Raw genomic sequence first — 71,147 nt, 5'->3', positions numbered from 1 at the left:
GTGACATGATCTCTCTTATATGTTCACCTAGTGAAATAGGTGACATATCTCTTGTGTCTACCCAGTGGAACATGTAACACAATCCACCTCATGTTCACCTAGTGGAATAGGCGACATGATCTCTCTCATATGTTCACCCAGTGGAATAGGTGACATATCTCTTTGCGTCTACCTAGTAGAACAGGTAGCACAATCCATTTCGTGTTCACCCAGTGAAATAGGTGACGCGATCCCTTTTGTATGTTCACCCGGTGGAATAGGTGACATATCTCTTTGTGTCTGCCCAATGAAATAGGCAATACAACCAACCTCATGTTCACCCAAGGGAATAGGTGACATGATCCTTTTCATGGCTTCCCAATGGTATAGGCAACATGTCCCTTTTAATTCTTTCTTCAAATGTTTTTTTAAACAATCATATCATGCGTTGTTTCGCATTTGAAGGAAACTACATGTAACGCACAAACAACCCAAGAACTTGCGAACCTTACTTTCAGTGGAATAGAAGTTTGGTGATCAAGAGATTTGACAGCATTATAAAGCTTTCCCTCACTTCGGCGCTTTTTGTATGCGATCCGTGTGTGAAGGCTCTTTTACCGCTCCGCATGAAGTAAGATGCCTTAGCACGCGTTCCTTTGCTTGCATTTTGCATATCATGCATCATTCAATTTGAAAATTGGGATTAAAACCCCGCTAAAAAATTCATTCATCATTTGCATTCTCAAAATTTAGGCTTAATTTTATCTTTGAGTGAAACCTCTATGAGCTTCCACTCAAAGAGAAGCAACTATTGACGCCTAAATTTTAACTATCTTTTTTTAGTTATTAATTTTTGCATAAAAATTAGGGACTATTTTAGCCCATAGAAAAATATATTTAAATCATTTTTCATGCATCACATTTCAATTCGGACCGACGGCGGATGGACTCGAGCGTTTAAGCTTAATTAAATTCATGGAACTATGCACGACCAAAAGGAGTTTAAAAACCCCACTTCACGGTCAAATTCTTAAGATAAGGCATTATCAGTTAATGAAATTGGAGAGAAGAATTTGGTTTGCTATTTGGATTGATTGCTTAGAGATCTTCACGTATCCATATCTACAAGTGAAACGGAAAAAGGGAACATCATAAAAAGATTGCAATCTGATTTCTTTTTACCTAACTCAAGTCTATTCGGCTATAAAAGGGACTCATGCTTCACGATTCAAGGAGAGCTCCATCCAGAGCAGAGAAGGGAATGAGAGAGAGAAAGTGAGAAGCTTCGTCCAGAGAGAAGGAGAGAGAAGGGAAAAGTGAGAAGTTGGGGGAGAAAGATGAGGTTATTGACAGGAAGAGCTTGGTCTAGCGAGGTCCAGACTCCACAGTGAGGTCTAGAGTGAGGGGGACGACAGAAGGTAAAAAAAAGGGGGGAGAGCTTTGCCTAGTGTGGTCTAGAGAGAGAAGGGTGCTAGAGAGGTCATTCACCGTAACTAAGAGGCAAAAAAAGTCAAGGAAGCTCTGTCACGTAAAAGAGAGATACACGTAAGTTTTTTTTTTTTTTTGAGAAAAAAAGAAAGAGAGATTCCACGTGAATTTGATAAGTCCATCATGGCAACAATTTATGCCAGCTGTGTTTCGATGATGCTAAGAACATAGCTGACCTCCCTGATCAGTTGCAATTCCATCGTAAGTCGTATGTGCAGGCAAGAGTTCAGACCACGATTTGAGACTACGATGGTGTTCCAATCCCAAACTAGGCTACGCACGTTCCTTCGCACCAACACCAAGCCAACGAACTTTCAAGCGAAGCGATTTCCAAGTCTTTCCAAAGAAACTTGCTGTCACCGAATCAAGTGAGCCTCTGTACCAAGCCGATCAATCCAAGTTTTAGATCAAAATTTTTCATAGCAAATTCAAATTGGAGAACATCCTTGCTATATTAAGTATATTTCCTAATTTGAATGTGTTAAATATTATTTTACCTACTTTGCATGAATTGAATGTTAGATTGCACATCTTAAAATTTCATTGCTTGATTTAGAATATTGCAATTACCTGAATTGAAGGATTGCGTGTCTAAATTGAATATTTTGGGATTTTTGTTGTGCAATATATGACTTGCCTAGTTTGAAAGATTTGATTGGAATAAAATCTAAAAATTTCAAAATATTCTCTTGCATGATATTTAAAATTCTAAAAGATATTGCATTGCATTTTCAATAAGAGTTGCATCCTTAAATTAAAATCATGTAGTTATTTGCACGTTTTATTTAAGTTTAGAATGAGTTAATTTAGATTTGCATTATACGATAGAATCCGCATATTTGAGTAGATTTTCATGTCTAAAATAATTTATCTTTAATAGGTTAGGGATTAGGAAAACTTAAACCCTAAAATATGCAAGATAATTATCTTTAGACGTAGTTTTATTTAGGGTCATTCATTAATCCGAAAATAAAAAATTAAAACAAGCTTGCTATGTTATTTGCATGCTTGGTTTAGATTATATAGAATTTGCATGTCTAGGTCTTTAATTAATTCATAAGTCATGTAGTCGATTTAATTAGACCGTAACATCATTTGTACATTAGTTTCATTTAATTGCATGTCATCTAGGTTAGTCATGTAGTTAATTCAATTAATTTCATATGCATGCTTAGGATTTCCTTACATTTAATTTAATTCATTTGCATCTTAGATTAAATTCATGCATTGCATATAGGGTAGCCTTTATCCCATTAAAAAGCGAAAATTCATAAGTGAGAATATTTTGCCTTGGCGTGTGCTTCCTGCAATTACCTTGACTTATAGATGTTCAATTGATTGATTGTGCAATCGCATGATAACCTTTATTAGTGACTTAGGTTAAAATCAATTAATGTTGCCCGACAAAAATCTTTCATGAAATAAAATGGTACCGAAAGAGTGTTAGAGTAATCTAGCGTAATCAAATTCCCGGACTCTTAATCTCTAGTTTATAGAAGTAATTTAGTTCTCCGGCTAATTTACTTAGATTTCTAATCGACCTATTAAAAACGATTAGTGGCAACTCCATTTTAAAGATCTTTGCACGTTAATCAATTGAACCGGTTGCAATTTAGTAGAGCTTGGGAGAGCTCGAGTTAGATTAGCTAATTCATTTAATTAATCTAATAATCCATTAGCCTTGGAGTTCTCATGTTTTAGGTCGCAACAAGTCTTAAATATTTTGTAATTATGTCAATTCAGTCCATCCGGCAAATTTTGTTTGGCCAGCGGTGACGCGAACGACTAATGGCCGATGAGATAATATTTTAATATTTTTAATATTTTTATTTTTATTTTCTTTTCCTTCTTTTTCCTTTTCTTTTTTTTTTTTTCTTCCCCTTCCATCTTCTTCGTCTAGGTAGTGGCCAAACCTCAATTTTGGTGATTTGGTATTGAATTAATTTTGAGTGTTTTTTTTTTTTTTGAGTGTGCGAATTTATAATTTGGAAATGGGCATTTTTTGGGGAGGAAAGAAAATGCTGTTTTCGTGAATATGGGAAAATGGTCTGCGAAGGTAAAACTGAGATATGCTGGTATTCTTAAAAATAGAGATGTGTAAACGGTTCTTGTGTGGAATTTTATATTTTTCCGAATATTTAAAGTTAGTGAGCATTTTCTTTGACTCTCTCTAAAAATAACACGCTGTGAACTAATTGTCTAAACTCGATACTTGATGAGTCTGAAAATACTTTTCCCCGAGAAGGTTACATCGATTAAAAAAAGAAGAAGAAGAACTAGTAAAAGCGTTTGGTGAATAATATTTAAAAACCACATTGCACAATAACTTTTACATTATTGTCGTCGAACAGCCACAAAATCTCTCGAATATTTCGAATTATCAATTGAGATGTTAATGTAATAAGTATTTTGGTGTTGTATCATGAAACGTAATTAGTGAAACTAGATGCTTTTATGTTAAGGACAAAAAGTGATTTGTCAATTGGAAGCCTTGAGAACTTGTAAAAGGGCGCTCGTGTTGCGCATATTTAAATTGTACATTGAGGGTGGAATTGGAATTGCGGAAAGTTAGTTGGGGGTGAGATGGGAAACTAAAAAAATTAAATCTGTTAATCCTCTCAAAGAGCTTTTACGAGAATGCGCTAAAGTCGAAGCAAATATGGCCCAAAAGAAATTATTTTCCAAATTTCTAATTTTGACTTTAGAGGGCCAAGGTTGTTTTTTTTACGTTTTTGGTCTTAATGGGAGTAAATATTCTTTTATTATTATCTAACATAATAAGAAACAAAAAAAAAAAAAAATCAAATCAGAAGGTAGTTTAGTTCAACCTCCGCTTCCTATTCCATTAAAAGGAACTCTTCACGACCTGATTTTACTATCCGTCAGCATTTTTATATGGTAAGGGCGCTTAAAAAGATTCGCGGTCTCACAATCATTGGACTCTTTTGTCCACCCACACAATTCGCGGTTAATCCCAGTGGAAAAGGACTCGACTTATGGTCTGTCGACCACGTTTCAAAGCTCCGCTTGTTCTGCAAAAAAAAAAATGAATGATTTAGAAAATATTTCCTCAAAACGATAATTTGTAACGTTTACGTAAATTAATAAATAAAAACACATTTTCAAATCGTCTACGAAAATGTGTAGATATAAATTGTTCTCGATATTGAAAATATTTTTCATTGGCTAATTATTTTATTGATACAAGCAATCATTTTTAGAAAAATATTTTTTTATAAATTCATTGGTGGTGAAACAAATGAAATCTAAATAAATTACCCGATCTGGATGGGAAAGGAGATGGGTCGGGCATTAACGAAGTCCCAAATGCCAAAAAGCCCGTTCTTAGAGCAGGGGACGGAGGGAAGAAAGAAAGGGGCATTACTACTTGAAAAGGGCCAAGTAGCCCATTCAGTATTGAGCCCATTACGCTTAAAAGCTTTTTGGGCTCAATGGGAAAAAACAAAATCAGGTACCCTAACGCCGACCTGCGGATCCACGCGAAATTTTATGGAGATGGACTTTATGAAACATTACGAACGAATTATTTGAAAAAAAAAATCCTAAAATTGATCGTTAGTGTCGCTTAAAATAATTAATTGAGAAATGTTTCATTGCCGACAACAATTTATGTCCATACATTTTCATGGATGATATAAATATTTTTCGTACATTTATTTTTGTAAACGATATAGGAGGTCGTTTTTAGGAAGATATTTTCAGATTCAATCATTTCTTGCAAACCAAAATGAAGCCTATGATTCGTTTTACTCTCCAAATAAAAAAAATATATTACTTTTGATATTTCTCAAGAAATTATTTGATAGTGATAAGAATACATGAGCCTCGCTCGCTCACCCACCTGTCCTGCGGTTACAACATAATATCATAGGTTGTCGGACCTTGGCTACATGCTTCGGCATAACCACTTGTGCATCCTTATTTAGCAAGCCAAACATCAAATGTTCTGCAAAGGGAGGTCAATCGTTAGATTACATGAATAGCCTACAAATAACTCTGAATCAAGGCCATCTGCATAAGCCAAAAGGCACGAACTTAACCCATTCATGGGGCTTGCATGGCGTCTCGTGGACCTTCATATAGCTGGATATCGATCCACGCCGTACCACTTTCCCTACCATTCTGGCCGAGTCCTTGTATTTTCAATTTTTCTATCAAGTCTGTCTATTTACACAAGAGGTCTAATCAAGTCACTCCGCCAAGGATGCCAAAGCGTGACATGGGTTAAATATTGACTATGTGGACACTCGCTACGAGGCATGGACAGTAAATACATTAAGAATGCGTTTGATAGGCCGGATATAACTCTAGATAAGATAATTATTATCCTATTCGCTGTTTGGAAGAACATTAGATTCGGATATGTCTGGATATAAGCTGGATAAAAAAAATTCCAAAACCGAATATGATATCTAATATGAAAAAATTGAGGAGAAACAAAATAAAATAGGCAAACCAACCCCTCCCCCCCCAAATGGACTCGCTTGGCTGTTCACCGCTCATCGTCCTCCCTAACAGGTTTGCACCTCTCAATCGATCTCTCTTCTCACTGTCGGCTCGCTACCGCTACCTGCCACATAGCCTTAGACAGCCGCTTCCAACTCCGTCACGCGTAGCCATCCAAAGCTTCCGAAAATTTTCAGAGCCAGCCCATGAGAGTTTCAAAGAACATTGCTCTCATTTACAATCATGCTTTGCTTTTGCTTCAATCCGAATGAAAGGGTGGTGGTTGTTGAATAAACATTAAATGTCCATCTTTTATTAGTTATTTCAGCAGTTTTTTTTTTTTTTTGTAGGAAAATGAAAGGTCAAGAGTCAGCAATTACTCTTACAGGTGATAATGGTTTTTAATTTTGGTTTATGGCTATTAATAGAATTGCCTATAATTAAGTATTAGATGGGCGTACTACAACCTATAAGTAAATCATTGTATTGCTTGTAAGGAGAACACGTAATCGAGAATAAAGTCTCTCTTTAGAAATTACTTTTTGTCCCCACAAGTCCATAGTTTGCAGCCACAAATTGTTCTACAATTTGGTATCGTAGCCGATGGGGAGTTCGGTGGGGAGTGTAACCAATAATGTCCCGCTGCCCCGATTAACGAAGGTGAACTACGAGAATTAGAGCATCCAAATGAAAGCTCTTCTCGGTTTTGTGGATTGTTGGGAGGTGGTTCAAGAAGGTTTCGAAGAACCAGCAACTACCGCAGGATATACGGCGGCTCAAAATAAGGCGTTGAAAGAGACGCGATCAAAAGATAAGACGGCATTGTACATGCTTTTCCGAGCTATTGATGAATCGGGCTTTGAGAAGATTGCTAGTGTGGAAACTTCAAAAGAAGCGTGGGACATCTTGGCGATTGCGTACAAAGGAGCCGACCGAGTTAAACAAGTTCGCCTTCAAACTCTTCGCAGAGAGTTGGAAGGCATGAAGATGAAGGAGTCGGAAGGTGTGTTCGATTACATCACGCGTGTTCAAACCGTGGTGAATCAACTCAACCGAGACGGAGAAAAGTTGTCCGATGCACAAGTCGTGGAGAAGATTTTAAGGTTGTTAACCGACGGTTTCGAGAATGTCGTATGTGCCATAGAAGAGTCGAAGGATCTAGCAACGTTCACAATCGATGAGCTTGCCGATTCCCTTATGGCACATGAACATCGTAAGAAGAAGAAGAAGGAGGAGACACTTGAGCAAGCACTTCAAACCAAAGCATCGATCAATGATGAAAAGATACTCTATTCTCAAAACTTTCGAGGTAAATGGCGTGGCCGTGGTGGTCGAGGAAATAGTCGCGGTGGAAGAGGCCACGATCAAGAAGGGTATTATGAGGAGAAGGGGCAATCAAACCAACAGAATTGGCGAGGAAGAGGACGTGGTCGTGGAAGAGGCGATCGGTCAAATTATTCCAACATCGAGTGCTACAAGTGTGGCAAATATGGTCACTATGCGAAGGATTGCCATTCCGATAGGTGTTACAATTGTGGAAAGGTGGGGCATTTTGCAAAAGATTGTCGAGTCGAGAAAAAGGTGGAAGAGACAACCAATCTAGCCACGAAAGATGAGGTGAAAGAAGGTTTTCTCTTAATGGGATACAACAAAGTCAACACCGACAATGACACGGTGTGGTACCTCGACACGTGGTGCAAGCAACCATATGTGCGGGCACGAGCATTTTTTTAAAGAGATGCAAAAGGTTGAAGCTGTAAATGTATCGTTTGGAGATGGTTCGAAGATTGAGGTAAAAGGCCAAGGTACGATTTATTATTTACAAAAGGATGGTTTAGTTGGGTCAATCCAAGATGTGTATTACGTACCAAACCTCAAGATCAACATTTTAAGTATGGGGCAACTCATGGAGAAAGGTTATTCGGTTTTTATGAAAGACCGAATATTACTCTTGAAAGACAAGCAAGGGCGTTCAGTCGCTCAAGTTGAAATGGGGAGAAATCGGATGTACAAACTGAATTTGAGAAGTGTACGAGAAAAATGTTTGCAAGTCAACGTAGAAGACAAGGCGTCACTGTGGCATCTCCGCTTTGGTCACCTATATCATGAAAGCCTAAACAAGTTGGCAAAGAAGAATATGGTGCACGGACTACCGGACTTGGAATACGAGGGAAAATTTTGTGAAGAATGTGTGCTTGGAAAGCATGCGAGAACGTCGTTTCAAAAGAAGGCAGAATATCGGGCGAAGCAACCTCTCGAGTTGAGTCATTCCGACATATGTAGACCAATCACCCCCGAATCTTTCGAGGACAAAAGGTATTTCATTTCCTTTATTGATGATTTCTCACGAAAAACTTGGGTTTATTTTCCGAAAGAAAAATCCGAGGCGTTCGAGGTGTTCAAAAAATTCAAAGTGCTGGTGGAAAGGGCAACCGATAGACACATCAAATCAGTAGGATCCGATAGAGGTGGCGAGTACACTTCGACAGCTTTCATGGAGTATTGTGAGGAGCAAGGCATAAGGCGATTTCTAACCGCACCGTACTCTCCACAACAAAACGGTGTGGCCGAGAGGAAGAACCGGACCATTCTCGACATGGTTCGGTCAATGCTCAAGAGCAAGAAAATGCCGAAGGAATTTTGGGCTGAAGCCGTGCAATGCGCCGTCTATGTGCAAAATCGGTGTCCAAATGCGAAGTTGTATGATCAAACACCACAAGAGGCATGGAGCGGACAAAAACCGACAGTTTCTCATCTCAAAGTATTCGGCGGTTTGGCCTACGCACATGTGCCGGATCAGCGAAGAACAAAGCTCGAAGACAAAAGCAAAAGGTACGTTTTTATTGGGTATGATGAGAAAACAAAAGGATACAAGTTATTCGACCCGATAAGCAAGAAGATTCTAGTGAGCCGTGATGTACGAGTTCATGAAGCAAATGAATGGGATTGGAATAAAGCAACAGAGGGTATCATCACGGTTGGAGAATCATCAACTGCTATACCAACAACCATATCCGAAAATTTTGAAACTATTGATGATGAAGATGAACCGCGACAACCCAAAGTGCGAAGTTTACAAGATTTGTATGATTCGACAAGTGAGGTACACCTTGTATGTCTTTTGGTGGATTCCAAGAATATAAGTTTTGAACAAGCGGTGCGAGACGAGAAGTGGCAAACCGCCATGGACGAGGAAATTAAAGCAATAGATCGCAACAACACATGAGAGTTAGCAGAATTGCCGAAAGGAATTCAGCCCATTGGTGTAAAGTGGGTGTTCAAGAGAAAGATCAATGCGCAAGGGGAGATAGAACGGTATAAGGCGAGACTTGTAGCAAAGGGATACAAGCAAAAGGCGGGAATCGACTATGACGAGGTGTTTGCTCCCGTTGCAAGAATGGAGACAATCAGATTGCTCATTTCACAAGCGGCTCAATTCAAATGGCCGATATTTCAAATGGATGTCAAGACGGCATTCCTGAATGGTGTGCTCGAAGAAGAAGTTTATATCGAACAACCACCCGGGTACATGAAAATCGGAGAAGAAAAGAAGGTGTTGAAATTGAAGAAGGCACTTTACGGATTGAAGCAAGCACCGCGGGCGTGGAATACGCGTATTGATATATACCTCAAGGAGAACGGGTTCGAGCAATGTCCCTATGAACATGCCCTATATGTGAAGAAGAGTGGAGGTAATATGTTATTTGTTGCTCTTTATGTCGATGACCTCATTTTTATGGGGAATAATAATGAAATGATACAAAAGTTCAAGAGCACAATGACACGGGAATTCGAGATGACAGATTTGGGCTTGATGAAGTTTTTCCTTGGTCCGGAGGTAAGACAAGGAAAGACGGGTATCTTTGTATCCCAGGAGGCATATACAAAGGAGATTTTGAAGAAGTACAAGATGGAGTCTTGCAATCCGGTTTCAACACCAATGGAACCAGGTGCAAAACTCTCTAAGTTTGATGGAGGAAAACGAGTCGACGCAAGCAAATACCGGAGTTTAATGGGAAGCCTTCGCTATCTCACATGCACAAGGCCGGACCTTGCATTAAGTGTCGGCATTGTAAGTCGGTTCATGGAGGAGCCGCTTTATTCACATTGGAAGGCGTTGAAGCGAATCCTACGGTACATCCAAGGAACAGTGTCACTCGGGTTATTCTATACAAATGCGGCAGATTACAAATTGGTCGGGTACTCCGACAGCGATTGGTGTGGAGACTTGGACGATCGGAAAAGCACATCGGGATATGTGGTTTTTATGGGTGATATGGCGTTTACCTGGCTTTCAAAGAAGCAACCGATCGTGACACTCTCGACATGTGAAGCTGAATATGTGGCAGCATCTTTGTGTGTACGTCATGCGGTATGGCTCAGAAATTTGTTGGGCAAGTTGGAGCAACAACAACTCGGTGCGACCATTATACGAGTTGACAACAAATCAGCAATTGAGTCGAGCAAGAACCCGGTGAATCATGAGAGAAGCAAGCATATTGACGTTCGTTTTCACTTCATCCAAGATCAAGTGAAGGAAGGAAGTGTGGAATTAGTGCAAGTGGCAAGTCGGGACCAAGTCGCGGATATCTTCACGAAACCGCTACCGACGATACTTCTCGACAACCGCAAAAGATTGATTAGCATGAAGGATGGCAGAAGCATTTAAGTTTACGGGGGAGTTTTGTTGAATAAACATTAAATGTCCATCTTTTATTAGTTATTTCAGCAGTTTTATTTTTGTAGGAAAATGAAAGGTCAAGAGTCAGCAGCTACTCTTACAGGTGATAATGGTTTTTAATTTTGGTTTATGGCTTTTAATAGAATTGCCTATAATTAAGTATTAGATGGGCAAACTACAACCTATAAGTAAATCATTGTATTGCTTGTAAGGAGAACACGTAATCGAGAATAAAGCCTCTCTTCAAAAATTACTTTTTGTCCCCACAAGTCCATAGTTTGCAGCCACAAATTGTTCTACAGTGGTGATGGATCAAATTGATGGGCACGTTCGTCTCCACGACCCGTTTAATTTGGTGATGATGGGTCATCGAAATCGGAACCCGATTCCGTTTGTTGGGACTTTGCGGGTCTACATCTCCTCCCCGTTTAGCACTCCTTTTTTTTTTTGCGTTGTCAACAAGTTATGAGGTAACAAAATTGTTGAGTTTTATATTTTCGCTTTGATTCAAATTTTGGGCTATGTTCTACTTAACTCTGTTTTGGGGAAGAATTTCAGAGATAAATCAAAGGATTTGAGTTTAGCTGTAGAGCACTCAAGTATTAATTTTGGAGTATCAATCCGTAAAAGAACATGCAAAGAAGGAAGACTGAGTAATCAAAACGAGAAAATAGAGAACTATAACAGCGCACACCGGATGTGGAATCGCTAACCTCCCGCCATTGCTAGAGGATGAAGATGATGGTGGTCTGTGGTGTCTCCCATCTTCCTTCACCCCCGCCATGCGAGAGAGAGATGAGTCAAGTGAGCTACTGTCCATGTATAATATCCTGGACATTATCAAAAGTTGTATAGGATATTTCAAATCATATCATATCATTATCCAATTTGATCTTATCCTACTAGCTAAAAATATCCAAGTAACCAAATGCAGCATAACTTCTTTGTTAGTTTAATGTTCTAATCCCTAACTCTTTCACTATACATTGTGGGTGACGGTACTTAATTCACATCACATTATGACATCTTTTAATGGTCACGACGATTGGATTTAGTGTGATTTTGTATTGAAGGGACTTGATTAGACATTTTCTACGGTAGTCGAATGACGAGAAAATTTTTAAAAAGTTATAAACCCATTACAATTGTGTCAATTCTATCCTAAACCATTCTTTCTATCGGTTTAGACATAAATTTTTGTATATCTCACAAGTCAGCCCATTTGGCTAATCGGGCGCCCCAAGGCTTGACATGACCAACTTTTAATAAAATTTATTTGTCTTTTATTTTGATTTTATTTTTCCTTTTTCCTTCCTTCTTCCTCCAACTAGCCGCCAAGCCAAGCGACCTTGCCAGCCACTAGTGAGGGAAAGCCTCATCCACCCAACAAGGCTAGGCAAGGTCGGCCTCTCCTCCGGCCAATCGTCGGTTTCGCCGGCCGGCCGGAGGAAAAAGGAAGAACAAAAAAAAAAAAAGAGAAAAATAATAAAAAATAAATCAATAAAAAAGTTCAAAAATAATATATTAAAATATTATTAAAATTGACCACTTCAAGACTGTCGACGCCACTTCAACACTAACCGGCCAAATGGACTGAATTGATACAAAAAGTTTAGGGCTGAATTGGCAAGAAAATAAATTAGTACTAAATATGCACAATTGCAAGAGATTTAAGATTTTTTTTGGCTAATTCTCCCGTAGGATGACTCGACTAGAGAAATTAAAAGCGCGGAGACTTTATTAGAAAAAGTTGTGGCAGCAGAGAGATTGAAAATAGTTTGAACTTTTCCTTCTCGTATAGGAACATTCCGTAATGATGGCCGTTGTCTTCTTCCACAAGTAAGGCAAAAATGCGAATGCGCATAACTTTTGGTAAAGCTACTTTGATCCATGAAAAGGACAAAATAACTTTGGGGAAAACAACTTTGGCACGGTTAGATCTCGAAGGAATCCGAATAAAGTGCTTGTTATGAAAGAAGCCAAAAACCCCCTCAAAATTCCTTTTCATATCAAACTTGACAAGCTATGGCAACGGCCACGAATTTTCCCAAAAAGAAAAGTTTTCTTAAATTTTTTACCTTATTGTCTTTTTTTTTTTTCCTTTCAATTTCGTACAATTAACCCAAAAAAAACAAAAACCTAGGATGTCATAAAACTGTGAAGATGCCGCATTTAACCAAATTAATCCACACATTGTTGTCAACGGATAAAGATTGTTTCCTTATACTTGACCATTTGTCAAAAGGGAGTAGATGTATCGTGTAAAACAAGCAAAAAGTAGGAAGATTCCTAATGTTCACCTTTTCAATCTTTTTGGATCGACTGAATCGAATTTTTAGACAATTTGTCTGCTCATCGAAGGAAAAAAAGTTTAATTTTTGTTTATCGATACCAAATTCATCATTTGATACGAAAGATTCAGTAACCTCTTTTTAGTATTTTTATTGGTGTTTTCTTTTATTATCCTACGACATATCTTTTGTTGGGGAAACTTTCACAAAAGGGGTTGAACTGTCTTTATTTTCTTAAATAAAAGAGTGAAGAAAATCTTATTTTAAATAAAGGCTTGAAGTGGCCATTAATGTTTCAAATAAGGGCTTGACCTTGATCGGCCGATCAAGGGCATTTTCGTTCAAAGTAAAATTTAATCTAGATTTTAGTTAAATAAGATTATAAACTAAAACACTAAAAGTTTTTTAAAAAGAGAAAAGAAAAAAATACATACATGAGGCATCCCTCCCACTTGTGGATGCCGCCCCATCACCGACAGGGTCGCCGACGGCCCTTGTCAACTTTGCAAAGGCCATTAATCGGGGCGGCAGCCACAAGCGGAGGGCATAGGTTTTTCCTTTTCTCTTTGTGTGTGTGTGTGTTTTTTTTGTAAATTTTTGCCTTTGTTTTCTTTTTTTGAGTTTTGTCTTTTTTATGATTTTTTTTTTATTTTTTACATAATTTAATTAAGATTTTGTGTAAAACCGAGATTCTGATCAAAATGACATTGTTTTAGAGCTTTAATTAACCCGCAAGCCCTCACCGGCTCTGGCGAGGGTCGACTCACACAGGTCCTCACTAGCCGCGAGTGAGGTGACCCTCGCCTAGATCATGGGCCTGTCTTGCCCGTGGCCGGCGAGGGTTGTATAGCCGAGGCCGGCCCTCGCTTGTAGCTTTCAAGGGCGGCCTCACCTAGCCCTTTTTGGAAATTGCTAGTGACCAGCATCGCTTGAAACAAAAAAAAAAAGGGAAAAAAGAAAATAAAAAAAATCAAAATATAAAAAAAATATAAAAAACGATAGTGCCCTTGACAAGCCGATGAGGTCAAGCCCTTTTTTGAGATTGATATGGCCACTTCAGATTCTTATTTGAGACAATGTTCATTTTAGGCCCTTATTTGAGAAAACATGAACACTTTAGGCCATCATTTGAAACAAGATTTACTTTAGATCCTAATTAGAGAAAATAAGGGTATTTCTGGTTCTTAGTTGAAATTTTCCCATCAAAATTTTTGTATGCCACTGGTTAGAAAATGGTAAGGGACAATCATACATTCTTAGAGCACAAGGCTAAAGCTGACTCAACATGCAAATTTCAACTGATTGCACTAAACTCAAAGCTGCAATAATGATTTAATCCACACGAGTTTCACCAATAATCCGAGACATACTCATTGATCGAAAAAGTTTCTTTAATGACTTAATTACATGGGAATGCTTATAACATAAGATTTCCCTCTCATCATTCAATGATCCCAACTTCGTGGGCTTCAATGATGGGGATCCCGGCAGTTATAGCCGACGCCAAACTAAAATAAATAAAGAAAAAAGAATTGGCGTGCGCAAATAATAGCTCTTGCCTAACATCGAAGCGAATTTTGAGCTTTTACGTGAATGGTGGAAAGTTCTCATTGGTCAAACAAAGAGGAAACCTATCAACATCCATGGCCACCTTTAACTCGAACACCTATGAAAGAATACATTAATAGCCCCTCTTCCTGTTTCATCTTGGGTAGATATTAGTTGTGAGATCATTCATCCAACTAAGGAAAATACTGTTTTAATTATTTACAATGAATCTGAAATTTTCTTAACTCGATAGCCTTAGGCATACCCAACTTTACGCACGCCCTCTCATAGAAAAAATAATGTATGACAACTGTGCCATTAATCCATTCCCCCCCTCCCCCCATTTGTCGTGGCCGCCGCCGCTGCCGCCATGGCTAGCTTGTGTATCAACTTGGCATTGATGAAATCCAGAGACCATACGTATGGGTTTCCTTTGTCGATGAAGGAGATGGAAGTGGTGGTGGCAATTCACAGAATTGGAGAAGGAAGGCACTAGCATAGTGGTGGTGGAGACGACTTGGAGACGATGAGACCATAGCTTCGCGGCGACAGCAGTGACGGCAGCTGTAGAAAGGCTAGCTGAGGAGTGGAGAGAGAGGGGTGGGGGAGAGAATGGATAATTTTTCTTTTGCTAATCTATTCATGTAAATCATCACGTAATATATAATGTCAAGCGACACATTTTTAACAGAAAGCCGACCTAAAATTCGGTGGGCCTAGATGTGACCAACTTTTTACCTATTTTTCAGCGCTATATGTAAAGAATTATCAGACCTCATACAGATTTAAACCGCTTCAATAATTACCCTATGTAATAGATACATTGAAAAGACAATTAACCTGGATTCATTTCATCTTGCATCCAAAATAAAGTTCCTCCGCGTAGTCTTTCATGGTTATAGAGGAGATGACAACTATGGCTTGTCCCTTTACTTCTAGAGGGGTGTAGAATAAAAATCGAGCTGAGACATGGACCTCCAACCTTTTTTCTCGCCTATAAATGTGGACTCCCACACCAAGCAACCCTTCATATGATTCAATCCTGCTCTACATGATATGCTCTTATTATTATCTTCTCTGAAACCCTATTCAAATAATCTCTCCCTCTCTCTCGCCTCACCTTTGAGCACCAAACAAGAGAAAGATGGACCAAACTAACCAACAAAAGCTTAGTCGTTTCACAAAGTCTCAATTCCTAAAGAAGCTCACAAAGCTGTTGCTCTCCATCTCTGTATTCTCGCTCTTGTTCTCGAGCTCCAGTCTCCTCTCTTTCCTCCAACCGTGGCATTTCCAACTCTCCACCTTCCCACTCCGCCTTGTCACCCACGCCGTTGACAAGAACTGCATCTTCCTCCTCTGTAACGGCATCCTCGTCTTCCTCGCAAAGAACTCGGGCTTCATCGGCAGCAAGACCAGGTCCCGGCGCGGCACTGGCAATAAAGAGCCGGCCAAGGAGACCCTGTACATGATGGAGAATAAGTTACTTGCCACGGACATCGACAACGGAGTTTTCCACGACGTCGCGCGTGAGGATTTCTCCCTTGAAGGAGAAGGGAAAACGTTGAATGGTAAGAACAATAATCATGAGGACTGCGTGGTCGAAGTAGAAGCAGAAGACGTGTGTTTTCATGCAGAAGAATGCACACGAGATGACGACAACGACGACGTTGACGAAGTAGAACAAGAAGATAGTATCCATTTTTCGACTTTGAAAGCGGGAACCGCGGTAGCAATATCCAATTCCCACGGCGACGAGGAATTAGATGATTGCGGAGGAGCGAGAGAGGATGAAACTGGTGAAGTCTACAGCGATGGGAATAATGCGATGACTGCGGAGGAGTTGGACAAGAAGTTCGACGAGTTCATTCGTAGGATGAAGGAAGGAATCATGATCGAAGCTCAGCAACAGCAGCAACTTCTCATGGTCTAATGTGTAATTACATGCTTAATAAAGTACTAGTTCTAGTATAGCATATGTAACAAATATACACTTACTCGAGTGGATTGTATAGGTTTGTATAATGGCATTAGTCACCTATTTCCGAGTAATTTTTCTCGTGTCCCTTCTTTTATCTTGGCCTTTTAATTCTATTGAAACCATCTTATGGTCAAGGCATTATCTTAAAGTCAAGGCAAATCATTCAATTTAAGACAAATGCCTTGAGTTCATCAGACACGTGTGAAAGTGATTGTCGTGGGTGATTTTCATCGTGTGGATTGCACGAATTTGTGAATCACAACCAACATTAAATGCTACTATTCTTGGCTTTCTAGGTTTCAGGTTGTGGTCAACAGTCAGTCACAGCCATATATATCGTATGCTAAAAAGTTGGCATATTTTGGTTAATGTAGATATCAAACAATCACTAATAACCACTATACCTCATTGATGGACCCTCTAACCGTCTAAGAAAGGATCATTTATTTATTTTCCTTTTGTTGTTGCATAGGATTATTCTAACACGCGGTATGTTAATTAGGGTTTTTGGCTAAACAGTGATTTAGGCTCTTTCTATTTCGTGCAAAATAAATGATTTGAAATTTTTTCATAAAATATCACTTTTGTTGACTTGAAAAGATTAGTTAAAAAAAGAATTCTTTCATTAACGGCAATAATTTACATAAAAAAACTTTTGAGGATGATTTTCATTTATTTATTTATTTATTTTTTTTGTAAGAGATATAAGCTATTTTATTAAAGAAAATATTTTTGAAATCATTCCTATCCCGCGAAACAAACAGAGCCTTACCCTTATCGAGATGGTCATGTGGTCACGGATTTGGTTATCTTGCTATGTATAATCCACTAAAGTAGAGAAATCATGGCCACCCTCAAAAGGAGAAGGAGAAAAACGTCCACGTTTCCCATGCATTCTCAAAGCAGTTGCTGGAATGTCAATTCCACCCACATCCACGTGTAATGGGGGGACAAGAAAATAAATGTAGATGTAACGTGTATGGTTACAAATCCCAAAAAGAAGATGCCCTTACCTTCAAGGAGAATGAAAGATCAAATTGATCAATAAAGAAGTATAGTACCCAATTTCATACCCACGTTTCAAGCATCAACTAGATACCCTCCCGCTGGCTGAGCCACCTGGACGTTTGGTACTCTTCTCTTTTTCGTTTCTTCATTCCTTTAACTTTGTGGATGCAGCTTCTTCCTTTTTCTTTTTATTTGTTTATTTATTTATTTTTGGCTTGTCCTCTTTCTGCTTCATCAATCCCCCCCTCCATGCTCGAGGTGTGACTATGAAAAGAGACATATCTACCATTTACCCATAACTAGCGTGTTGCTCAGGTGCCCATATTATTTGCAAGTGTTTTCATGGAAGGAGCTCGTTTAAGTTAGGAGACATGAAATGCTTGAATCAGATATGATGTGAGTGAAAATCCATAATGTTTACCCTTGCAAATGAGGAAACATAGCGTGTATATTGGGTATTCTTCGTAGGTTTTTTTTTTTTTTTTACTTCAGCATCCATCACAATCATTTAGGGTCTCTCCAAAATGACTTTTATTCTTTGCGTTTTACATCATACAAATCATACGACTTGCGCGATTTGATTTCCTTTTGAACTCGAAACTCTTAAAACTTTGCCAATACTCAAATATTGACACACACTCACATATTTTCCCATAATATTATGAGATTTGAATAGCATTTAAAACTTTGGTGGGAAAGCAAAAATGCACCTTTTGCTTTTGATTAAGTGAAAATAAACAACCCTCGATACACGTAAAAAGTTAGTGGGCCCAAATGGATAATGGGATCAACAGTCAACCTTAAAGTATTCTTTCAAATCACTTGGCTATTTGCATTTGAGTCGAAATTTCTAGTATAGTATCAAATTCTCAGTGCTCGGATTTTATTTCATGGGTATGTGGCTCTCCATCTTCGAGCAATGTAAAAGTACTATTTCAAATCGCTTTGATCTCCCTCCGTATAAAAGTTTAATTTATTTTAATTCGACTCTAATTCTAACCGGCAATGCCACGGTAGTGTCCAAGACTTTTTTCATTCGAAGAGGTGCTGTCCACCCAATTTAATGATTAGTAAGTTAGTTGGAGTTCGACAAAAAAAAAAAAATTAGTAGGAGTCAGAAGGATTGAAACAGCCATAGGAAGGTTAGAAGTTACATCAAAGGGTGGGAGGGGTGAAATATTTTGTTTCTATTGTCGAAAGAGACTTGTTGCATTAAAAACATGAGCAGTTGGCAAAGGTGGCAAAGAAGAATCTGAGTTTTCCTTTACACTTATGTGGCTGATAACTAAGTAGGTTTCACTTTCCATCACTGGTCTCAATGTCGGTAACGTATCAAGGTCATGAAGCAGATCTTCTCCAGCATGCATGGGGCCCTATATCTTGTTCATAGTATAGTCATATCTTATCTAGACATCAATAGATTCGAAGTCTGATCTGATGGAGAGAGAGAGAGAGAGAGAGAGAGAGAGAGAGAGCATCATCGTGTGCGATTCCAAACATTATATTTCTTCGGGTGGAAGGAAAGATATCGTGCCCACAAATTTAATTGGTAGAGAAAAAACAGGGAGAGGATTATCAAAAAAGTTCTAAATCAATTGTAATTATGTCAATTGAGTTTTAAATCTTTTTTTTTCTAATTGAGTCCTAAATCTTTTATATTTATGTGCCAATTCAATCTATCCGGTCAATTTTGACCAGAAATTACTGACGTGGCGCAACCAGCGATGACTTAGGCTTTGTAATAATATATTTTACAATTTTTGTACATTTTTTCTTTTGTTTTTCCTTTTTATTTTTTTTTTCTTTCTTTTTTTTCCTTCCTTCTTCCTCCAGTCGGTCGCCAAGTAATTAAAGTATCAAAATATTATCAAAAAAGTCTGCGTCAACACCGGCCGATCAAAATTGGTCGGATGGACTGAATTGACATAAATGCAAAAGATTTATAAGTGAATTGGCATAATTATAATAGGTTTATGATTTTTTTGGTAATTTTCTCAAAAAATAGTGGTCACCTTAAAAAAGAAAAAGGAAGTACATGACAAAGTAAAACATATATAAATAGACATTCAATTTGGGATTAAGGCTCCATTTGTTTATGAAAAATGAATGATTTGGAAGATATTTTCTCAAAAATGATCGGTTGTATCGCTTGAAATAATTAGCCAATAAAAAATGTATCCCTTATCACTAATAAATGTCTAAACATTTTTGTAGATGGTAAAAATAATTTTGCTACATTTATTGTTGTAAGCTATTATTTTCAAAAAAATATTTTTAAAAATAATTATTTTTCGCGAAACAAATAGAGTCTAAAACTTGAAGTGCGAGCAACTTATGCACTCCCAACCTCGAAATCGTCACCAGAGGTTAATTCCAAGTCAAAAGGTACTGATTACTGTTATTTTCAGGAATTTTTTAGTCTACACCAGTTGAATTACTGACAAAAGATAAAAGCTTTCTTTTGCATGGGCAACGCAATACATCTTGAATAGTATTGAAAGAACATAAGTAACCACATAATGCTTTTGGTTCCGACAGATTTACCTAAAAACTTGAAAATCTAACACTTACTTTCTGTTTTGACCCAAGTTCTTTCTCTGCCTCCCTTGTCGCCTCCCTTGCCCTGTCCTTGCATTGTGCCGCCTTCGTCGTCCGAACCCTACTGTCATCAGTCATCACACGCCAACGCCTCCACAGCCCATCATCTTTGCTTCTCTCTCTCTCTCTCTCTCTCAAGTCAACTGAGCCATCGTGACCTTAGATTGAGGCCCTCAGGCACAGAGGCACTTCTTCTCGGGCGCAAGAGAGAGGTTAAGGTATCACCCATCGCTTGGACTTTCTAACGGTTGAAAAACAAACAAAACTGCCTTTTTTTTCAATCCCAAATAGGAAGAAAGGAAGAGTGCAAGTCATTTTATCGGTTAGAAGGCTACTATAATCTTTCAAATAAAGAATTTGGCGCAATTATTAGATGCACTTAGCTCTTTGCACACTTGCATAATTTGAACTAATCAACAATCATTTTATTTTTTATTTTCGAAATTACGCTAAAAATAAATTGTTGAGTCCTTATGGAACAAGGCGATTGTTTACGTAAAAGTTGCGGTTATTTTCTTACTAAATTTATTTTTGAATTTTAATTAGTTAATTATGTCCAATGGTTGCAACTTTTCAAATATAATAATTCTTTTGGACAATGAAGAGGTATGTCTGAATTAACTGTTCTTTGGACACGGAGAGGTATGTCTAAATTAACTATTCTACATACAAAAAAATGTATGTTCTAATTAACCGTTCTTCAAACATGAAGAATTGTGTCCGAATTACAGTTTTTTGATACATGAAAAAGTTGTCTTCCTTCAACTATTGTATATTGCGTGATTCTGTTCATTTTAAGGAGATCTTTTTTGGAAGGGAGAGATCAATTTTTTCAGAACTTTCAATTTTTTTTTTTCTGAAATAAACATAGCCATCTTCTCCGATTGTTTCCCTTAAAGAATCCTAGAAAAATATCAGAATTGTTATATGTTGTTCTCATTGAGACTTTGTTGTATCCTGGAGGATATTTGTCAGAAACCATTAGCAACGTTGTGGGGCAAATAAATCCTTAAAAGAGAGTGTTATGACGTCCCAAAGTCTAATTCTATTTCATTCCATTCAGATCGATATTTTTCAACACCAACATGGTATTAGAATTAGGTTCTTGCTCAATTTATTCATCGTGCGTAGCCTCTCATTTATCAAATTCAAAAAGTCTTTCTCAATCCTCACATAGTAGTTTGGGCTTTTGAGTTAGACACTCAAACAAGAGTGCTAGAGAGAGAGAGAGAGATGGCCGGATGCCTCCGCCAGGAGGCATCTTTGGAAAAGGAAATAGCTAACTTGCAAATAAATGCACCATTTTGGTTGAGTTTTGGGAGTCAACTTCTAGTGTAAAAAGTACAGAGATATTTTTGCTATTAGGGTGAAACTGTTCGAACGTTTCCCAACTGAAAGTGACGTTAATCCCATGCTCAAAAGAGCAAACATTAAGTGAAACACTGTGCTCCACTTGACGAAGAAGCACAGGTAGCTTTCATGGCTAACATGACAAGAATGGAACTTCGCCCTCTCGGTCACATTGATAGTGATCATTTCGACCCCCAAAATCACTAGTTTTCTAGGACAAATCAACATCGATCTACCACTGTATGGCCCTGCGCAACTCTTGAGCAAGGTCACATGTTCGGGAACGATTTTGCACCACGCAATGCTCGCAAATTCATTAATTGATCGAATGCATGACATGATAAGGGGTCATAGCCAGTAGGAAAAGAGGATTGCGTTCCTGTTGATACCTAAATTTTAACTTTTAGAAAATCTATCATTTCAATTCAGAAAACAAGAGCTAGTTATAGATCTCACCAAAAAGAAAAAATAATAATATAGAATTTCATGCATTTCATATTTATTTTTATCATGCATTTGCATTTGCATTTAATGAACCTGCGGTGAAGCGACCGGAATTAATCATGCAAATTCAACGAGCGAAAAAATAAAATTGTGCTAAGGCATTGGGGAACATGTTGGCCGAAGATTTCAAGTAATAAGGCCAAATTGGGATTTAATTGAACATAATTCAGCCATTTAAGGACTCAATTGGAAAAGGTTTTTGAATCGGGTCTTCTTCGCAATAATTAATAAACTTAAAGCCCTTAGTTTGCAAGCGTTTTGCCTATAAATACAATTGTTATGCTTAGGGTTAGAGGAGGAGAGACGAGAATCTTCTGCTAAAAAAAGAGAAACTCACGTAAGGAAATTGGGAGACCCGAGAGCCTTGGGAACCGAGAAACAACATGAGAGTCTCATGGCCTTGCCTCCTCTTGCTGAAGCCCTTACTATTCAAGAATTGGCTGCTATTTGGTTCTTGTTTTGATGCTCGATTCCCTCGTTGTCCTGCCCAGAATATCATTACGAAGACGTGTTGTTCATGCGCCCTTCTTTGGGTGAATTAGCGTGGAATTTCAGCTTGCAAAGGTAGACTTCGAAGGAGCTCCAAGGTGTTACAAATCCCTAGTTGATTGGATCTAGAAGCTTGCTTGATTATCAAATTTTCGGTTCAAGTTTGAATTAGGTAAAATCTTTATTTCATGATATTCTGAAAATTGGTTGCATTATTTGAATCTTTAGATAAATGAAATTTTCAAATATGATGAGATTATTGCCTAGTTTTAAAATATAAATCGGAAGTTATCTTGCTAATATCTCGAGTATCATTGAATTCGACTTTGGAATATATTGGTATATCTTTGGATGCATCTTGTGGTTCTATTTGAATATGATTTGAGTATCATATCGTGGAGATATCATGCATATCTTAAGCATATTTTCGAATTCATGATTATATCTTAGAATATTTAGTATATCTCATGGCTTGAACTTAAGATGCTTTGAATCCCAATCATATCTTAAGAAAGATAGTGCACATTTTTTTAGAATATCTAATTTAACTTGTTATCAAAATTTGAATCCATCTAAAAATTCTAAGAATATCGAATAAGATTTGTATCTCGGTTGGGAATTCGGAATATATCTTTTAAAATTTGGGGAATTATCTTTAAAAAAAAATATTTCAAATCTCAAGAGATAACTTTCCGAGAATTTAAAAGATGTGAATCCTTTGTGGATAGGACCTTATGTCCTTTAAAATTTCGACACTTATCCCTAGTTGGCTGAGAAATTCATTTTTTTTATACTTTAGTCTAATTCAAATATTTTTATAATCTACCTTGAGTATAATACACGCTCCCCTATGCCTTGTCCCTCGGAATATGTGCATTATTGATGACTATCTAACTTCACCCCCGAAGTACGACAGCATCCACACATGAATTTGTCTAACTTATCCCATAACTTTGGGATCGGACCGACAAATTCCACAATATATAAATTCACTATCCGACCCTACCCCCGGGTACAATGTGAGTAAATTACCTTCTGACCCCACCTCCAAGGTACGAAGCGAATTCATCGAAAATTTCGGATATAAGGTGTATTACGCTCAAGGTTTATTATATTCTTATTTGATTCAATTTTTCATTAAAAAAAATCATAAAATCATAAAAAAAAATCATCATATCTTGACTTTACATGAATTTTTTTGGAAATTATATCTTAAGATGACTCTTAATATAAATTGGATTTTGAATAATCAATTTGTGTTAATTGTCGGACCAAAAATCATAAAACCGAAAATTCATTAAAGGGTTATGACATTTCATGTGCATTTCACATAGTCTAATTCGTCATGCATTCTTATATGTCGTTCATGCATTTTCATATCATTAATATAATCCATATTGCATGTCATGTAATTCGAAGTTCATGTTCACTTTGCATTAAATTCAATTTTTCCAAAAGTCATTCATGCAATTTTTTTACTATACCATATAACGTAAATAAAACATCTTGCATGTCATTTAGGTTAGTTCTCATATTGCACGTCATGTAGTTAGAATTCGTTTTGCTTTATATACATCAAAATATATTTTATCAACATCATCACTACTCATTTCATATAGTTACTTAACATTCATCTAATCAAGAAAACCCCAAAAAAAAAAAATTGCACCTTAATTCATTCCTTGATATCAATTGAATTTGTCAATCAAGAAAATTTTCACAAGAATGGTACCGAAATGGTGTTAATTGAAAAATTAACATAATCAAGTCCCCAAATCTAAATCTCTGGTTAGTAGAAAATAAAGTATTCTCCCATACTTTATTTAGGTATCTAATATACCTTCCAAAAAAATTAGTGGCTGCTCCAAAAATCGAAAATCTTTTGATTGAAATCATGTGAACCTAAGTTGCGAATTGGTAGAGCTCGAGCTAGGTTAATTAATTCATTTAATTAATTTGGTAATCCATTAACCCGAAGTTCAATCCGAATTTTAGGTCGGGACAATTCCACTAGTCACGACTCCTGGAAGCCAATACTAAAACCTATAGAATGTGGATTCCTAACAAGATTGCATTTCAAAATCGAGAAATGATTATGTGAATGCCTTTGATCGATTGTAATATTAATAGCTTATTCTGAATCACAAAAACATAAATAATAAATAATTATAAATTATTGTTAATATTCAAGAATTTATTACTCACGACATGTCCTTGTTCTTGCAATTATCCAAAAAATATTGTACTAGCAAAGCTCCTGCGACGAACAAATGAAAAGCATGATGTCAATTGTAACTGACGACTGAAGTTGGCGGAATGGAACTCTGGACTTCGTACAGAGATTGGACCTAGGTTTCCGGTGCCCAATGTGTTGGCCCATCGATTGGGCTTTATCATTGGCTCATGGGGTTGTTGACATCGCCAGCTTTTGATTCTGAATTCAAATTTGAAATCCAGCCAATCTGAACTTTCTCCTTTTTCGTATTTCTTATATTTCACAAAGGGTTTTTGTTTTCCTAATAATAATCGCTTGTATCACTTGAAATATTAGTCAATAAAAAATATTTTACGTTATCGACAACAATTTACGTGTAAATACTTCCGTGGACAAGGAAAATATTTCATTTGTCCGTATTGCTAGATTGGACTCTCAATGCCAAATAAGAAGCCTTTTTTATCACAATTCTTTTTGAATCATTTATGATGATAGAACCTATCCCATTGTAGGGAAGGGAGAAAAACGACCCATTTTCTTCGAAAATAACATATCTAGGGCATTCATATGTTCGCCATTTTCAATGAAAAATATTTCATTTCATTCGTTTTGTAAACGATACTAGTAATCTTGTTCGATACTACTTGGTTTTAGTGGATAATCTCGAGCTTTCGTCGTCCCGCCAGCTTTATTGGGCCACGATCAGGGAGCACAAATTTGCTTTTGGCTACGAGCGCATCTTTGCAGAAAAAGTTGATCGCTCAGGCATCCATCCCCCTCTTAACCGAAATTGAGATTTGAGAGGAGCTTCGTGTAGATAGCAAATTGCGATTGGTGGGTCCATTTGTTTTTGCTTCAAGAGGAAAAGAACTTTAAAATCGTACTTTAGAATTTCTCTAGGGCCATTGGGGTACATTCATGTACTGTATATGCAAAACTGGTTTCGGCAAAAGCTTTATTGAACCTTGGTCACCTTTAATTCTAACACCTCTCCTCTTCAAATTTTCAATGGAAGGCTGATCTAAAATTGGAGAGGAGAAGTTTTATTTGCCCAATTTATTCATGTATATCATACATGACACATAGCCTCATGTGACATTTTTAAATAGAAGACCGATCTAAAGTTGGGTATTTGATGATTCTTTTCGCCATGGAGATAGAAACATGATAAATTAAACCCGATAACGACATGCAGAGGATATTTGATGATTTTGGCCATGGATGCTTTGGGTCATACAGGTGAAAAAATTCTCACGACAAGGTAGAAAGCACCGACACTCTCCAGGAGCCTACATGTCGTGTCAAACACTCTCCGACACTCCGACATGTTATAGCTAAAGATATCACCTAGAAGGGTGAGTAGGTAATTTCAAAGAATTTTAGAAATCAATGCAGGGATATAAACTAATAAGCTCGGAGCTTCACTCTCAAACAATGAATGCTAGTAACATCTAAAGTACTCTCAGAAGCAACAACGTGCACAATTTTACTATTACATAATATAAACAAAAAGATTAAAGGATATAGAAATTGCACGAGAGGATTTATGGTGGTTCGGCTTTAGTTTAAACATATGTCCACTTCTTCACACCGGTAACCAATGAGCTGAATTTCACTAATGAATAGTTCGGAGGTTACAACTCGGTGAATGGACTTCCCGTCTAAGACTCTTAGACTCGAATATTCTCCTCTAAGTATTATGGTGTTTGGATCAAAGGTTTATAAAGAATATAAAGCTCTCTTGATCTTGAAATTTAGAATTATACTCTCTTGTCTCTTACGTTCTTTAGTTTTGAGGTCTCATTTTATATTCCTCCATATCCAACTTTCCGTTGCAAGATCTTTAGGGAATTACTCTTCAAACCTCCTGTTTGAACGAGATTGAAGACAAATGATCTTGTAGCCGTTGAGGTTGATAAAGGAAAGAATCCCCCATTAGATCAAATTGCATATACAATTATGATCTTGGGTTTTCATAGATAGAGTTTTTCATTAGGTGAGTCATCATTGTCTCCCTTAGTCTACATCCTTGTTTGATCTTCAAGATTGAGAATCTCCATTAACAATCCAGCTTGATTTGCTAGCCGTTGTGGTGATCTAATCTTCTTGAATATATCTTTTAATAATCTAATCGTCGCACATGAAATACTCTCTTAGAGGTTGAGCTTCATTTCAACGTTTGAGCTCCCGCTTAATGTACAATGTTTGAGCTATATACGGCGTCTAAGTCTCTCGTAACATCGTCCGAGCCTTTCTTGCCATATTCAATCTCGTGTACTACGTTAGGATAATCAGTAAAACAACATTTCATTGTGTTAAATTAGATATTAGAGATCATGAACTATTTTGTTAATTTCAAAATCAATTAGGGTTTTTCTAAACATGACACTCTCCTAATACTCTTCGACATACGACAACACGCAACCGACACATGGTTAGCGCTTCGTACACACAAGCTACACACGAGTCGAACATCTTGATACGCCATTTTGACACGCACGGGGTCAATATTAAGTACTTTTAATACATTATGGGTCAAAATATAAATCTATAGAAAATATATACGTACTTAAACCATATGCCCAACCACCTCAAAATTAGTATACCCACCTAGCCCAAAAAAACTCAATCATGAATCCCTAACAAAAGAAGAAGAAAAAAAAACTGACCGCTAATATTTTTATATACATGATAAAGTTGAGAACAGAAGAATCACGGACAAGGACAACGATATGAGGAGGCTTGGCTTGCGCTCATCTACTGGTAATCGTCTCGGATTGGTGGTTACCGGTCCACGACTAGCCTGCTCATGATTGGAAAAGCCAACGGCATCGCAGAGGAACGGATGTTGGGGCTAGCCCCATGTCGTGGATCGAAGCGTCACGGAGGGGGCAACAGCTTGCTTGTTAGATGTGCCTACCGGATGTCGAGATGATGATATGGACGGGGAACATCGAAACCGCTGCAAAGTATGGCCGCGGAACCCTTCGTGGTCGAACTCCTTCCCCGTGGCCGTCTCTTCCTTATGTTCTTGCTGACCTCTAGAACCTGTGGGAAGATCAGAAGGCTTTTTTTTTTTTTTTGTCTCTCTTTCTTTATCGCTTTTTGCCGTGTACTGCAAGATTATCGCTTTGGCGAGTGTCGAGCGAGAGGAGATGAGTAAGTGTCTAATAAAAGATGAGAAAATTAGGTTAATTAGTTATTCCGGAGATCCGTTTCGGTCCCATCCACCATGAAACGGGGGACCGGACCGCTCCCTCAAGAATTGGACCAACCCGGCTGGTCCTGTCCAATTTTTTTTTGGTCGTATGTTCCATCCAGTTTGCTCACCCCTAATTGCAGGTTAGGGTTAATTCCACCGGAGGGCTATCGAAACCATGAGTTTGGCTGTCACTTTCACTCGGGTGGGCTTGTTACCCAACCACGTCAAAATAATGGGCTCTGAAAGCCCTTTTATTAAATGCAAGTCCTCATAGGCTCAACCCATCTTAATCAGAAGTCTAGACCACTCTGCAATTTTCGGACTTGGTCAATTTCCAGCTCAACCGAAATTCTGTTGGTGCAAGCTCCGTCCGTGTGTCTAATAGTTCGACAGGACGAATGCTAATGCATGTTGGAAATTAAACTGACCTAAATGTACAACTATACTAAAATGATTTCAATGTATTTGCTAGAGATTAAAGTTAGTCTCTAACTTTTTGCGCAAATTTTTTCTATTAGTCAAAATTTAAGTGTCAACGGGTTTCGGGTAGTATCAGCCTCGTTTCACACTCCCACTTGTAATCAATGTGCTATTGACCCGACACTGACAATTTATTGACAGTCATGGGTTCTGACCTCTTGTTTGTGTTTGTTTAGTTGGATTTGCATGGATGGAGCAAATATCTAAAGGACATTGATGAAAGATTAGTGTGTCCGTCTAGAGTTTTATGCTTGATTGAACTATCGACATTTTCATGGCGCGATAAGCATGGTTTCTTTTTTTTTTTGTGCCCCCAATAAGCATGCTTGAACCGCTGCTCTAAGGTCACTCGAAGACAGCAACTAACGGCGTAATTAGCGAAACAATTTCACCAACTCGAGCACCTTGCTAGTGGACGGAGATGCAATGGTGAGGGCAGGGCGCCTACGGACAGGTAGGTTGTTAAAAAAAAAAAATTTGAAGAATGCATCTCAATTAGGGGTGAGCAAAAAAATTGGGATCCACCCAACCCGGACCGGACCATACCCAATCGGCCAATTTTGGATGGTAACCGGCGGGTACCGGTTCGGTTCTTGGTTTCAATTTGCTGGAACCGACGGGGTACCGGTTCGATTCTCGATTTCAGGTGGAAACCATCCAATCGGACCGACCCTATTTATATAATATAAATATATGTTTTTTTTTAATTGAAGATATGTCCCTCAAATTTTCATTCACGTGACTCTCCCAACAGTTTACTTCTACAGCTTGGAATATTCTCGGCTTCTTTGTACTTCATAGATTTAGTGATTTTTCATTGGATCTTGCACTCAGAAATATCCCAATCTCTCAAGTATTTTGATCTATCAATATCCCGAATTTTGACTAGGTTCTCGTAGTTTTACTTCTACTATACCTTGGTTCGCTTGCGTTTCTTTTTTAATTGATGTTGATGCTTGGTAGGACGGGTTTCATGGATCTATCCGAAAACCGGATAGGACCGCTAGTTCGGTTCTAGGGTGAATCGATGAAACGAGCAATTGATTCACGGTTCGTATTTTGCAGAACTAGTCCCTAGCAAGCGATTCTCGGTTCTAGGATAAAAACCATACATCCCGAAATCAATCACCCCTAAAAAAATATTATTGAGAAATTCAAAAAATATTAAATATGTTATTAATATTTTGTCAAGTCAGCATCAACGGGCGCCACGTCATCTACAATGTTTAAAATATTTAAAATATTCAAAAATATTAAAGCAACCGAATTAGCACAATAGCAAAATGTTTAAGACTCAATTGGCCAAAAAAAAATTATAGTCGAATTGACACAATTATAATAGGTTTATGACTTTTTTTTATAACTCTTCCCGATTTTATGGAATAGAATTACTTGAAACAAGAGTCCACTTATGGATTCCTTGTCGATGGAATCAAACTTTGACTTGGAAAAAAAAAAAGAGGAATCAAACAAGATCTTAATAGAATTCCCACATCAACAGAGAATCCTACTCTTCCAATTGTTGCAAAAAGAAGACGAGCTTTTGTAAAAGGGGATCCTCCAAAATCATAAATGAAGATTACATTTATCCTTATTCCATAACTACACACAAGCCCAAGTTTTTGCACGTCCTCCTGTTCTCGAGTTTCGAGATCATGTCCAACGCACGATTCACGGTTATTTATACAGGTACTTGCCCTCCATTTCGCGAAACCCATCATGTAACGCATCCTTCTTACGGAAAAAGTACACTAAAAGTGTCATAACTTGTGTACGGCGTTCACTTGAGTGCTACGTCGAAGCAAAATCGTTCACTTGAGTGCCACGTTGGAGCAAAATCGTTCATTTTGGTGCTACGCAAGAAAATTTTCACTTGAGTATTACGCAGCTTTTCCAACGTGCCACGTCATCTTTCCGAGCGTCTACAGTAACTTTTCCGACATGCTACAGTAACTTTTCCAGCTGCCACGTCGGCTTTTTTGGCTGCCACGTTAATATGACACTCAAGTGAACGATTTTTAAAAGTTATGACATTTAAGTGAACGTTTTGAAAGTTATAGCACTCAAGTAAACGCCGTATAAAAGTTATGGTACTTTTAATGTATTTTTTCCCTTTCTTACTAAAGACGACGAGATTGGATCAATAAATCAAAACGCGAGCGGTCGGTGGCCTTTTCTCGTGATTCCAGGAATCGACAGACGACGTCAGTGCGTGGGACAAAACATGTGTTGTAGCAAAAAAGTACGACAAGGTTTTATGCGGAAAGACTCAATTCATGTGCCAAGACGAGGACTCTTTTGTTGTGTTCTGTTCTTTGTAGCGGTGCTTCTTTTTTTTTTTTTTTTTTTGTTATCTTAAAGAATTTTGTACCGAATAATATCAGTAAGTATGGCAGTTCCTGTCCTGAGCACATTAGGAAGCTAGAGAGATTAGGGTGACGATTTGTGTTAGCTGCAGCCCCATAGAATAATAGGTTAATTCATGTCGACTTGCAAAACAGGAAGACATCTCGAAAATTAGTGACTCAACGTCACGTGACAGCAAGATTATCCTATCGATTATAAATTTATGGACGTCAATTCAATTCTAAACTTTTTTAATTTTGCACATTAAATCTTAAATTTTTTAGGGAAAATTTCAATATAATTCTTGAGGTCAAATTTCATTAGTAACAGCTGACGTGGTGATCTAGTCCTTGTCGATTATCCTGCGCTGCACGCCACCGCATTAGTAATTTCATATGAAATCAGCCGGAAGGATCGCATTAGAATTTCACAAAAAGGTTTAAGACAAAATTAATAAAATTGAAAAATTTATGACTGAATTGACATCCGTACAATAAGTTTATGACTAATTAGACAATTTTTCCCTACACGACCGATGAAACAAGAAGGTAACAGACTAATGGGTTGATACGAATCCACTATCTGCTAAGACAAAAAATAAACCATCAATTGGTCATAAACTTATCATACAAATGCCAATTCAATCCTAAAATTTTAAATTTTTGCCCATTCGATCTTAAAATTTTGTGGGAAATTTCAATGTAGTCATTTCGATCAAATTTCGCCAGGGATCGTCGATGTGGCGATCTAGTTATTGCCGGTTGTCTTTCGTAACACACCACTACATTAGCAATTTTTGAAAAAATTGGTCGGAAGGGTTACAATAGAATTTTGCACAAATATTTAGGATAGCATTGACAAAATTGAAAATTTTAGGAATGAATTGATATCTGTACAATAGCTTTATGACTAATTCGATAATTTTCCCAAAAATGATCCATGCAACATAATAAAGTAGCGGATTGTGATTCCACGATTCGTAAAGACATAAAATAAACCCCAACATGAAATCGATTTGCCTACATGAGCTTGATATGTTTCATAAAATCAATTATAAATCCCAATAACCTATCGAGAAAACATCATAAAATCTAGTTAAACAACTTGTCCATTATCAATGAAATATTGTCTACTTGAAATCTTAATAGTGAATGATATGTGCGAAATGATCTTTCAACTGATGGTATATACATGGGTGGCATATAGATAATGTCAATAATAAACCATTAATTTGAATGTGTTATATGGTTTGATTTCGTGTCTAGCAAAGTAAACACGAATACTGTCTCGCAGGTTGACACAAAATTGCACCCAATGCAATTGGCCTCAACCCAAACCTAGTAACTTAATGTCACGTTCTAGTGGTGTTTTCGTATCGCGTCAAAAACCTATCATCTTAATAGAGATGGATAAGCCAATGGCTTTTGAGGGTAGCGAGAAGTAAGATGTCAAAATCGAACCGAACCGCTAACTGTATCAAATTGAAAATTTGGTGCATTTCGGTTCGGATTGATTTTCAGCTCAGGTAATTGAAAAATAACTATTCTTTTTTTTTTAATTCGGTTATTTCAATTCAATTTGGTTAACCAAACGGCACTGAAAATCTCCAAAACAATCATTTTTTTTGTCCTTTTCTTTCATTTATTTTCTTTCTTTCCTTTGTTTATGCAATGGCTTGGCGACCAGTTGAGAGGCGGCTAGTTGAGGGCCGATGACCTCCGCCAATCTCGGACCGAGGGCTGATGACCCCCGCTAACCCATGGGCCTTGGGGTTGCAAGGTCTCGATCGGGGGTCGCCGACAACCATCATCGGCTTGGCCAGCGGCCAGCGGCTCCACTGGCTTTGAACCAAAAAAAAAAAATAGAAAAGAAAAGAAAGAAAAAGAGAACATAAAAAAATAAAAACTAAAAACTAAATCGAACCGAAATGGATTTTTGGTTCAATTCATATTCAGTGCAGGACAAGATTTGATTCGCTTCAAGCTTACATCCTAATAATTTAGTTCCGTTCAATTTTTTATAAATTGAATCATTAACGCGCCTACCGAGGTTCGGCCTCTAATGTCTCTCTTCTCGAGGAAAAGAGGACTCGGGAGACCCCCAATGAGTCGTTCAGTCCTATTCAGGTTAAACCAATTTGTCTTATATATGAAACATTCAAAGGAGTGCTCATTGCACACTTTAAGTACATGCATCATTGCAAAACCAAGTAATATTGTTCGCCCTTAGCCAAAAAAAAAAGACAAAGTACTATTGTTTTCTCCTAAACAGACCGCGTCAAAGGTCCCATCAAGCATAGGGGAACATCGATTGGGAAAGTTCGAGACAAATATAAAAAAAAAGAAAAAAAACAACCAATATAAAAATTTGAATTTTGAATAATTTCAATTACACGAGCCGAAGCAACTATGCAAAATCTTTTCGAGAGAGGGAGGCAACAATGATTGGAGTAATTCATCGCGGAGGCGTTCCAGCTAATGGTGACGCAAGCATGACGACCCACGGGGAACTGCGACTGACTTCCTCTCAGCCAATAATAATAAGAGGCTCGCATGGTCAAAGTATGCATGGGCCATGGTGGGCTCACTCGGCCCAATTGAGCGGGGCCCACATCCCAGTTCCCATTTTTGTTTTGAGTATCCGTAATTTTCAAACTCCCCATCCTCACATGAAAATTCTTCCAGCAAATAATAATTGCTGCCACAGACGAGTGAGGCCACACCCCTAGAAATAATATACAAATTTCTCGACATTGCGTATCGCAACCATACCGGGGGTGATCGATCGATCGATCGTTCCTCTTGTTCGATCAAATTCCTTTCAATCGAATTAATCACCGAAGCGAGTGGGACCCACAAAGATCGAATTCCGACACGAAAGAGCGAGGAAAATTTCGCAACCCTACGGCTCACAAGGACGATACATCAAAATTCTTACCCAACTATCGATGATAAATCGCGAGATGAATATTTTGACAAGAACCGCGTTAATCCGTGCATTGAAATTTTACTTCGAAACCTCCTTTGGCAAAAATAAGACCAAAATGTATTCCCACGCAGAATCTTTTTCATACAAAAACTAAAAGGATGCGCCGCAAGCTTCCAAGAACGTACACCGGGGTTCGGGGGGTGCGCAGTTCGCACCATGCGCACGTTTAGCAAAGTCGCCCCTTCACCGACCAATCACAGCCCTAATCTGCCCGCGATCAACAGATTCCATTCCCGATTCCAGTACGAGATTATTCACACTGCCGAATGTAAAAACAATTTCATCGCGGAAGCCGAAGTATCTATTTTTATTTTTTTATTTTTTTTTATTTTATGCAGTGACGAAATTAGTGAAGAAAAATATTTAATTCGTAATTTGAGGGATGTAAAGAGGGAAAAAAAAGAAATTCATTAATGAGCTATTTATTTCAGTCAAACTACGGACCCAATAGAGAGAACTCAAACGAAGAGAAAGGAAGAAACTTGACGGGAAAGAAGAAGAAGAGTCAGAAATTACCAAAAGATTAGGAAAAGATTTGGGGGGGTTCTCTCTATCTTGAAAATCTACTCGTTGTGGGGGGTTTCCAGGGGGGCGTCGGGCACCGGCTGACCGGCGACGTAGTCGATGAGGTCCTTCCCGGAGGCGTCGGCGGCGGCGGGAGGGGAGGTCTTGCCGAAGACGACGACGGCCACGAGGAAGAGGGCGGTGGAGAGGAGGAGGGGCCAGAAGTAGGCGAGGACGGTGACGAATCTGGGGGCGGCGTAGACGAGGGCGGAGGAGGCGAGGGCGAGGAGGAGGGCGGCGAGGAGGTGGAATCTGTACCGGAGCAGCCTCTCCGGGATCGCCATGGAGGGATTGATGGAGATGGAGATGGAGATGAGATTGAAGAGTGAGAAGAGAAATTGCAGAGGGGAGTGAAGCGAGTGTCCCTGGGGCTGGGCAGATATTCTCTGAGGACTTGCTTTTTTGTCGTTTGTTTTCTCTGCTTTTATTTATTTATTTTGGAACGAGGGGGAGAATTTATGGAGTCAACAGAGGTTCAACGGTTTGAACTCGACACCTTTATTATCCACCTTGGGCCGATCTAGATTTTATCGGATAAAAAGCCCAAAAATCAACGGATGATTCTTACGAACGATGCGAGGAACGCGTAGCCCCCGTGCGACGGCTAGTGCGAGTGGGCAATGCCTCGAAATGACTGGCATCTATAATCCGCGTGCGGGTGCGCGAATAATTAAGCGCACTTGACGCGCTTCCGCAGTCGCGAATCAGAATTGACATTAATCGATCATTATTTAACTCCTAGTAAAAACAATGCGACTTTTCATAAAGGAATTACAGTTGTTTTCATTATTATTTTTTTAATTTCTAATTATGTCTAATAGTTGTTAGGGACTCTTACATTTTTTGAAGATGTATGTTCCAGGAATTTACAGCCTTTGAACATGAAAAGCTGTGTCCGAATTACGATTTTTTTCCAATTATGAAAAGTTGTATGGCTTTCACTGGTTTGTATTGAACGACTTCAATTTCCATTTACATTTCTCTAAAAAAAAATACAGCTATCGTTTTCCGATTATTTTCTTTGAGAGTTTTTAAAGAAATATTAAAATAGCCATATGATATTCTTGTTTCGAGACTTTATTTGTATCATGGAGGAGTTTTATCGATAATCATTAGCAATTTTTTTTGGAGCAGATAATTTCTTAAAAAGATTTATCAAGCCTCAAAATCCGATTCCTTTTTTTTTTTTTTTTTTGATCGCTCAAAATATTTCCCGACAGTCGGCCCACGCTCTCCCATCACGCCGATGGCGCGATTGGTTTGCTCTATCGCTACTTGAATATTGCTTTTGAGGAACTGGTTCGCGCGGCGTCGGTCTCCTGCACAGCGATTAGATAGAGCTTTGGAAATTAGAGGGAGGATGGAATTCAAACCTCAAATACCGGAAAAAAAAAAATAACACAGAATAAACGGAATTATCCACATGGGCTCGTTTCGGAAGGCCCAGGCCCATTACCATTACGCCGTTACGTCCGCCATTAGCGTTTCGGTCTTGAGTTTGCCCTGAGCCGCCTCCTCTCGTTTCGCTTGAACACTCATATTGTGCGCTGACCGGGTCAATCCTTCTTGTTGATGTTGTTGTTGCAGTTCTTTTTTAGCTTTAGCTCGGCTCATTTCGGCAGCCGGAACAACGCCGCGATGGCGCCTGTGAAGGCCACGGGCGCCGTCGTCGCCGCCGTCTCCTTGGCCGTCCTCTCGTACCTGCTGTGCAGCCACCGCTCTCAGAGGTGGGCGCCGCCGAAGAAGAAGCGGGACGGGCGCGGCAAGAGCGGGCTGGTCGGAGCCATCGGAAACACTCCGCTGATCCGAATCAACAGCCTCTCCGACGCCACCGGCTGCGAGGTAAATTCTCTTATTTAGCTCCTCGTTTGCTTTACCCGATGTCCTCTTTGGCTCTCTCCTTTCACCGAGGAACAGTCGAAGTTTCGCGCTTTTCCTTGGTAATTTGAGATGATGAACATGTGTGTGATTCTGTGGCGAGCCTTTGGTAGGTTCACTGGCTTTTCGAACCGTTTCTATGTCGGAATACTTCTTAATTGGCATGACAATCACTATTGTTTTGTGAACTTGCTCCAGCTGCGATGCGATTTCTCGTTTTCTAGCCGTGTTCTAACTCGTTGTTAACTCTGCTGATGCTCAATCAGTTTTCTTGTACTCTTGGTCATTGGATTGTAACCTGTTCAAACTCCGTTTGAAGTTTCTTTTTTCCTTTTCTGTTATGTTAGGTTTTCTACCTGTTCGAAAGTAATTAAGCTACCTGCAAATCCTTCAGATACTTGGAAAGTGCGAATTCTTAAATCCTGGGGGAAGTGTGAAAGACAGAGTTGCTGTGAAAATTATCGAGGAGGTAAGCACTCTCGTAATGTCCGCTCGGGGCTCGGTTTCCTTCATTGGTCAAGTGTTGCTAGGTCCGTTGTCTGACATTCATATTCGACAGGCCTTGGAATCCGGCAAGTTAATAAGAGGAGGGGTGGTCACTGAGGGCAGCGCGGGTAGCACGGCTATTAGCCTCGCCACGGTGGCTCCAGCGTACGGATGCAAATGCCACGTGGTTATCCCGGATGATGTTGCTATTGAAAAGGTTTGTATTGCCTGACATAAGCTGCTGTTCTATGGTGTCATGTGTCACAAGCGCCTGGTTCAAACCAGTTAAATCTTGCTTTCACTCTTAAGAGTTAAAACCTCTTGTTGGAAACAAGTGGATGGATTTGGCATGAGTTTGGGCGTGAAGGAACATTCTATCATGACTTTCTTGATGTTGGTTGATAGGCAAACTGCATTCTTACCTATGGTAGTTGCTTTGGCATGAGAATATCCAGCACAGGCAGCATGTGTCGCATAATGGAGAATGCATGTTCCATCTTGTTGATAGCTTATGCTGCTCACATTCTTATGTAAACAGGTTTTCGGAAGAAAAGTAGTTTTCTTTCGAGGTGTTTTAGAATTTCGATAGATGGCAAGAGCCTGATATTACTAGTGGAACTTGATCTTAACTCCTTCATCCGGGCCAAATCAGTTGCAGAGTGGCATGTTATGTGATGCTGTCTCATCTAGAAGTTATAAACAAACTCTTGGTTTCTTGTTTTTTACTTTAAACTTCTAATTGGCCCAAAAATTCGATTAAGCAATTTCAACTCATGTAATCCTTATTTCTTCAAGCTGGGTGAAACACTCTCTCAGCCTATATTGGCGTTTCCCCATGAAATCACGGTTAACTTCCATAACAGCTATTTTGGTCACAATCTGTAATGTCTGAATGGCTGTTTATTAGGTAAGATAGTCAGAATGCATGATTACGGCAAACCTATTGCAACTTGGACACCACCATGAACAAGTTGTGGGTTCTGACCTGTGGGCCATGGCCACATTGAAGTTTTCATGCATAAGAATAATTGACGATTGAGAGAAAACATAACAACGATTGACTTGTCTGTTGAATTATGTCGAAGCCTCAGGGAGAATCTTTTCATTCTCTCCCTTCCATTTAGCATTGTGTATTGACTCTCTCTTGTCTGTTTATCTAAGTCTCAAATACTTGAAGCTCTTGGAGCTACTGTGGAGAGGGTGAGGCCAGTGTCAATTACGCATAAAGATCATTATGTCAACATTGCAAGGAGACGAGCAACAGAAGCAAATGAGTTAGCATCGAAATCCGGGATACATGAGCAAACTGACGGTATACAATTAGAGCATGTCAACGGTTACCACTGTCATGGAGAGACGCTTAGTTCAAGTCCATTACGTAATCACAAAGGAGGATTTTTTGCTGACCAGTTCGAAAACCTTGCAAATTTTAGGGCCCACTATGAAGGTACCGGGCCTGAGATATGGGAACAGACAGGTGGCAATATTGATGCGTTTGTAGCGGCAGCAGGCACTGGTGGCACTTTGGCTGGTGTTTCAAGATTTCTCCAGGTCAATATAAATTCTTCCTCTGATCAATCCTCAAATATGGTAGTAATATAGATGCCTATTTTGTTTGAGTGATGGCTTATCCTAGTAAGTTCCTTAATGTTTTGCTGCAGGAGAAAAATCAGAAGGTCAAATGCTTCCTTATAGATCCCCCGGGTTCTGGTCTGTTCAATAAAGTGACGAGGGGAGTAATGTACACAAAGGAGGAGGCTGAAGGGCGAAGGCTGAAGAATCCGTTTGACACTGTAACTGAAGGAATTGGAATTAACAGACTGACAGAGAATTTTAAGATGGGAAATCTCGATGGAGCTTTTCGAGGGACAGATTTGGAGGCCGTTGAGATGTCAAGGTTGGTGTGTTTTCTTCGCCCATCTACCATGTCCTTACATATACTTAATGTGTATCCGCAGAAAATGCATGCATGTACATGTACTTATTTGTGCTTAATCGTGTGCCCTTTCATTTAAGGATGCATCTCTCAGCTACATTAATGCTCATCAAACCAAGAGATTTTATTTCCATCGAAAAGAATAATGAATATATGCATTTCTCATCTCTGGACCTCAACTGGAGATTGATTGCTTCATCTGCTGATCTTTTGTCAGGTTCCTCTTGAAAAATGACGGGCTCTTTCTGGGGAGTTCTTCGGCCATGAATTGCGTAGGAGCAGTCAGAGCTGCCCAGTCAATAGGCCCAGGTCACACTATAGTGACTATCCTCTGTGACAATGGGATGAGGCATCTAAGCAAGTTCTACGACGATGAATATTTAGATCATTATGCTCTGAGACCTAGAGCAGTAGGCCTGGAGTTTCTAGGTATCAACAGGAGAACTATTGACAAGTTTTATCCCTGATGGTTCTCTAAGTAACAGTAACATGAAATCAAGCTCATTCAGATGGCAGCTGATTGGAACTCGGGAACCATAATGTGATGGTGACGACGCCATTATGGGGCCTATTTTGCCTTTCCTATCATTCATTTAAAAGGCGAGCTTGAAGCACATACACTGGCTTGTCATTCATTATTGTCACGCTCAAAGTTGAGGATCTCATTATGTTCATATGCTGTGAAGAACGGACAAAGTCCTGATTAATGTAACAAGTGCAGAAGGGAATTAATTAGTCTTCTGTCTGTTTGGCTATCAGTTTTGTTCGTTCTTTTTCCTTTTGTTTTCGGTGGTGAACGAGAACATTGGTTTCTAAGTCATGCTTAACCGATTCGACCATTCTAATATGCCACCTCTACAGCAACTGATCTACCGATTTGCTTGGGGTTACAATTGCTAAGGCAAGACGTACTTTGTACGCCTGCTGAAGTGTTAATATAATCCTGAAGCTAACATAATTTAGAAAACGGAAGTATAGATGTGGATTCAATGCGTGTCTTCACAATGGGAAATTTGGTGAAGTGATTCCTATGGGTCTAAGGGTAATAATTAGGTGCATCAAAAGGGCGATCACAAAATCACCCATTGGAATTTCAAGCACCACAAACACACGCAGGTGACCCGAAAGAGGCCTTTGAATTGCTTAGCAGTTAGCACTGCGTCTCAGGTTAAGAAGTATAAACTGGTTGAGATCTTACCTGCCCTTTGCAGTACTTACCACTAATATGCACTAGTGAAATTTATAGTGGCCTGTGCATCATATCCTTCCATTTAGCTCATGAACAGAAACTCCTTGCCAAACCAGAATATGAAGGCCATGATCTCAACCTTAATGACTGAAAAATTCATCACCTCCATGGCCAAGCAATGACTTGAAAAACACAAGCTCTTATTTTCACTTGAGAAGTGAACATGTAAGCTAATTATTGCAGGTGCTCTTATGATAACAGTACAAAAAAGTCGAGCTCGCAGACTAGGACTAGTGTCATAGTACATTGCTTTGAAGTATATAAAGTCTCCACAGGCATCAAGCCTTATAACAGAGGTCGCCACAATTCAATACTTCAGCAAACTGTCTTCATCTGTGGGAACCTTTACTCTCATTGAGGACACCGCTTCTCAAACTGGGACTCCTGACAGTGTGAATCCAGCCAATCCCTAGAGGAACCCTTTGACATGTTCTGACTTGCTTTTCCACCACCGACAAGCTCCCTTATGTTCTCTAATTTATTCTCCCTCCCAGAGCCAATGACTCGCTTATCTGCTTCCTTCAATTTTTGCTTAAGACGCTGCTTGCGGCCAGAGGAGTTCAGTGTCTGTATCTTTGAGTGCGATGGAGGGGCGCCGTGTGGTCCCAGGTAGATCGTCTCTTCCTTTTTTGCCTGCAGGAATATGACATTCATGTACATGAACCATTATTTGCCCACAGGATACTACAATAGAACAATTCTGAGCAGCTTATCATTAGTACGAGAAACCGTAACTGCACATTAGCTCCATTAACTAACCTTTGGAGAAGAAGGTGATGGAGTATCTACCTCTGGAGCACTACCTCCTGCTAAATCTTGTTCAGCTATACCCAAGCTTGGAATTACAAAGCCATCATTGTCTGTGAAGGATACCAGAGATTCAGACTAGATCAAGGTATAGTCAGCAGTCAATATGCTTAACAAAGACAAGAGTGTGCAAATACATTGAAATACAGACTATTGAATGAGTTTCACACAACGCACAGCACTGACCATGAACAACTCAAGAATTGACACATTTCAGAACATATGTTGAAGTTAGTGAAGAATACAGTCGAAACGCTCATCCTCAAAGATCAATTTGTCTAGCCTGAGCTATCACAAAGGAAACCTTGAACCAGTCCCAAAGTGGAAGAGGGGAACATATAGCTCAAGAAACAAACGTCACTTAAAAAAAAAAAAAAAAAACAAACAGAAAGAACAGGCTTGCCCCCAAATTTCCCTTATTAGCTAAAAGATTCAAAATTTCTGCGCAAGCACATTGCTGTGCCCATGACAAACGTGAGATTTACAGTTGAAGAGAGAACCCGTGAATGGGGAAGGAATAACCAGACCATACATCGAATCAAAAAAGAAATCTCTCAAATCAAAGAACCAAGAAGCACTAAAGGGTTCTCGCAGACCTATGCCAAGATGCAACAGTGATTCTCAAATATCAAAGAACCAAATGTGATATGATCAGATAGAAATGCTAATGTTTGCCTTCCCTTCCCCTACTTTCCTATCCTCTGCCTCGTTGCGCCCCTTTTCTCTTCTACCTACCTATCAATTCCCATCACAGGACCTTTATGAATCCATACGACTTCTGTTCTTCCATTTCTTTGTAACGAACCATTAGTTGCTTCAAGGCATGCTATTTAGAATACTCATTGAATGAACAATCCAATAAGAGAGCCCAGATCAACTCGACATTGATATACCTATTCGATCCAAGCTCTTATAATTGGAAATATTACCCCAAAGACATGTTTTCAGACCTCACACTTAAAATCCTCCTCTCTTATTCTTTTTATTTATGGCGATGCCTATGGAAATTCGGTTAATACTTCAGTATATGACAGGTAACGTAGGAGACATCTCCATTTTTCCCTCCTGGAGAATATTTCCAATCAGTTTTGCAGCATGTGTATAATGTATGCAGCATCCTTCAACAACTACTCCCCACCTCCACCGTGGTCATAATCTTGGACTCGATGGAAGGCGGCATAAAATGAGCAGGCTCTTTCATCATGATCAGATCAACACCAAAACGACAAAATTCGATTAGGGAATGAGGGCCAACAAAATCATGTCAAAAAGGAACAGAAAAAACCCCAGCTTTCCATCATAAGCACCACCACGCACTTGTCCTCTCCAATGCCGAAAATCAAGAGCAGCACACAAAAAAAAAAACTGAAGCTTGGAGCAACAGTCAAGACCAATGCCGAATCTAAACGAAACAATCACCATATAAATCCATACCCCCCGTGACCATCGCAACACGGGCCAACAGAAACGAGAAAGAGCGACACCCAGAAGTGACAGACAACAATCAGAGAACTGGAAAGGAAGAGATTCGAATTACCCCACTCGTCATCTTCTTGTTCAATCGGAGTGATGTGGGTTTGAGGGTGGTCCATAGAGGTCGCGCGATCATGGATTTGGGCGGCCACAGGGCGAAGCAGCCCAGAGAGAAAATCCCAGCAAGTTGAATTCGAAGCCGAGAAAAATCGACAGAAAATATGGGTCAAAAAAAAAAAAAGGACAACGAGAAACCTTCACTCCCTCTAGATCAATCGGGAACAACGCACCGAGAACCTACTTTATAGCGAAAAAGGAAATGGGTGGGGGGAGCTTTGATTGAAATGGGGGAAGTAATTAAAAATTGAATTTTTAAGAACCCTACCTAGTCTTAGCAACAACGCTCCCTGGTTCAAATCGAATCTCTCCATTGATTTTTGTCCTTTGCTTGTGCGGCGTCGCTGTCCGAAAGGGGTTGGTTTTCTTGAGATTTGGGAAGACGCTTGAGGGTATTCTAGTCATTACGAACGTGCGCCTTTTTTTTTTATTTATCTTTTCTTTTTTATCAGGAATGGAATAATCCGAAACATTCGTTTGGGCAAAAATTTGAACTGATTGGGCCGCAGCTCATCATCTCTGTCCAATTGCTACATAGACAAGTTTTAAGCGACATGGATTTTACGGCGCTTCCTTTTTAAACTGCTATTTTGACAATTAACTTTTTTTTTTTTTAGGATTTGAAAATTTAGCATAATGCTGAATTCCAATAAATTTCTTATGCTACTAAAGTTAAAAGCTTAGGATAAATATAAGATTTATCCTAAGACGAGACACATTGGATGACCTAACACAAATGCCTAGCAGGAAATGGGCATATGAACTCATCTGGTGTGAGGTGTGGGACAGCAATGGGTATAATTTCCCCAAAGAATCATCGATTTTAGGTTCAGTCTCGATTTTACATCGAACTTTTTTTTGTCTATTAAAAAATCTCCAACTTTCACTATAATTCCAAGTTTGTCCGAGCATTTAGAACTTGTCACTAATTTCTTCAATATTGTCAACACCGGAGGTTGCCATTGCTCCTTACAAGGTGAGGGTGTTGATGAAAACACATGTTCTGATAATGAACTTCTAACGCTTTTTAATGTCGATTATTTTGAGTAAACTCATGGCAATTTTTGGATACATTGATAGATTTGTGACAAGAGTGAAAATTTGAGATTTTTTATGAGATCAAAAAAAGTTCAAAGTAAAATCGGGATTGAACTTAAATTTGGGGGTTTCTTTAGAGTATTAGGCTAACGAACACATGACCTCCTCACTTATTGTGGAGTTATTGACACCTAATGTTTGATTTTTTTCTTTAATCATTAACTTTGCATAAAAAATCAGGGATTAATTTTAATTCCTACAAAAAAATAATTAAATCATTTTGGTTTCGTATAGGACATTCGTATTGCATTTGCATTAAAACTAGATGGGTGGTAGACGAGCTCAAGCGTATAATTCCTAACTAAATTAGTTGAACTAAATCCATATGGATATCAATCTAGGCGAACGGTTGGAGATTATCACGCGAGATATTCTACAGGGGATTTCTTTTGCTCAGCAGCTCGTACTCTCAAGCCTAAATGACCACTGCGGCCATCCCCACGAACCTCTCTCGCTATCTTGACGACCGAGCAGGCGCTACACCGATGGAACCACAGCCCTCAAGCCCGTACACCTTGACGCCATCCCTTCCGGGCCGCGACAACACAGCCGGCCTTCCCCGTTGCAGACCCCGACAAGTTGGTCGCCGATCGGAAGCCACGGCCTCGAGTTCCGATCTTCATCGAGTCCTTTCCGTGCGGTGATTTCCAGCAATGGCGCTGAATCTGCGACGACGTTGGTCGTCCGTCTAGATCAGTCCAAGCGTGGACTTCATATGAAAAAATACACGGGGGCCGTTTCACCGGGGACTCAATTCTTTGGAGAACACGTTCAAAAGCAAGAAGGACGAGAAAGGGAGCACCATCCTTCATCAGTGACGTATAATTTCATCCCTTTTGTTATTTTTTATTTCTTGGCATCTATCTTCCTAGGTTTTCCTCACGGACTCCTCTTGCAGAAAACATACAAAGATGAGGGAACATAGTCCTGATGCAGGTTCTGACAGAGTATCCAGCAAGCTTTCATCGGGTCTCTGCGGCCGCACCAGTCACGTCCAGATCTTCGGCGACTCCTCGCTTGCGCCCCGATCTCAAACGACGAGCCATCCACACGAACACGATCAATTTGATCCGCCCAAACACCAATAGAATTCGACCCCGGTGAGTCCAAGTCTTTCTTGAATTATCGCTGTTATAATCAGACTTACTCTCGCAGGTGTATAGGCAAGTGAACAGGAGTTGAGGGGGGTCAAAGAATCAAGCGGTGGAGACGCGCCACATTCTGCCACAGTCGGAGACAAGTCTTTCTCACCGTGCCTTCCTCGTCGACGTGCAAGCCCCGCCGCCAAGCGACCGGTTGAGCGAACCCCGACGCCACAATTCGTGTTGTCTTCTCTGACTTTCTTCCGTTATTGACATAGTTGCACGATTATTAAGTCCCAATATCAGGGCATGATTTGTCTCTCTTGTTTCTGTGATTAAAATTTATCGTAAGCAGAGACAAAGCAGAACATGAGCAAGCGGTCCGCCCTCGTGCGTGCCGATGCCATTATTCTAGACGCCCATGTACACGTAGATCAGTCCATCCCCTTGTTGCCCAAAGGAAGTTGAACGATTTCAAGTCCAAATGAACGTGGCAGTTTTGTCTCCCGTGAGCAGCCCGACGAGCAACCATTCCGTGAGCGATCCGGCAATCCTCATCCGCAAGTCGGCCGGTCCAATCCTGATTCAAAACGGGAAATAATTCGGCGAATATTCAAGATTAGGTAAAATCTTGTCTAATTTTGATTTTTTGATATTATTGCTTGGTTTTTTTTTTTTTGAATCAATCATATCTTCAAGCATCTTTTTCTTTAGATTAGAAAATCGATTCAAATTAGATTCGAACTAATCTCGACCCTGAGATTTGTCTCTCGATGGCGTTGGAATCGAGACATCTAATCTTAACCACTATATTTGATTCCTCGATTCAATTTGTTACCAAATTTGAATCGGACAATATTTTCAAAATCATGCATATCTTTATATGTATATTTGATTGGTTGTTTCTTTATTTGAAAATTTAAAAAAAATATTTAAAAAGATAAGGTTTATTAGAAATCTTATCTCGAAAATTCAATTGCCTTAGATAGACAAGATTTCCTAGGATAGGCATTCATTTAGGAAGATATGATTTATTAGAAATCGTATCTAATAGATTTGGTGCATTAAATTTAATTTGCATATTAGATATATATTGCATCTTCATTTAGATAGGATTATTATAAATTGAAACATTTAGACTTAGGATTAAAGATTTCCTATATAATTTTAGGGTTTAATTCAAATTATTTCCTAGATATTTAGGATAATCTTCGTTTAGGATGGTTTTAATTTCATTAATAATTATCCTGAAATTCAATCAAAAATACAAAAAAAAAATATCTTGTGCATATGCATTCATATAATTTAGAATATTCCATATCATGCATCTAGATAATGCATTTTCTTTTATATGCACGTCATATAAGTTAGAACCGTAATCATCATGTCATATAGTTTTCTATGTCATTTACCATGTCACCAATTGCATGCCACATCATTCGCATGTCACATAATTGCCATGTCATCCGCATGTACGGTGTGTCGTTTGCTGCATCATTTAGAATGCTATGTCATCGTATAGCCATGTCATTATTCGCATGTCTAGGTTCTTTAATCTAGTTTACATGTTTAAGTCATTTAGCCTAATGTTGAATGTCACTTAGGTTAAATTCATGACATTTTCACATGCCATCTAGACTAGGTTAACTTAGTCAATTTGCACGTCATTTAATTAGAATCGCATTGTCATTCTAGTTAGCTTCATCTTCGCATGTCATTAGAGTTAGGTCAATAAATGCCTTGCATGCCATTTAGTTTAAGACTACATATGCGTTTCATTCATTTGCATTATTCGTTAAATAAGTGAAAATCCATAAAAATATTGCATTAGACTAAGTCTTACGCGTGGGAGATAAGCTTTAGGGTTTAGGCTACAGTGTTCAGGTATGTTCCCTCTTTCCCTATCTTGCAATTTATTTGATGCTTTGATTATTTGGTGTTAAATAATGTTTGTGCACCCACATGATCACCCCATATGTTAGGACTTTAGATTAAAATCAATCCAAGCTACCTGGTTAAATGTTTTTCATTGAAATGAAAGGTACCAAAATGGTGTTAATAGAAATATTAGCGTAATTAAGTTCTCGAACTCAAATGAATCTTTGGTTTATAGGAATAAAGTATTTCCCCCGTTACTTTATTTAAGTGTCTAATCGATCTACCATAAAATGATTAGTGGCGACTTCAATTTGAAAATCTTTTGCATATTAACTATTTGAACCATAAGTTGTGAATTGGTAGAGTTCGAGAGAGTTTGAGCTAGGTTAATTAATTTAATTAACTTAGTAATCCATTAGCCTAGAAACCTAATTTTTAGGTTGCGACGGGAGTGAAGAAAGATTGAAATTTGATTGAACGGATTAGAAGTTCGGGGATTATATTGAATTAAATCTCGTAATTTTTTTTTTACATGCTTAAGCATTTGATTGGACAAATTAAAAGTTCAATGATTACATTGAAAATATTATAAGTAGTGTGGTAATTAAATCTCATCAACAGAAAAATTGGGTTGGAGAGTTGACTCTAAGATTCTTACACGGAGTTGCCCATTTTTTTTCACTTAAAAAAGAGAAAATGAAATAAATATTCTTTCAACTTTAGTCCACTATGCAATGTCAACCTTAAAATTTAAATTCGTTAAATGTGGCCTTTATAATATTCATAAATGCTCAATCTAATCCCTAAACTTTTGATTTATTTAATTTAATCCCTTAATTTTAATGCACCATTGCCTAAACTTTTTAATATCATTTATTTAATTTAATCCCTTAATTTTAATGCACCATTGCCTGAACTTTTTAATATCTTTTCATTTAATCCATTTTTAAGTCAACAAATATGGCTATCTACTTATTACTTTTTGAACCTTTTGGTGTTCATACATACAATGATAGTCCATTTAAGTATGTTTTAATGTATAATCTTATCAGTAATAGTAAAAGTGGAACCAAATTTAGAGTTGTATTGGGTTGATACTCTAGCTAATTTAATTTTCAAATTTATAGATATAATTAAATTTAATCATGAGATATGGGTAAATACTTGACAATTTTATTTATTAAAAAAATTAGGGACAAAAATTTAAATAAACATAAGTACAAAAAATCTATTGACAAATTACAATGTATCTTAAAACAAACGGAATATAAATCCAATACAACTCTAAATGAGGTTATATTTTTACAAGAGAAGGATCATAAATTAAAATATACTCAAGTGAAACCATAGCAGTATTTACAAAGACGAGAATGGTCATAAAGGTGATAAAAATATATCATATTTTTTGTTGATTAAAGAAATGGATTGAAATGAAAAAATATCTTAAAATCGGGGCAATGGGGTTTGATTGGTGGATCTAGAATAGTCCATTGGACCGCTCAAGAACCGGATTGGAAGGATAGATTCCCAATTTACGGGTACGGCCGGACTTGGAATCAATCACCTTTAGTAATTATTTTAAACAACGAAATCAAAGCGAGAATTTGAGAGCAATTTCATATTCAATTTAGGAATAAATACAGTAGAAGTCCTAAAACTTGTCACAAAAGTGTTATTAAGTCTAAAACTTTCAAAAAATGCAATCAAGTTCTAAAGCTTACCATAAAATGCAATTGAGTCTTAAAACTTTCAAAAAAATGCAATTAACGTAATAACTTAATTGGATAAATTTGACAAGTTTTAAGACTTGATTGCATTTTTTTTTAGTTTTACTGTTAAATTGTACTTTTTAAAATTTTTAGGACTAAATTGCACTTTCGTGATAAGTTTTAAGACTTTAAATATAATTATCATTTCAATTTGATGGTATCTTTTGCTTTATTTTCGAGCGACTTATGATGGTCTTGTGGGCATGCTAGGATTAAATAGGTTATGTAAAAAGTAAGGTGAATAGGTTTTCTACGTCATGTTTCATTTACATAAAAAACCGGAGTTAATAAAAATTTCTCAAAATATTGACAATTAAAAGTTTTTCCCCAAACTTCCCTCGCTCATTGCATTATTCTCACTTATTCTTTCTTTCTATAAAACATTACTCTCTCACTTATAAAACAAGAAAGGATATATCGATATGATTAAGTTTTATCGAGATAACACTACATCCATAACAAAAATACAAGAATTTAAAATTACAAAAAAAAAAAAGACCGTCATTAAGTAGTGAGAACTCATAATCTTCGCAAGAGAGGTGATCCTTGACACAATAGGTACATCGAGATTCTTGATATTCATAATATATTTATGCCGAAAATTATTTTCTTCATATATTTAAGCCGATAGGAAATGAGTCTATAATTACATATACATGATAATCTAACACTTCTCCTTGCGTGTAAGGACATGCGAGGTAGGATCCGAATTCCCTAACATTGGGATTTCCGTGACATGCGTGACATTACTCAAATCAAGCCGTCCAAATGAAAATGGACGGCTTGATTTGATCTATGTTTGGGATTCAAAATTTTTCAAACCCAAAAAAAATTCCCACCCATATTTTTTCCCTTCATTTCAACACATAACGTGACTCAATTCAAACCGTCCATTTTCATTTGAAAATGCCCGATTTGAGTAATGTCATGCATGTTACGAAAATCCTAATGTTAAGCGATCCAAATCCTGCGAGATAAGACACAGATGCAATCAAATCAACAAGATAATTTGTTACGGGGAAAACATCCCAGAATAACAAAAAGAGAAAAATGAGAGATATGTCGAGATTGAAGCCCTTGATATGTGCTTTAATACCATAATAAATTTGCCCTTTCCCTAAAAGCTTCACTTGGTAGGGATCGGGCCAACGGTTAATACACATAACGTAAAACTTATTACTATAAGCAGATTCAAACTCAAGATCTTCTGTTTGTGAAGTACGGGCCGGCATCATTAGATTCGGCATGCCCGCTAGTTTTCTCTCTCCTTACCATGCACACGTTCCCAGAGTTATCATGAGCAAATTTTCTTAATTTCTTATTTTTTTTTTCACAGGCAAATAAAAACAGAAAGGTCATTTTTATCTTTTTATAGCATTTTTTTTTTTTGTGGTTCCATTCCTTCGTTTCGTTTAATTTTTTTTTATCTCTGATGCTTGTTCTCCCCACTCCCTCAAGTACTGGAGGGGGCACTTCGAAACGAACATCACATCCGGACCGTCGGAATTTCAACGATCCTCACCGCGGCAGATCTCGTCCGTCCGACGAGATCGCCACATTTAACCGCATTTCAATTCCGCGTCTGAAATCCGGTTCATTTTGCTACCCCTACCCCCTCCTCCTCCACACTCGCACACCGGTCAGGAGAGAGAAAGTGGAGAGAGCATGACGCTCGAACTAAAGAGCTCGTCTTCGTCGTCGTCTTCTTCTTCTTCTTCTTCTCGTCTCTCTGTTGGAGCTCTTCGGCCAAGCTAAAATCCATCGAGCTTTTCTGTAAGTACTCGCTTCTTGTTCTGCTGCTCCTCCTCCTCCTCCTCCTCCTCCTCCTCATGCTGGGCTCAGTTGGGGTTTCACGAATCAGTTGGTGCTTTGGTACCTCGAGCCAGGACATTTCTTGCGTGGCTAGGGTTTTGGGAATCTCGCGAGACTGGACTTCTTCTGTTGGAATTTTGTTGTTTTATCTCTTTCTCTCGCTGTTTGCTAGCTGAGGAGTGTGTAATTGTAGCTTTTGCGGGTCGATGAGGCAAATGATGGAAAAAAAGAAACGAGCTTTCTGCTCACCCTGGTTCTCCGTTTCGGGACTACGGTTTCCGAACATGAAATTGCGCCTTCATTTCCTTTTTTTTTCCGTTTTATTTTTGTTTTGAAGTGTTTAGATGCTTTTCTTTTCCTCCTCAGGAGCGTAGGAAGGTTTTCCTGTTAATTTTTACTAGTGTTAATCACAATTTGTATAGAAAATGGCGTTTGTTGGGATAAGATTGGTCAGTTCTTGGACTTACGTATTATCCAAGGCATTTTTAGGGTTGTCTCGGTTTGGATAGGAATTTAAGCGTCACCATTGTCTTGGCGATAGCACAAACATTTACTAATGTATAGAGTTATCCGTTGTAATTAGTTCCATATTTTTGTTCAGCATCTACAACAGATCTTTGGGTTAGCTGTATTCTAGCAACACTGACCTCACATTGGAGTATTGCTTCCGAAGCACACCACGGGTAGCCTTTCATCAGGTGTTTTAACGTTAATGGGCGCTGGTTTATCATCAGGATCATTTCCAAATTGTACTTGTGATTTGACTCAAGTCAATAGGTGCTTCTTGGAAGCCTACTGGTAATTTTACTTCAGCCCATACCCCATAGCTAGACTATTCTTGGAGTTTGCTTTGGTGTATATGTATGGCTTTGAAACCACTTAAGATGAATCTTCAGAGAAGCAACCTTTAAAGCTAACTTTTGAGGTCAGATAGCTGAAGGATTTGTTTATGTGCACAGACCTTTTCCTTTGATCACTGAGCAATGTCCTTCCACATGTTGAATTCACATTTCACTCTCAGGAACATGATGATATGTACGGAATTGTTGAAATGTTTTCATTTCTTGCAAGTATGGTTTTAGTCATAATTGTTTCTCATGTACTGATTTATCGTATTCTTATTAGGTTGTGAAGAAGTTAATTCTTGATTGAATAATTCAACTCCTATCAAGTGAATTATGGGTGAGGAAGGTTTGGCAAATGCAGCTTCTGAATCAGAAGCAGTAGTAGCACCTGCAGAAAATGGATCTGGACCTCATGACAGCAATGCAGTGACTGAAAGAAAAACCGAGGAAACTAATGGAGTGAAAGAAGAGGAAGATGATAAAGATGAAGAGAAAGTGGAGACTGATAAAACGGGTGTAGGCCGGGATTTAAAGGAAGAGCATGATAAGAAAGAACAAAAAGAAGAGGAAGAACCTAAAACTGAAGAGATGGAAGAAGAATCTCCTGCTGGAAAAAAGGAAGAGGTACCCGAGGAGATGAAGGAAGATGAAGTGAATAATGAGGAGGGAGATAAGGGGGTTATTGATGGGGTAAAACATGGGGAACGAGAGGATGAAGAAATTAAAGAGGAGAAGCTTGGAGAAGAGAAGGAAGAAGAGGCTGAAGAGGAAAAGAATGATGCAAAGAAGGTTGAGGAGAGTGAGGAGAAGGAACAAGAGAAGACCGAGAGTATGGAGGAGCAGACTGAGACAGAGAAGGCTGAACAAAGTACAGATGAGAAAGTGTTAAAAAAGCGCAGGAGGCAGAAGAATGCTGGGGGGAAGGTTGGAGGGAATAAAAAGAAAAATGACAGGACCCCTAGGACTCCTACGGTAGATCGTCCTGTACGAGAGAGGAAGTCTGTAGAGCGGTTGGTGGCATCTATTGAGAGAGATGCCACTAAGGATTTCCATATAGAAAAGGTTTATAAAACTAATTCACACCCTGCATTTTACTGGATTCATGTGTAGGAATTTCATTGATCATATTATCTTGGAATTGCAGGGCCGTGGAACACCATTGAAGGACATACCCAATGGTACTCTCATTTTTATTCTAGCTCCCTATATTGTTGAAACTGTTTTCCATGGTTCCTGGAAAACAACCATCTCTTTTGTTGTTGGCGTACACGAAAAATGCTCAGCGTACAATCACTTAGGGTCTAGTATAGAATGTAGTTGAGGTTTGGAATGTCTGAAACCTGGAAATGGGCATGACTTTGATTGACATGTTTTCCTGGTTCTGCATGTTATGGGATCCATCCATGCAGAATGATAAGGTGCATTAAACAACTGTCTCTACATTTTGTCAGTGGCTTTCAAATTGTCGAGAAGGAAGATGGATGACACCTTTAAACTGCTGCATAACATCCTGTTTGGAAGGAGAGGGAAGGTAACATTAATTCTTATCTCTCAATGGCCGTGATTTGCTGCCCCCCCCCCCCTTCTCCTCCCCTTTCTTTCTTGTATGTACTCCTTAGACAAGTTAAGTGGATGTCCTAGGAGAGTGTCGGTTTTGAAATTCTTGAGCATTCTATTCGCTGTTTGATAAACCTTCCTCTTCTGTACTTTTGCAGGCATTCCAGATCAAGGGTAATATATCGAGGTTTTCTGGTTTTGTATGGCATGTTAATGAGGTAAATACAGGTCTATAGCATTATTATTATTTTTTTTTTTGGGTTTTTGTGCAGTGAGGGTTTTTTTTTTTTGGGGGGGTGGTTGGGGTGTTTGGAAGTGGAGGAGATTTTAATGTGGCAAACTTATGTCTGGAAATTGCTGAGTTGTGGGGTACTGAAAGGCTTGTCTTTGAGCTTCACCTTTAACTATGTTGCAACTACAGGAAAAGCAGAAGAATAAGGTGAAGGAAAAACTTGACAAGTGTACTAAAGAGAAATTGCTCGAATTGTGTGATGTGCTTGACATACCAGTCTCAAAGACATCCACTAGAAAGGTTGGTGCAACATCAGTTTTGGTAGTCTGTTATATGTCTTTTAACAGTATTTTCTTCGGGAATGCTTGGTTCTTTTCCTTTTGGTCCCTTAAATTGCCTGTTCGTCATAGCGAAGGTGCAGTCTTGAAAGTGATCATATAATATGATATTTGTTGGCTGTGTAGTAGGGCCAACGAGTTAGACTTGCTTGTGTGATTTGGAGAATAGCATATTCTTTGTTTACAATGCCAACTGTTGTTTGTACTGATTAGTTGGTCCGCACTTTCAGGAAGAGATTGTTATGAAGCTGATTGACTTCTTGGTGGCTCCCCATGCCACAACTACCTTGTTACTGGCTGAAAAAGAGGTTGTCCATCTGTAATTGTTTATGGGAAGTCATTGATATTGTGATTGGTTTCTTTGCAATTGCATTTTTTCATGTTTTGATCTTCTCTACATGTGGCAGTCCGGTAAGGGCCAAAAGCGCAAGAGGTTGGTAAAAGGAACTTCATCTGCATCTAAGAGTTCCTCGAAGCGGACAGTCAAGGTATCGTTCATTTCTCACTAGAAGCATTGTGATATTGATGATAATTGTTCTTTATCATCGGCTGAATGACTGAACCAATCACGAATAATCAATAATCTGAAGTGTTTACTACTTCCGAAAAAGTATTCTTTTTGGGCTTCAACTTTTGATCATGTGGCACTGCTTTGTTATTTCATTATTTTTGGGTTGGATTGATTCCAGAGTCGAAGAAAGAGTGAGGATAATTTGAACAAGGAAAGAAAGAAGCCTGCTTCTGATACAGAAGATGATTCTGAAGAAGAGAAGGAGGAAGAGGGAGAGGATGAACTAGAACTAGAACAAGAAGAGGAGGAAAAAACTGAAAATGGTGTTCCAGAAAAGTCTGATGACGAGATGCCAGACCAGTCAGAAAGTGAGGAAAAAGATGTTTCTGAGGACGAGTCTGAAGAAGACACGGGGAAGAAGGAAAATAGTCGTGCAAAATCATCCAGCAAAAAGGAATCTGTTGGAAAAGCCAAAAGCAGGAAAAGTTTGGTGTCAAAAAAATTGAGTCCACCACCCAAAGCAACAAAAAGGAAATCATCATCAAAGCGCACAAAAGTCGACCACAGTGACAGTGGTCCTGCGGTGTTCTCTAGGAAGAAGAACGAACAAGTAACCAAGAAGTCTTCGACTCCTCCAAAGTCTGCCTCCAAGGAGAAAACTGGTCAGTTGATTACTCCATTTCATTCCATTTGTTATTCTCTGTGCTTTTGGGTATGCAATGCAGTCTGCTCTTCTTTTCAATAGTTATTGAGGTAATGGACTTTCACTGCTTGTTAATTAGTGGCTAATCTGAAGCTTGAGTGAACTTTTTTATGCTTGAAATTGATCCCACTTTTTTCATTGGGTCCAGGCTGAGACCAAAGGTCTTGGAGTGATCAGTCTAGCTGAACAACTCAAAATTTAAGGAAATGTCGTTAATCCTTCATGCTCGTTCCTAGTTTTAAGTACCATCTGTATATATAAGAATCCCCTTAATTGCATGATTTTTCACATATGTATACATAAATTTGTGGTATAAGGTACAAAAACATTCGGCAATTACTTAGAATTAAATTTTGTGCAACAAGGTAAGAAATGGCATTCTAATGCACTGTTCTAAATGGAACCGACTGAAGTTTGTTGTATTGTGGAAGGGAAAAGAGCTGCCAAAGGAAATGTCAAATCAAAGGGAGGGACTCTCAAGCCCAGCGATGTTGAGCTTCGAAATGCAATTTGTGAAATTCTTAAGGAAGTTGACTTCAATACGGTGCGATTCTAGTCTTTGGATATATTGGTTGGTGATTTTGCATTTCTTCCTTTGCTTGGTGCAAGACTGCAACTTGCTTAAAAAGTTTCTGTTTGCTTGCAAGATGTCTATGACTATTGATGTCTAAGTGGCATAAAAGATCTGCCGTTTTGAACTTTTTTCTGTTTTTGGTTGTTGGTTGGAAAGTGCAATATACACAGTAAATGTTGTTTTGCATTTTATTACAGCCTCTTGAAGAAGGCTAACTGCTCCGTCCATGCCTTTATTCTTTTTTATTTTTGGGCGAGTAATCTCCACACTGATATGTCGAATTAGCTTGTAACATCTAACGTAGGATGGGTTTTCAATTCTGCAGGCCACTTTCACTGATATTCTGAAACAGTTAGGTATGTTTTCTCAACATTGAAGCATTTATGTGATATCAAGCACCTCAACGTTCAAATTAATCATTTTGCTGGCTGATTTTGCAAGTCATTTGCAAGTTATTGATCTGCTGCATTCCCAATATATCCTTTGTTAATCGTGGTGGCTAAATCTTTAAGCTTTGACCTTTCTCTGCTGCATATCCTCTGGACTCTGCTGAATGATATAGGTCCTTTTTCACAGAGGAATTTTTAAAACTTGTCACACTTGCCTGAATGATTTTGGTGTTTTGTGATACTTTGGAGCAGGCTTGGCATTTGCGTTGTTATAGTCAATAATTGGGGTATGATTGTACAGTCAACTTGTATTATGTCTACTTGAATGAATAATGAGGTACAGGTGCGTTATCGGTTATATTACATGTCCATGGACAAATCCTCCCAAACTCGACAGGTGATGGTTTGGATAGGGAATTATTATTACAAAGTGTCTTTAGTTGCTGAAACATTGAAGTTTGCACTGGAACTTTGTTAAGTGAGCATTGCTATCATCCTAGTCTCCCTTGTGATTATACAGTGATTGGTCCAAGTGCTGTTAGAATTTATCTTTGTATCTAAAATCGATGGATGTTTGATTGCTTGTTGTTATTTGAAGCTTTGGTGCTATAGAAGGGCAGTTCTGCACTTCCGTGGTTTTAAAAGGAGACTCGGGTAGGATCTCACCATTAATGATGTATATGGGTTTCTGATCCCCCCAAAAATTTATGTAAACGGGTCATTGACGGTAAAGGAAAGACTCTGATCTAACAATTGAGGCAGTTCTTTATGGGAACCACGGGAAAACCCTTGTTACTCCAAAAATGTAGAAAATATCTTGTCATATTGGTACATAACTAGTGGCTGAAAATTCGTTTGTTAGTGTCTTTATGGCAGCCTAATGAATTTGTTGGCAACTTTTCAGCCGAGCAATTCGACACAGATCTTACACTGAAAAAGTCATCTATAAAGCTGATGATCCAGGAAGAGCTCACTAAACTTGCCGATGAGGCTGACGACGAAGATGGAGAAGGCGATGCTGAGAAAGACGAACCACTGGCAGATGCCCCTGAAGTGAAAACCTGACCTGCAAAATATAGTGTAGGTAGTGGTAGTTTTTGTGCCTAGTTTTCCGCATTGTGCACCTTGTACCGACTGTTTAGTAGTTGTGAAAGAGCCAGCTTTCATGCAAAGTGATTTGTACATGCTGGCAATCTAATTTATAAATTAAGAAGAGGATGTATCGATAACTCAGCTGCTTGGCAGTGCTGCAACTAGTTTATGTTCAAATTCGAGAATACTCCTTTCAGCGTTGCGTAGCGTCTTTCTGGTTGCTTGATGATCCCAAGGCAGTGTGCGGGGTGGGTGCGAGCCCCTGAAGCCCTGGCTTCCTTGGGGAGTGTTCTTTGATTGTGCTGGATTTATCATTCATACTACTTGATGTGGTTTGGTTATATTGCTTTGCACTTACAGTTGTGTTTTACCAGTCGGTTTGTAAACTTCGGTGAAGCGCCCTTTTAACCTAATCGCATCCCTTGTTACATGTGAGAGTGATCCAAACTTCTAATGAAGCTATAATTTTACAGATGGATCTGTGTAAGTTGCATCCCTTTCCATGAAGGACAAAAGTGAGATGTATTGTATGGTGAAAAAATTGTGACTAGTCGAAGGAAAAATTTTAATTAAGGGCTTGAAGTGTCTTTATTCGTTCAAATTTTGAAGCGATCTTTATTTTGAATAAGGGCATGAAGTGATTGTGCATATTTCAAATAAGGATCTCTCTTTGTCGGCCGGGTCACCGATTAAATATTCAGGCCGATCGGGGGCATTTTCGTCAAAATACGATTTTAATTAAATTTTTAGTTAAATTAAATTAAGAAATAAAAACTAAAAAAAAAAATACAAAAAAAAAAAAACAAAAAACATAGGCGAGATGGTTGCCCTCCCGCCCGTGTTGGTAGAGTGGCGATAGTCGCTGTCAGGGTACCCGGCGACCCCGCCAACCGGTGGCGAGGGCCTGTTGATACCCTTGAGGCATCGGCGACCCCGACGACAAGCTTCGCTCCCCACTAGTGGTGGGGCAGCATGGACAAGCGAGAGGCAGCCCTTCCCTTCCATGTGTGTGTGTGTGTGTGTGTTTTTTTTTTTAAAGAAAATTGAAAGATGAATAAACAACGAAAGAAATTAAAAAATTAAAAAATTAAATGACAAAAATACCCCTAATTAATTGGTGAGAGGCTATTTTTTAAGATTGATATGGCCATTTTAAGCTCTTATTTGAAACAATGATGTCACTTCGTGCTCTTATTTGATAAAATAAGAGTACTTTGGACCCTTAATTAAAATTTTCCCCTAGTCGAATGTAGTAGTTGCTATTGGGAATTATAATTCCGAGTGTGCCATAAAGAGCATTTCTTTTTGCATTTGGCGTACCTATCCTTGAATTAATGAATTAGTTTTTCTGTACCCGCCTTTTAATTATTATTTTTTTTGTTTTGATAACCGAGGTGTCCACGCGGCTGGCGAGCTATGGCTCAAACCGGCGGTGGAGCACGACTATTCCTCGGGGGGAGCTAGCGCAACATCCCACCGCCACAACCCCCCTTAAATCACCGACGCCTACGAGTTTCAAACCCGCCTTTTAATTATTTCTGTTCATATAAATTAATAATTTTAATTGAACGACCGAATATAATACTTTTTTTTGGTCGAATAGAACATAATGCTTGACAATGTTGAGCATTTGCTATTTTTTTTTATCAATCTTTTTTCTACAAAATGTAGCAAAATAAAATGAGGTTGGTTGCCTGCGGCAACAATTAAAGTGCACACGATAATTTATTTTTCTATTTGTTTATTTTTGAGAATAAGTTTGAAATAGAAATTCGCTTGATAATGAAATTTCGAGACAAATTTTTAGCTTAGAAATAAGTTTGGAATAAATATATTCTACTTCTCTATTTCATGAATATAAGAAAAAGTTAGAATTTTTCTCATCACTCCCTCTCTTCTCTCTCGTCCATGTCGTCGGTCGGCGGTTGGCGGAGGAAGAAGGAAATCCAATGATCAGAAAAAAAAAAAATAAGATATTAGTTTTTTAAATTGAATAAAATATAGAAGCGTTTTAATAATATGAGTAGGGCTGGGTATGGGTGTTGGATTTGTATTACATGAAAAAAAAAGATCAAAACAAGTTAAATGTAATATTATGGGTCAGACTATTTTTGACCCGGCCCATCCCTTTGACACTTCTACTCGCCACCAATGTCGAACGTTTGTCGCCGCAACTATAGCTCTGCCTCTCGTTGCAACCCCAATTCCATCGCAATCCTAGCCTCCATCGGGAGAGCAGAAGTTTTATATTGTTATCAAATGAATTTCTGTTTTGAGAACATATATTTTGTGCGATTATCAAACGAGTTTCTTTACTTATAAACTTGTCGGGAGAATAGAAATAGAAAAATATATTTATCACCGAAAATTGTTCCAAGAAATAGAATGATTATCATTCGCGCCCTCGGAATGGCGACCTATGTATTGTATTTAGAAGTTTCAAAATATCATCACTTGAGCCTTTAAAGAATTGTCTTTTAAGGATTGCATGTCTTTTAGTGCTGATCTTTTGCAGTGTTGTTGGGTGGTACAGTGAAGCAAGGAAGTGTAATCAGGAATTGAATGTAATTGTTTATATGGTACGATCATCTCTGTTTTATCAAATAAATTTCTATTTCGAAAAGAGAAATTTTGTGTTGTTATCAAATGCATTTCTCCGTTAAAACACTCGTCTAAGAAATAAAAATAAATAAAAAATCGATTTCTAGCCAGAAATTATTCTCATGAATATAAATGCCATCATTTCGCCCTTAATGAATTTCTGGGATGGAACCCTTTTAGCGAAAAGTGGTCAGTTGACTTTTTGCTTTTATCATTTTGTCCTTTTTCTTCAACCGATTTTACGTTTTTTCTGTTTAATACTGCTTGGCCCATTTTATGTATTTTCTCTTTAGAATAAATCACATTACAATATTCGAGTGATATGTAGATAAGGGCAAAATGAAAAATTTAAAAGCGAGACAATATAGTATTTTTTTTATATTTATAAATACGTAGATAGGGGTGGTTATATAGTTCTCAACTAAGTATCACCATTACCGACACCGACACGCAACATGTGACACGACACGATATGTGTATATTATATATTAAATGTATATTTTTTATATACATGGTAATTTATCATGTATATAAAAATATCGATGGTAAGTTTCTTCTTTTTCTTCTTTTAGGGATTCATGATTATTTATTTTTTTATGGCTAAGTATATTAATTTTAGGGTAGCTGGATATATGACTTAAATATATATATTAATAAAATTATATTTTGACCACTAACCCCTTTACGTGTCGAAATAGTATGTTGTGATGCTAGATTCACGTGTCGCTTGAGTATTTGGAGCTCTAACCACGTGTTTGTCACATATCGTAGAGTGTCGGACATGGCACGATACGATACAACAAGGAGACCCCCGAAAACTGTCAGTGCTTCCTAGGTTCTTAGGAGGTACCCCGTGCCTTTCAAATCTTTCATTGTCACAATAAAATGCAATATATCTCCAACGTTTAACAAAGTCTTAATCTTCTTTTGACCAAAGAAAAAAAAGTCCTAATCTCCCGACCAAAAAAAAAACAACAAATCTTAATCCGGACGTTTGCGATTTTTTTATTTTGAGATCCAACAATGAAAAATTTGTGAGGCACAATTCCTCTTGAGGATCATATAGCGTGCTTTTGGTTCTACTTTTCCAATGGACCTTGGGCCTCTAAAGCCTCTTGGGAAAATGCTAGTGTGTTTGACAAGCCTTTTCAAGAGGCATTTGGTCAAATGCCAGCATTAAAAAGGTTGAAAGTCTAATGCTGGTCCCTATTAATGTTGTTCTTTCAACATTCTGAAAATAATGAAGGCCCATTAATGAAAATTAATAAGTTATCAACTTTGCCCTAAAAATTTTACTAAAAATTTATTTTTACCCCTTTTTAAAAGTGAAACCTTGATTGTTACATTTCATCATCTTCTTTAAGGAGATCGGACCGACAAAGGGCTGGTGAAGGGCAAATTTAGTAGGCGAAGGGCAACTCTGGCAAGCAAAGGGCCGGCAAGGGCTGCCTGGGTCGCGCGGCCCCGGTGGATCGCTGCTTGGGTCATGCGACCTCAAGCGTCGTCCTCGTAGCAATCAAGGCGGTAGTCGCTAGGGGTCGCCCGACCCCAGGCTATTCTGGCCGGCAATCGACGGCGCCGGATCTAGCTCCTTCGTCGGTTGGCGAAGGGTTATCATTTTGTTTTTATAAAAAAGAACAAATAACAACCAAAAATAGGGATGATCAGTTTCACGGTCCGATACGGTCCGGTTCCCAGGTGATCTAAAAGAATTGATCGCATGTATTTAAAACACATATTCAAAAAACTCTTTACCACAACTCTTCAAGGGAATCCATGTCCAGCTGTTCACATGGCATGTCTGGACATGCATGCCGTGTCAGTCCCATGGAGGATAGCTCGTACTTGATCCTCTGCCCACTGGCTTTGCAAATTGACCAAAGCTTCCTCTGCTGCTTGCGCTTCTCGAATTTCTCCTCAAGATCACAAAGCGAAGTCATCACTCCACCCTCAGGTGACAACTCTAATGAAGAAAAGACAAAAAGGGCTCATTTACCATGTGATAAATAACAACAAATTCGAAGGTTACTCAACACTTATTTCTTCCCAATGGACTAGCATCAGCAGCCAAAATCTAATAATTTAAAAGTTTAAATAATTTTTTTGAAATGTTTTTAAGAAACAAAATTAAAACTAAAAGAAATTGTCAGTCAATCCGGGCAGGTTCGGGGAGGATAGTTCCATCCCCCGAATAGGGAACCGGACCGGTGCTCTTGGGAATCGGACCAAATCGACCGGGCCGGTCCCGTCCAGGCGATTCCCTATCCGATCGGTTCTTTTTGCTTACCCCTAGCCAAAAGCCCTTTGCAATTTTATATTTTTGCCAAACTCTACTTAATCCAAAGGAGTTTTTACCAAACGTTATTTGCATTTACCAAAGAAAGACATTGGCATTTGCTCAAGAGCCTATTTTCAAAGTCGAATCAAACACACCCTTATAGACCACCCACATGCTCATATACAAATTTAGGTTTTTCCACTTAATGTATTGGCTAAACTACAATTTGTTTTCGAAAAGAAAAATGCTCGATTAATTAAATTTCATGTTTGTTAATTGCCTTTGAGGATTTGGGGATGTACGTGGTGCATGACTATTCTCAGTATAAGAAATTTGTACTCATGTAAGGGGAAAAGTATAAAAAAAATCATAAGTCTATTGCGTTAATATCAATTAAGTTTTGAACCTTTCAATTAGGCTAATTTAGTATTAAATATTTTGCATTTATGTCAATTCAGTTCATCCGATTTTTTTGGTCGAAATTGACGACATGAACACCGGTCGTCCTATATGGCATGATCGGCATTGATGTGAACTATTTTTACAAATTTACGATTTTTTTTAAATTTTATTATTTTTTTTAATATTTTTGCTCGCTAGGGTCGCAACGCCCTCATGAGATTCGGCGAGGGCTCTAAGACTCCCGTGTGAGGACTTGGCGGCCCTCGCCGGCCAAAATGAAAAACGAAAAGAAAGAATAATAAAAAAATTAGGAAAAAAATATTTAAAGGATCCTAGAAATTGTTCACATTCGGTCGTGGTTCGGTGCCGGTAGTGACATGCAGGACGATCAACGTCTATGTCAGCGGTTTCCAGCAAAGATTAATCGGATGAACTGAATTAACACAAATATAAAAAATTTAGGACTAAATTAGTTCAATTAAATGGTTTATGGCTTTTTCGGTACTTTCTCCACCTTACATAAGATGCGCGAGTCGTGAATAAGAAATAATTTTTTTTGGGATAGTGGAATGCCAAACTTCGTCATTAGGGTAAAGTAATCAAAACCATAATCATAGGCAGTTAGGTAAAGGACGCTATTAATCCGAGAGACACGTTTGGTTTCACACCTAATTTTCTATTGCAATTTGCATCGGATACTTTCCGTGTCATTACTAATGGAGAAATTGACCAAACCAAAGACCCCTACCCATCGGACCACCCACGTGACAGATGCCATTTCCACGGTCCAGATCATCCCACCTCCCCCAAAAAACAAACAACTTATCGCCGAGCAACGGCCCACGTTTTGCCACGTGTCATAATGGCAGTCGTTATTATACGCCACGATCTAACGGACCCAACTCGCTCTCTCCCTCCAGAATCTCCTCTCTCTCTCTCTCTCTCGTCCTCTCGCCGGAGACGGATATCATCTCCGGTGTTCACCTCTGACGCAGTCATCGACTCCGAGCTGTTCGCCTTGCGTCGCCGTGATTCGATATGTTATCATGATCGAATCCACTTCAAGTCCTGTGAAGGCCTTCACTGTCTGACGATCGACGACGAAGAACGCTGTTCCTATAGCAGTTCAAGGGGTAATCCCAATCCTGCAGTCTGAATTTCGCCATCGAAGGCTTAATTGCTCGCGCCAGCGTTATCTCTGCGATTCGGGCACTTCTCTCGGCGGTTAGCGAACGGCAGAGTCCTGTAGAGCTCGCGCAGTAATCGGAATCGGCGTCATGGTGGAATCGGACAACGAGTCGCCGCCGGGGGGAGGCCATGGATCGGGGGCGGGGGGCGACCTCTCGTCGCTGCGCGAGCAGGACAGGTTCCTCCCCATCGCGAACGTGAGCAGGATCATGAAGAAGGCCCTGCCGGCGAACGCGAAGATATCCAAGGACGCCAAGGAGACGGTGCAGGAGTGCGTGTCGGAGTTCATAAGCTTCGTGACGGGGGAGGCGTCGGACAAGTGCCAGAGGGAGAAGAGGAAGACGATCAACGGCGACGACCTGCTGTGGGCGATGACGACGCTGGGGTTCGAGGAGTATGTCGAGCCGCTCAAGGTGTATCTGCAGAGGTTCAGGGAGTTGGAAGGCGACAAGATGGCGGCGGTGGCGCGGGAGAAGGACGGCGGTGCCAACGACAGCGAGAGTAGCGGCGTCGGCGGAGTGTACGGGATGATGCCCGTGGGCCAGGGTCAACACCAGGGACACGTGTACGGCTATGGTGGGTTTCATCAGGTTGGGGTGAGAGGAGGGGGAGTTGGTCCTGGAGCAAGTTTAAATAGACCTTAGTTCATTAATCACTAATCAATTAAGTTCAATCACTAGGATAACCTTCTTTGAAGTGTTTTTTGCTGGAGCTCCCACATTCTCATTGTTGTGGCCATTGAAAGAGCTTTTCGGAAGGTGGTGATGGCGAAAAACTGTCTTTCTTCTAGAATTGCTTGACGGGTAGACTCAAAGAAGTATGTTGAATTGTGCGGACTCGACTTGAATCTGCCTGTACTTGACATCTGATCGACAAGAATGGATTCGGGCATTAAATTCACGACCACGAAGATGACGACCATGGTCGTTTTTTGGCTTGAGGCAGGCGAAGTGTCGATCAGATGGGTGGTCCAATGGTGTATGGTGAACGTGAACCTCGGTTTGGATGGAGGATGAGAAGTAAAAGAAGTGAGTGATTCAGGGTTTGAAATTTGGGTTTGGAAGCTGAAGTAGTTGCTGTAATGGCAGATTATGGGTAGTGTAAAGTTATTGTAGTAACTCAAGGTGTTGTGAAGACTAGTTTATGTATTTCCATACTTGTGGAAGGAAACCGGGAGTTTTACCTGTGGAGTTTCTTCTCTTAATGCGTCCTGGGATCAATTACCTTTTGAGTTATGTACTGTTGAAACCAAGTGTTTCGATGGCCAAGCAATGCCGGCGAGTGTTTGCGATCCTTCTTAGTAAGGAAGGTCAAATGTCGCCGGGGTTTGAATTCCACTTTGAAGGAGGGTCGAATGTTTGATTGTTGCCTCACTGAAGGCCAGATGTGGAGGGGAACACATGATTGTTGAAGCCGTGCTGTTCCACGTTCGTGGTCTGGCCCTGTGCACAGAAATGGAAAAAAAAAAAAAGGTTGAGAAGGCTTAGGTCACTTCATTGTCCCGAACCGGATTGTGTCGTTGGCCTACCCTTTTACTTGACTTGAGATTGCTTTGCCGACGGCTTTGTGATTTTAACATCCACCCCGCAAAAGAAAATGTACAATCTACTGAGAGTATCTGATGGATCCTACGAGTTCGTGACAGATCGGAAACTCTAAAAGATTCATAAAGGTGCCAGACACATTTAAGTAGAGATCACTACCGAACGAATCTAAACACGTTTAGCTGTCATCGGATGGATAGAGAAGTAGATCGAGAAGTTGCGGGTTTTGGTACATTTGTCGGCAAAAGTTATCCTGGATCTGGAAACAACCTGGGTTCGATTTCACTGCTGTAATTTTAAACCGAGTATCTCCCAGTTGTCGATGCTTTAGCAAGTTTTTCTGGTGTAACTTGATTCTCGATTGCAGATCAGAACGTTTGGAAGTCCAAATTCCCGTTCAAGTACGGACATCACATAATTTTTATGAAATAAGGTTGACAACTGAAGCGATATATTTTGCTTCCAGGAAACTTTCAGCATTGCTCACCAATCTGACAAATAAGAGCACCGGCACTCGGCTCCTTAGCAGTCAGCAGGGAAGCCGGCCGCGCCACCATGCTCGATGCCTTCAAGTAACTTGAAGCAGAATCTTCCCCGGAAGGTGTAAAGAAGGCACCATTCAACATCAGATCTCTGTCTGATCTCCAATTCCAGTTCTGCCACTCTGAATTTCCAGCTGTACTTTCTCGCTTGGTCACCTAACCAAAAGAAGATTCAAGCAAGGTCGAAGCCATATATAAGTGTTCTCGTGGTACAGAGTTAATCATAACCTAGGCGGCTCCGGGAGGCCCGACAATGCCACCAGGCCATAGTTTTCAGCCATTAAGCAGGATCAGGGTTTAATTAACAATATTTAGGACAAGCTTCTGCAGTTGGCTCTCCTCCTAGATCTGGCCTCCCAGGACTAAATTTTCAAAGGCGGCCTTTTCAGGTTTTACTTAAATGTCGTCGTCGTGCGAGCAGTTTTACGTGAGTGCATTCTGAGCTCGGTTTGGTCCATCATTGATCTAAGTTGATTCGAAGCTAGGAATACCTCATATCGGCAACGACCGGGAAAAAGATTCCTGGCCCCAAAAACCTACAGCATGTTGATTAAAACTCACCTCTTTGGTGCGCTCACTATTCGATGCAATGAAGACATTTCCTTGGCTGTTGATAGTCGGATTAGCGCTTCCTCCGATCGCATACATCTCCCAACCACTGTACACATTGTTCACAATGTGAAAGTATCCATGCCTACACCTGCAAATACACACGGCCAACAAAGAATGATGCTTTGGTGCTTACCCTCGAGAACTTTCTCTCCATCACAAAACTTTGCACAACTAAATGTTTTTACCTTGGCATTCTTTGAACCAGGCCTTCACCGAAAAAATTGAAAGCAATGGTGACTTGCATATTTTTGTCATCAACATAGTCATCACTATGACCCATTAGCATCACTTCATTGTGATGCAACATGTAATTGTTCGAGATGGTCATGCCCGTCGAGCTGATAACCGCATCTATCAGCCCATCGCGACAGCTAGCCAAGGTACAATGGTCAATCCATATGTCACGGGACGCGAATATGGATATGCCGTCGCCATCTGACGTGCCTCTCATTCCGACAACCTGCGGGGAGCTCCTCACTAGAGCATTCCCTGCAGGCACGCAATCGTGAATGTAGATGTTGTGTATGATGATGTTGCTCACATTTTGGATGGTTATGCACGGGCCGTCCGATATTTGGACGTTGTGTCCCCTCCCGTCTATGGTCTTGTACGAGTTCATCACGAGCTCCTGCTCGAGGTTGATGACCATGTCGTGATCGAAGATGATCCACAGGGGCTCTTCCTGAACCACGCCGTACCTCAGGGTGCCCAGCGGCGGGTTCACGGGATCATCGGAGGATTTGGTCACGACGTAGATTTTGCCGTCTCGTCCACCCACAGCATTGCGGCCAAACCCAATAGCACAGTCAGCCAGGACCTTTCGGTTTGATTCCCAGTCAGGGTCACACCTCCAGCAATCGTCAATAGGATTCCCCGTTCGGCACGATCCCGTCCCAAGCTGCCTTCGAGTTGTATTCCTGATCATGTTTGAATTTAGCGGCAAAACTTACGACAACGTGATGGGAACAAAGCATCTAGAGTTTGTTTCCAAGTGATGATGCCGTGTGTTAACGAATTGGCCACAAGATCAAGTTATAGGCACTTACCACTCGGCCATTTCCGATGTTGGCACCATCATCGAACGAGCAGAGGATGTCTGAGTCACAACATGTAGCATCACCAAGGCAAAGACATAGAGGGATGGCATTTCAGATGTTCCTGGGTTTTGGAGGTTGCTTTTGGGTGTATCAGAGACGATGAACTATAACATAGCTATAAAAGATTTTAGAAAGCTTAATTGGATTAATTGATAAGAGAGAGAGAGAGAGATAACGAGACAAGAGGGGGAGGAAGGGCCTCAAGAAGGCCCCAGGATTGTCCTTTGATGGGTTCTTTCTGCAGAGATGGTCACTGTGGCATTGAATGCCTGGTCTGAATCTTCAAAAACCATGTCAAAGCTTGGACAAAATAACACCGGGTAACTTCTCTTCGAACGTTTTTAAAATGTTACGATATTTAAGTGATCGATTGAAAAGTCATGTGACACTCAAGCGATCGGGAAAAAAAGTGATGGCACTCAAAAGAGGTTCAGTTTGCAACTCTTTCTTGCTCTGAAAATGCTTATAAATTGAAACTGACGTGCTGCTAGTGGAGACGCAGACGTTGATGAATCAAAAGAGTTCAAATGAGATCTCCAATTCAACTCCGCTCGGCTCAAAACGAAAAACAACTGTGGGGAGGAAGTTATCGAGTGCCATCTTGATAGAACACAGACAGATAAGGACGAGGACTTCCAAGTTCACGGACGGAACATCATCTACTTGTACGTACTGTCCGACACGAAAAAAACCAGTTATCTTCTTGAAAAGATACACTTCTTTCTGGAGAATGGGCCACTGCGAAATTATTGGCTGTATATCGGGCATGAGGAACTAGGCGAGAACCCGAGACCGAAAAGTTAGCTATGGTGGTGTTAGGACTTTGAATGAGAAATTTATGGGTGGTGGGTACTGGTGTATCGTATGGGCACAATATAGTCTGATACACAAGCAGGAATGACACACACACATGGTCCATTTCACTGCATCATTATGGTCGTGCCACAGTAGGCCAGAATTTATTGCAGTTCTGTCTTTCCGGTGAAAGACGGATCGCCCCTTTTGTCGGTCCCTTAGAGAAGTCCCTCTCTGATGCACCATTTTCATCTGATGCCCCCATGGTCCTGAGACTGAGAATGAGGAAGCAAGCGAATGAAACTCGAAAGTCGAAACATCAGGCACACTTCAGTGACTCTCCCCTTTGGTTTTCCAAGTCTATTTACCTTTTTACAGTTCGAAAAAAGAAACTGACCCATTACTGCATCTGACTTTCCCATGGAGCTGAGGATGATGCCTTTTCGAAGACACACGTCTGGCATCGCATGTTGGAGCTAGCGTTATCACCTAGAATGACGATTGTCGCGATCTTTGGCGTTCGAACTGCTCTCCTCCCATAGCATGTGATGCTTCGGTCTATTCCTTCGTACCCGAGAACAACGATTCTAGCAAAAGCTTTTGAAGTGTCGGTGGACTTGATTCTCGTTTGGTTAGCATTAGTGGTGCAGGCTGAGGATGGCGATGGAGAAGAACCCCGTACGTCAGAGAGCCCTCATGCACAAGTTAAGACTATTAAACTGACAATGTCGTGGATATGTTTGTTTCAGTTGAAAGCACAGAACCTTTGACCAGTAGATGATGCAAGAGAGGCCAAGCGAAGCAGAAGAACAGAATGATGCAATGAAAGAGCTGATCATTATAGCAGTCACCATCACACTCTTAAATGAACATGAGAAGTGAAGATGAAGTTCAGAGTCACGGCAAAAGTGTCAATTCCAAGAGTCTCTCGGTACTAACTTCTACAATCACGGAAGAATTGAAGGCGACTTTTATTAGGGTGAGTAAGATGGACGGACTGAATCGGGAGCCGCCTGGACTTGATTGAAATGGACTGCCCGAACCAGACCGAATATTTTTATTTATTTATTTTTAACTTTTACAATATAAACTTAATAATCCACCGATCATTTTTTTTATTCCTTAAATGCTAACCTAATTATAATTAATATATTAATATTAAAGTTTGTGGTGCTCACTAGGGGTGATTGGTTCTTGGTCCGTTCCGGTTCTCCTAAAAAATCGAGAACCGGACCAGTGGTCCCGATTCCCATTTTCCAGAACCGCGAACCGGACCGGCCACCCTAGGAACCAAAAACCGGATCGGACCGTCGGTCCGGTCCGGTTCTCGGTCGATTCCAAGGACCAATAAGCAAAAGCTTCCATACTGCCAATGGACCTACCTCTTAGTACAGTGGATACATGTTTGACATGGAAAGCATCGCAGACCTGAATGCACATACATTGAATGAAAACAACGCATTATCTGCATTTTTAAAGAGGGTGCCCACGGTCCAAGCTTTAAAAGTCAACAACAATTCAATGCATCCTCATATGATCATCAATAGCACATTGAAAGCACACCCAAAGGGAGGGGGGGAAAGGGGAGATGATCACTGGACATTAGCCGAAATGACAGTGAAATAGAAAAATGAGAATATTTCTTGACTTCAAGTCCTTTCTTGATATTTGATGGATGAAGCAAAAGTGCGGGAAACCTGCAAAAAGTATATATAAGCAACGAACAATAGTTTTGAACTAGAAATAGAATTAATAGAAATCGACCTCAAATAATGAATGAAAAATCTCACCATATATATTCCTTCCACCAACTTGTAAACTCTATTTAACGGTAAGCTCCGAATGAGCCTCATCCAAGGCTAAAAAAAGCAAGATATTAATTAAAGCATTCACTTGTTAGATATACGAAAGAAATACAAGATATAAAAGAAAAGATATATCCATGACTTACTCAACTCGAACTTCTCTGCATTCTCGAAGCACTCTTCAACATTAATTGGTTTGTTAATCACTCTCAACCAATCTTGAGCGCAAATCAAAGCTTCCACCACTCTATGGGTCAAAGAACTTCGATAGCCATCAAGCATGCGACCGGATGTGCTAAATGTGGACTCCAAAGCAACGGTTCTTACAGGAATAGCCAAGATATCCCGAGCCATCAAAGAGCAGATTTTAAACTTTTAGCCAGCGGTATTCCACCACATCAAAATGTCAAGAGTACGACCTTTTTCACGTGGGGCTTGAAGATACTTTTCGATCTCGGATAAATTGCCCTCGACCACTTTTTTCTCCTCATCCATAAAGTATTCGAACGCCTTGTCCCCAACGAAACTCACATCGAAACCCACAGTGAAACCAACCTCATCTTTGTAACCTTTCTCATGGCCATCGGGATTCAAACTACCACTAGCATCAATGAGAAGTTAACCACCCAAATGTTTGTCACCAAAAGGTCCGGAACCACAAGACTTCTCATAAAAATTAAACAAGTGTTCCAAGTAAGTCCTCACATAATCGCACCTCTCATTTATTATCTCATCATCATCATAGATTAGTTTATAGCAATATCGCACATATTTCATCTTTTTTCTTGGATCCAATATCACCGCAATCAAAACCATCATGTTCACTTTTTCAAAACTCCCATAATATTTGTCAAACTTTTCCTTCATCATCACCCCCATAGATTTCACTCTAGGATCTAAAGCATTCTCCGCTTGTTTCGTAGTTTTATATTAACCGACTATCTCGTCAAAATAATCATTTGAAGTGATATACAATGTCCTGGACATATTGTTGGTGGAATCATAAAACTTCTTCAAAAATATGATAAGAACTCTCGCATTTTCCCAATTTTCATGTTTAGGAATTTCATCTTCAAGCTCAGCTGAGAAAAAAAGATCATCTTCTTCTAGCCTTTCAAAAGCCTTTATTAGCTTTAAGGCAGTGTCTAACATGAGGTAAGTGGAGTTCCACCTAGTGGAAACATCAAGACAAGCTGAGCCCTTTTAAGTAATCCTTGCACTCTCAATACAAATTTGAAATGATTTAGCTCTCATGGGAGAACCCCTCACATATCTAACAACTTTTCGAATACGTGTAATAGAATCACGTACCTCATGCAATCCATCCCTTACAATCAAGTTTAAAATATGAGCCGTGCATCTCATGTGTAAAGCTTCACTATCTAAGATCAACAGTTTATCTTTTAGAGACTTAGCTCTCAAAAACTTAATGGCTATTATTCGAACTAGCATTATCCATAGTGATCGTGGACACATGTTTATCTATTCCCTACTCGTAGATGCATTTCTCAATCATTTTCTCAATTTTTTTGACCTTGTGACTAGACATCACCACAAAATTGATGATCATTTTGTGCAATTTCCAATCATCATCAATAAAATGTGCAGTGAGACATAAATAGTTCAAGTTCTGAGTAGAGCTCCATGTATCGGTCGTGAGAGCGACCCTAGACTTAACTTGCGAAAAAAATTCTTCAAACTTATTCTTTCAGCAAGATACATCTTCATGTAATCTCTAGCCATTGTAAATCTTGAGATTGGATTGAAAAGAGGTTGTAGCTTATTGATAAAAACATAAAATCCCACATCTTCAACCAACGAAAAAGGTTATTCATCCACTATAATAATCCGAACAAGCAATTGCCCGCAACGTTCCCGATCAAACTCCCATGTCGATAAGACATTAGCACTACCAGTATTGGTATTCCCCTTAGTCATTTGAGTCCTATCCACTCTACATGGGACAAATAATTTTTGCTTCTTATCTATATTGCGAGGATACTTATTGCACCTGCTCAACTTGCTTCAACATAGCGAAGTGCCATTATTAACACAATACCAATACCTTGCCTCACAATATTTGCAAAACACCTCGGTTTTCCCATTCTTATCTTTGTTGCCTTTACGAAAATGACACTAGGCTGTTGATAACTTTCGTTTACCGGTAGAAGTGGCAGTGGGGTAATCATGAGATACCTTATTTGTGTCGACTTCCTCTTCGAAGACTTCTTCACCTTCGTGTACGAGTGAGCCCATCGGCGAAGTCATCTCATCAATGGAT

General features: G+C 39.2%; 6 protein-coding genes and 1 long non-coding RNA gene across 7 annotated transcripts; 4 read left to right on the top strand and 3 right to left on the bottom strand.

Annotated features, from left to right (window-relative positions):
- The first annotated feature begins 15,598 nt into the window (after positions 1–15,598).
- LOC115748868 lies at positions 15,599–16,384 on the top strand. The gene has a single exon (XM_030685510.2). It carries the CDS (start codon positions 15,599–15,601, stop codon positions 16,382–16,384), a length of 786 nt encoding a protein of 261 aa, XP_030541370.2.
- Positions 16,385–35,723: 19,339 nt separating this feature from the next.
- Positions 35,724–39,234, top strand: LOC115748888 (cysteine synthase 2). Its single transcript, XM_030685528.2, has 6 exons — positions 35,724–36,018; positions 36,449–36,523; positions 36,614–36,757; positions 37,702–38,091; positions 38,202–38,437; positions 38,694–39,234. Exons 1-6 carry the CDS (start codon positions 35,749–35,751, stop codon positions 38,941–38,943), a joined length of 1,365 nt encoding a protein of 454 aa, XP_030541388.2. The 5' UTR covers positions 35,724–35,748; the 3' UTR covers positions 38,944–39,234.
- Positions 39,235–39,846: 612 nt separating this feature from the next.
- LOC115748855 lies at positions 39,847–42,392 on the bottom strand. The gene is made up of 3 exons (XM_030685496.2): positions 42,070–42,392; positions 40,485–40,585; positions 39,847–40,358 (listed from the first exon to the last, which is right to left on the bottom strand). The coding sequence occupies exons 1-3, from the start codon at positions 42,122–42,124 to the stop codon at positions 40,077–40,079; spliced, it is 438 nt and encodes a 145-aa protein (XP_030541356.2). The 5' UTR covers positions 42,125–42,392; the 3' UTR covers positions 39,847–40,076.
- A 7,168-nt stretch (positions 42,393–49,560) lies between these two features.
- LOC115748858 (DEK domain-containing chromatin-associated protein 4) lies at positions 49,561–56,187 on the top strand. The gene is made up of 12 exons (XM_030685498.2): positions 49,561–49,722; positions 50,887–51,668; positions 51,751–51,784; positions 52,058–52,137; positions 52,322–52,381; positions 52,585–52,695; positions 52,964–53,041; positions 53,141–53,221; positions 53,423–53,906; positions 54,379–54,491; positions 54,847–54,877; positions 55,815–56,187. The coding sequence occupies exons 2-12, from the start codon at positions 50,940–50,942 to the stop codon at positions 55,973–55,975; spliced, it is 1,962 nt and encodes a 653-aa protein (XP_030541358.1). The 5' UTR covers positions 49,561–49,722; positions 50,887–50,939; the 3' UTR covers positions 55,976–56,187.
- A 5,991-nt stretch (positions 56,188–62,178) lies between these two features.
- Positions 62,179–63,670, top strand: LOC115748880 (nuclear transcription factor Y subunit B-3-like). The gene has a single exon (XM_030685522.2). The coding sequence runs from the start codon at positions 62,561–62,563 to the stop codon at positions 63,113–63,115; it is 555 nt and encodes a 184-aa protein (XP_030541382.1). The 5' UTR covers positions 62,179–62,560; the 3' UTR covers positions 63,116–63,670.
- Positions 63,671–64,356: 686 nt separating this feature from the next.
- LOC115748879 (pectate lyase) lies at positions 64,357–66,492 on the bottom strand. The gene is made up of 4 exons (XM_030685521.2): positions 66,216–66,492; positions 65,355–66,086; positions 65,119–65,257; positions 64,357–64,713 (listed from the first exon to the last, which is right to left on the bottom strand). Exons 1-4 carry the CDS (start codon positions 66,314–66,316, stop codon positions 64,489–64,491), a joined length of 1,197 nt encoding a protein of 398 aa, XP_030541381.2. The 5' UTR covers positions 66,317–66,492; the 3' UTR covers positions 64,357–64,488.
- A 2,175-nt stretch (positions 66,493–68,667) lies between these two features.
- LOC125313868 lies at positions 68,668–69,057 on the bottom strand. Its single transcript, XR_007197555.1, has 3 exons — positions 69,013–69,057; positions 68,852–68,920; positions 68,668–68,758 (listed from the first exon to the last, which is right to left on the bottom strand). It is a non-coding gene; the product is annotated as an uncharacterized LOC125313868 (long non-coding RNA).
- Between the last annotated feature and the right edge of the window lie 2,090 nt (positions 69,058–71,147).

The sequence above is a fragment of the Rhodamnia argentea genome, chromosome 2, assembly GCF_020921035.1.
Source record: "Rhodamnia argentea isolate NSW1041297 chromosome 2, ASM2092103v1, whole genome shotgun sequence".
Taxonomy (NCBI): Eukaryota; Viridiplantae; Streptophyta; class Magnoliopsida; order Myrtales; family Myrtaceae; genus Rhodamnia; species Rhodamnia argentea.
Note: the sequence above shows the minus strand (reverse complement) of the source record. Positions and strands in the feature narration are given on the sequence as shown.

Coding starts and splice junctions, on each gene's coding strand:
- LOC115748855 (XM_030685496.2), bottom strand. CDS start 42,124: ATGGACCACCCTCAAACCCACATCACTCCGATTGAACAAGAAGATGAC. Junction 40,586..42,069: donor ACAAGAAGATGACGAGTGGG/GTAATTCGAATC, acceptor TATCCTTCACAG/ACAATGATGGCTTTGTAATT. Junction 40,359..40,484: donor CATCACCTTCTTCTCCAAAG/GTTAGTTAATGG, acceptor ATATTCCTGCAG/GCAAAAAAGGAAGAGACGAT.
- LOC115748868 (XM_030685510.2), top strand. CDS start 15,599: ATGGACCAAACTAACCAACAAAAGCTTAGTCGTTTCACAAAGTCTCAA.
- LOC115748888 (XM_030685528.2), top strand. CDS start 35,749: ATGTTGTTGTTGCAGTTCTTTTTTAGCTTTAGCTCGGCTCATTTCGGC. Junction 36,019..36,448: donor CCGACGCCACCGGCTGCGAG/GTAAATTCTCTT, acceptor CAAATCCTTCAG/ATACTTGGAAAGTGCGAATT. Junction 36,758..37,701: donor ATGATGTTGCTATTGAAAAG/GTTTGTATTGCC, acceptor TGTTTATCTAAG/TCTCAAATACTTGAAGCTCT.
- LOC115748879 (XM_030685521.2), bottom strand. CDS start 66,316: ATGCCATCCCTCTATGTCTTTGCCTTGGTGATGCTACATGTTGTGACT. Junction 66,087..66,215: donor ACATCGGAAATGGCCGAGTG/GTAAGTGCCTAT, acceptor AAACATGATCAG/GAATACAACTCGAAGGCAGC. Junction 65,258..65,354: donor CTGGTTCAAAGAATGCCAAG/GTAAAAACATTT, acceptor GTGTATTTGCAG/GTGTAGGCATGGATACTTTC.
- LOC115748858 (XM_030685498.2), top strand. CDS start 50,940: ATGGGTGAGGAAGGTTTGGCAAATGCAGCTTCTGAATCAGAAGCAGTA. Junction 51,669..51,750: donor AGGATTTCCATATAGAAAAG/GTTTATAAAACT, acceptor TTGGAATTGCAG/GGCCGTGGAACACCATTGAA. Junction 52,138..52,321: donor TGTTTGGAAGGAGAGGGAAG/GTAACATTAATT, acceptor GTACTTTTGCAG/GCATTCCAGATCAAGGGTAA.
- LOC115748880 (XM_030685522.2), top strand. CDS start 62,561: ATGGTGGAATCGGACAACGAGTCGCCGCCGGGGGGAGGCCATGGATCG.